This window comes from Thermobia domestica, chromosome 9 (genome assembly GCF_964235325.1).
Source record: "Thermobia domestica chromosome 9, izTheDome1.hap1.1, whole genome shotgun sequence".
In the NCBI taxonomy this organism is placed as follows: Eukaryota; Metazoa; Arthropoda; class Insecta; order Zygentoma; family Lepismatidae; genus Thermobia; species Thermobia domestica.
Genome location: NC_137462.1, coordinates 237,834,559 through 237,906,647, shown reverse-complemented (window position 1 = coordinate 237,906,647; position 72,089 = coordinate 237,834,559). Strand labels below are relative to the sequence as shown.

Genomic DNA, 72,089 nt, shown 5'->3' with positions numbered 1-72,089 from the left:
GGTATCTCAAAAGTCCCCTGACACAGGGTAACACTGTTATTATCAGAGTTACAATAAAACATAAGAAGGAAAACCATTTCCGAAAATGGTGTTTTCAATCTAGAGTGAATATTTCTTTTTTAATCGGACGATCCTTTTGGGCCGTACACTCTTTACCGCCCAATGTTAAATGAAAATGCAATGTTGCCATATACTTGGATCTACAACATAAGTAAATGAAATTACTGTCTTTTAGGCTAACGTGTCGATGGCCACCATCCACTTCAAACATGTTCTAATTCACTTTATGTTGTGGGTCCAGGTAATTTATTCAACGGTGGTTCCTTTAGTTTTCAAGACGATTTTGCCCCCTATCCTCGTGCCAGAGTTATAAAAGACCATATGCTGTCCTTACGTCATATTACCCAACTTCCTTGGCCTGGTAATTCGCCCGACTTAAATCCAATTGAAAATTTATGGAGTATTTTGAATGATAAGGTTCATGCAAGACATTCTAAAACGAGAGCTGAGTTAATTCAAGCAATACACGAAGTCTGACAACAATGCATTTCAATAGACACACTACAAAACTTAGTAAAGTCCATCCCACAACGATGCAAAGACGTTATTACTAAGCGTAGACATCCAACCAAGTACTAGCTTGAGTCAAAATCAATTGGTTACGCTTCACTTAACTCCATTTACTTTCACTTCACTTAACAATTGATGTCATATTTTGTTGAATACCATCAACTGTTTTAAAGATATGTAACTTTTGTGAGCAGATTTCGATTCTATATAAAATTTCCTTTATATTGATGTATATATATATCATTGTATGTTTGTGCATATTTAGCTAGAAACTTCTTTGAAATCCTTATAAATGCGTAAAATTCCAAAGAGTTACTATTAATTTTTCCATGACTGGATATATATATATATATATATATATATATATATATATATATATATATATATATATATATATATATATATATGAGACAGAGTATCTAGTTAGTTAGATTTTCTCTGCCGTTTCTTGTAAAATCAGAAGATTATAAGTTAGTTTTACTCTCTAGAAACTCTAGGTCAGCGTTTCCCAACCGGTGTGCCGCGAATGAGCCGCTGGTGTGCCGCGAGGAAATCGAAACAAAATTATTAATTCTATAGCAACCAAATTGCAAGACATAGGAAAAATGTTTATATTAATATTTCACATTGCTATTCTGTTCCACAATCAAAAAAAAAAAAAAAATACTGTAACTGTAACATATTATTGTACTACATTACTGTGTAGCAGATAGTATTTCGGAAACAGAAATTTTATTGTCGGAGCCTCATACACAGCAATGTTGATGCTTCAGTTGACTTCATTTGACTGGGTGAAGAACCCTTTTGCGCCTTCTGTCCTACAGTCAGCAGAATTAAATGTCCAGGAAGAAAGTTGAGGTCGATGTGAGGAATGACCGAGGTTTGAAGCTCAAGTACTTACAGCAAGACATACTCTCCGGAGAGAATATCCAGCTATTTCTACAAAAGATGTGAAAATTCTCATTCCCTTTTCTACATGCTACTTAAGAAAGCAGGATTTTCTGCAACGAACACAATTAAGGTGTCACAGGTCAGGTCACAACTATTAACAGGTCACAACACGAACAGGTCACAACTATTAACTCCGGAACACGATATAAGGGTGTGTTTATCAATTATCATTGCAGAATTTAACTAGATTATGAAAGAACATCAAGCTCATGTTGCACATTAATTTGGCTTCATGCACCAACTTGTTTTACTTATTTTTAGATATGCAAGGGCTCGGAAAAAAACGGCTTTTTTGGAAAAAAAACTCGGTTTTTTCTGCTTCGCTTTTTTGTTTGGGAAATTTTGGGCTTTTTTGAAAATTCTGCTTTAAATTGATAAACCAGATTTTGTTTCGCTTCTCTACAACACAAAAAGTCATTTAATTAGTGGTTGATGCCGATAATAATATAAAACCTCGAAAATAAACCACGCATTTCGAAAAGATATTTCAAACAGTTTTACTTCTCAACATATTTACATTATGAATTCCAAAGGATTAACCAATGTATATAATAAGATTTTTTTTAACCTCCTACACACAAAAGTAAGCAGGGTTGGCAAGAGCCATGGTTGTTTTTGAAAATGCCAAAAACCCGTTTTTTGGGGGGAGTTTAAACTAGGCTTTTTTGGTTTAAACCAGTTTTTTTGGGTTTAGATATTTTGCTTTATGTATTTATATTACATATTGACAGAAATAAGTTTGTTTCGCCTTGGTGTTATTATGCAACAACGGGGTTATGCTGGAAGAGGTCACATAAGCTTAAAGAAGTCCGGTCAGTAAATTTCTTAAATTGAGAAACTCCCGCCCTAGCCATCGGGAAAATCCCGTCATTACTCTAAATGTAAAACAATAACGAAAAAAATCCTGTTATTGCTTTGCATGTAAAATTTAAAGGTCAACGTATCATAATCAGTACGCTAAAACTGAGGTATTAAATTACAAATTTAGTACGTACATATCATTGAAAGTACAATCCAAGCTAATGTTGGAAGCTACGTAGGCAATCGATAAATTTTGTCAATTTATATCAGTATATTTAAGCAACCTTGGCTTCTTTATAAAACAACAGACATTCAGGCATGCAGAAATATACAATTTAGTTTCGTTTCGTATGTTCAGGCTTAACATCCTTACGTAATATCGAGGTTATCAAGGAGGAGACTTTCGCTTAAAGTGACATCCGAACCGCTACTTTGTTTACGCATGAAAGAAGGGTTGTGGTTCTACCGAGAATTGAACATGGGACACCTTGATTAAAAGGTGAAAAGGAAATAAAACTAATTCAGATGGTTTGATGTATGGAAACGTCACCATGAAGTTCACACGATTCGCATTTTTCGTACCTTTTATTTTTTTTCGGTTTAAACCAGTTGTTTATTAAAAAAAAAGAGAAAAAAAGCTGGTGTAAACCAGCCAACCCTAAAAGTAAATACTTCTTTTAAAAAAATACTCAAATAAGTAGCAAAATTCTATGTAGTATTTTTACTTCAAAATATTCCATACCCTCTTTTTGGAACAAAATAAAATTAAAATAAAACATAAGAAAAATACTTAGATTTATATGATACACTTAAAGGCTGCACACCTAGAGCTTTTGGTTTTGTATATTCTTGAAATTCTACAGTTTTATATAAGCTCCATCACGGTTTATCCAGTCCTCAAGTTTTCTGTATTTTTAACAAGAGGGATTGAACATGAAGGGTATGAGATAAGAACATGGTAACCCATAATTTTACTATTTTAAGAAATTAGAAATTTTCTGCTGCACAATCCATTTTGAAAGTCGGAAAGCTGATTTTTCACATAAGTCTATACATGAGGGATTAAACGAAGCGGTATGCGCTGCTGACTATCTGATGCTGCGTAACTCAGCAATTGAAAATTTGTTAGTTACCATGTTCTTGGCTCACACCCTTCATATCATTATGGAACTCTCCCCACCCCACCAACACACACACACGAAAAAAGGACTACGGAATATATTTAAGTTGAGAAAAATACAACTGCACAACAAACATGATTGACTGGAGCTTTTGCGCTTCTATCGAGAAGTCCGGAATTCAACTCAGCATTCGACCATTCTGACAAAACTTTTCTTCATTCCATCTATGAAGTAGAAATAGTGCGTGTACTGTGAGTTGGCTGACTTCATTTCTTATTGTTTTTAAATCGTTATTATTACTAATTACCAGTAGTTACGGTTTTGCGAGGGTTAGGGGGGGGGCGGTCTTTCGGACTGAAGCCTGTTCCCCAAAATTACGGAATGTCTAAAACAAACGAAATATCTATTAGTTATGCCTTTACTCATAAACTTTAAGCTGCCGTCAAATAAAAATTACGAATGTTTAGAAAAACTAAACATTAGTAAGAAAAAACCCTCCCAAAATACTTTTCTAAATCCGCCACTGATTCTCAGTATAAAATGATCTTCAAGGTTGTATCCGGAAGATTATCGCTAAATATATAAACGAAACGAAATACAGTATTAGTTATGCCTGTACTCATAAACTTCAAGCTCCTCCCAAATAAAATTAGATTTTAGAAAATGAAACAATCAGAGAAACCCGTCCCAAAGTACGTTTCTAAATCCGCTACTGATTATTTGTATAAATTAGTATTCAAGGTTGTATCCGGAAAATTATTGCTAAATCGTTGCACAGCTACAGTATAACAGAAATGTGGAAGTACGGTTAGACGGATATATTGAAAAACGTACGCTTTGACGGATATATAGAAAAACGTAAGTTCAACTTCTGCGTTAGAAGCTAGAGTACTAAGCTCTTAGAAATGAAACAGACGACAAACTGAAATGATATCGAGAAGAAAAAATATCGATAACTCAAAAGTTAAAATAAAGTTAAATAGCCTCTAAAATTGCCCTCAAATACTACATTCTTCATGTTAGCTTTAATTCGTAAAACATGTGCTCCATCCATCTTTATGGTGAATTTTAGAGCGAAATATGGCATTTAGGTCATGGAATTCTTATCTAAGTATAGAATATACTATAAGAAAGCTATTAAGATAGAAAAATCATGAAAATGAAAAAAGCCAAAATTTCCAAAATTCTCGTTTTTTTCCCAAAAAAGCCGGCTTTTTATGTGAAAAAAAAACATCGATTCAAAAAAGCCGGCTTTTTTGCATCTCTACTTATTTTTGAAAACTTGTAAATGCATACATTATTGTTAAACAATTGTAACCTTCAATAGATATTATTGAAAAATTGTTACATTACTAATATTATTGAAGAATTCTAACCTTCATATAATATTTAAAAAATGTAACATATATTAACCATGTTAATAAATTTTAAGTTTCATACTGTGTTACTTTTCTGTACATGTTTAATATTGAAAAAAGTATTTGTTATCGTTATGACCATTATCGCCTCTTTATTGTTGCAGACTATATCGAAACTTGAAATTTTAATATATCATTCAATCCTTTCGACGGAGCAAACATGCATACAAATTTCCTACATTTGCGTTTTAAAAGTATAAGAGATTTGTTTGTTTGTTCGTTATTTAATGATCTCCCTTCTTAGTGAAAGGTTGGATACAGTTTTCGAAAATGAAAGTGTATTTTTAAAAGCTGAGTCATATAATTCATTGCAATTGTTTTCTGTTTTTAAATTAGAACGAAAAATAAGCATAATAATCTACCATGGGGAAATACAGTGATCAGCTTTCTTCTCTGTGAGGAGATGATCGGTAATCACACACAAAAAAATATATCATGTTTTTTTTATATTTACAATTATTATTATTATTATTATTATTATTATTATTATTATTATTATTATTATTATTATTATTATTATTATTATTATTATTATGAGTGTACAGAGAGAATTCAAGTTACATCCGTAGTGTGCCGCAAGTTGAAAAAGGTTGGGAAACGCTGCTCTAGGTATTTGCCCCGTGATGACATGGACTACGAGAACACTTACAAAAATAAGGGAAAGTAAAGAACGTAGGAATGTTTCTACTTTACATTGCACTTGGAACTGAGTGGAATTTAAGATGATGGTATATTTCTTCCCTGACTGCAATTATTTCTGAATTACAGCAAACTCATTCTAAATTGTAGGTCTTTTACAAGACGGAACAGGAAAATTCTATGTACAGGTATCAATATACTAAACTCCTTTCCCATTCACTCTACACTTTTACTCCACATAGTTTCTTGTTAGCTACTATTTCCTTTATTCCTTTACACTTAATTTTCTTTGCGATTTCTTCGCTTAACCCTTTCCGGATCCTGGCTTTTTGGGCTATTTTTTAGACTTTCAGTCAAGCAGCTACTGTATCGTCACTATTTATCCTAGGATCATGGTTCATACCTCATTCTCTTCAGAATAGAGCTGGCTTTCAAATGGTACCACCTGCGTGCTCATACCATATACCAGAAGCGGGGAAAAAATGTCAAAGTGAAAATTTCGGAGGGAAAATTTTTTTTCTCGAACTTTGGCCCCCCCTAGACCCCCCCTGTGTGATCGTAGCCATCTAAAAAAAATCTGATAAATAGCACTTAGTATACTGAATGTGTGTGCCAAATTTCAAGTTTCTATCTTGAATAGTAAGGGCGGGAGAATTTTTATCAAAAATTCCCACAGTGCCCCAAAGTACCATAAAACACTATGATCTCAGGGAAAAAAAATCCTGAGATATCCCTAATTACCCTAGGGTCGTGTTTCGCCCATCATTCTCTTCAGAATAGAGCTGCCTTTCAGGCGGTACCATTCAGATGTCTCCATCATGTATCTAAGGCGGGAAATTCCTGAAAAAAGTTATTTTGGGGGGCAAAATTTCCCGTTTTTAAACTTTTACCCCTCTGGACCCCCCTGTTTTTACTCAGAAATCGGAAAAAAACTTCTGGTAAATACTACTCGGTGGACTGAATGTTTGTGCAAAATTTCAATCTTCTACGTGAAAAAATAGGCCCGCCAGAAAAAATTTCCCTACCATGCCCCACTTTTACCCTATACAGAAGTATATTTGGATAAAAATTCACTGAGACGGCCCTAATTACCCTAGAATAATAATTCGACCGTCGTTCTCTTCAGAATGGAACGGCCTTTCAGACGGTATGACTCGCGTGGTCCTATCATGTTTTTTGGCGGGAAAATTACGAAATACGGGATTTTTGGAGTAAAAAATCCCTATTTTTACCCTTTTGCCCCTCTGGTTTCCCCCCTGTTTTAGCACTGACATCGGAACAAAAAATCTGGTAAATAGTACTCGGTAGACTGAATGTTTGTGCAAAATTTCAATCTTCTACGTTCAAAAATAAGCCCGCCAAAAAATATATAAACCGACAATGCCCCATATTTCTTTATATAGAAGTATATTTTTCAAAAAATCCCTGAGACGTCTCTAATTATCCTAGAATAATAATTCGACCGTCATTCTCTTCAGAATGGAACGGCCTTTCAGACGGTATGACTCACGTGGTGCTATCATGTATGCGAGGCGGGAAAATGACAAGAAACGGGATTTTGGGGGTTAAAAAATCCCTATTTTTACCCATTTTCCCCTCTATTTCCCCCCCTGTTTTAGCACTGACATCGGAACAAAAAATCTGGTAAATACTACTCGGTGGACTGAATGTTTGTGCAAAATTTCAATCTTCTACGTAGAAAAATAAGCCCGCCAAAAATGTTGAACATAGGCTTAAAAAATGAGAAAAGAAATTTTTGACTTATGACGTCATCACCACCTATGTCTGGACGCAGGACGGTCTGAAACCATATGTAATGTCTTCTACAAGGACTCTAGACTTGGAAAACAAAAAAAACCCGGACGAAAAAGCTCAAATAGAAAAGAAATAACGCAATGTACCATGAAAAGTGCATATGGTACAAATTGTACCATAGGATCCCGAAAGGGTTAATGCGCACGAACCACGCACAGTAAAAATTACACAGGCCGACGTTTTTAAACTTTTGAAAAGTTACAGAAACAAAACTCACTAATTCTGACTAACTTTAGGTCCCTGAATATGAATATGATATCCATTTTACTACATTAGCTCGTATTTTTGTGTAACACATAGTTGCCAGATTTACCATAATAGGGAAAATGAGCTATCATGAAATGATCCGCTAATGAGATGTTTGCGTGCCGAAAGGGAATCAACTTCATTTCGGCAGTTGGTCAAGAACAACATTCAGTTTTAAAAATTCTTAAAATTAATTTATTGAATCAAACCAGTTAAAAAACTATATATTCTGTTTGTGTATTAGCACTATAAAAACTATATATTGTGTTAGTGTAGGCCTATTAGCATTTACATACACAGAGTAATTTATAAAGTCTAATGTTTCGAGCTGCAAATAACACCATCTGCTTTACTTTTTTCTTTTATGAAATGTTGGGTCCTGTCTCTTCACCGACCAACAATACTGCCTCATCATTGCAGGGACCCAACGTCCTTGATATCGAGTTTCCATCGTTCTTATATCCTGCTGAAACCGTTCTCCCATTTCGTGGCTTACATCTGCAAGATTTTCTGTAAAGAAGTTGAGGTGGGGGTGCAGAAAGTGGATTTTCAAAGACATGCGACATACCAGAGCTTCATATGCGACCAGAAGTTGCTGCACCACAGCCTCGTAATTTTGGGCTTTTGTTTTGCCCAAAAAAACTTTTACAACTTGAACAAAAGCACACCAGGCATTTAACTCTTTGCCGTTTAAACTCTGTTCAAACAATTCGTTATGGATAAGTTTGCGAATATCAGGTCCTGTGAAGACTCCTTCTTTTAATTTACCATCACTTAGTTTTGGAAAACACTGTCTAAGATACGTAAATCCTTCACCTTCTTTGTCCATAGCTTTTACGAAATTCTTCATGAGGCCCAACTTAATATGAAGAGGTGGAAGCAGCACCTTGGCTAGATCGATCAGAGGCTCATACTTGACACTGTTGCTACCAGGCATAAATGTCTCTCTGGGGGCCACTCTTTTTGTGAAAAATGTTTTCCTGTGGCTCTTGAGTGCCAAAGACACACAAAAAATAAAACAGTACTTTGTAAATCCACCTTGCAGACCAAGTAGTATTGCAATAGCTTTCAAATCTCCGCAAATTTGCCAACCATATTCTTTGTAGTTAATACGATTTAAAATGAGTGCGAGATTCTCGTAAATCTCTTTCATCGAAATAGAGTGTGCCACTGGAATAGACGGCAGCTTATTACCATTATGAAGTAAAACTGCTTTCAGACTGTACTTAGACGAATCTATGAAAATACGCCAATCGGATGAATCATGTTGAATTTCTAATTCATTCATCAGATCATTGATGTCCGTGCATAAGCAAAGGGAACCTTCCATTCTGTAGTATTCTGAAAAGGGCTCGTTGCTTTTCCTGTAGTGAGTGTAAGTAGTTCCAGGAGCCAGTAAATTCCACTCTTTGAGTCTAGCACCCAAAGTTGAGCTTTCTCTTTCGAAAGTTGTAACTCTCTCACTAAATCATTCAACTCATGTTGTAGGATAAAGTGAGGCTCATCTTTTACGTGGAAGGAACTGTCTCTCGATCTTCATCTGCAGATATTGAGTTGGTGTCCTCATCGTTTCCTGTAGGCGCTGTAATATCGATAGTTTCCCAATCTTTCGAAGGAGTAGGTACAGGTAAATTTCCTCCATGGGGCACTGGTCTGATCGCGGATTGCAAGATTCCGGTGTTCTCTCGATATTATCGGAACAGCAAAAGGCATCCTTCATTTGGTTCCTTTAAGCCAGGCAGTCAGAGTCGCATAACACATCAAACAACAGACACGAGGGACCCAGCTTTTATGTTGATCACCGATCTTGCAGCCCCCCCCCCAAAAAAAATATATGCTTTCCTAACGTCATCATTTATCGATCTAACCTGCGACTTAACCATAAATACGCCACAGATATAACAAAATCTGTCCGGTGAGTTTTTACATCCTCTGTGGGAAGAACTTGACATTTTGCACAGGAAAGCGAAACTTGGAGCAACAGTACAACCAGGGAGTAATCTACACCCCCCAACACCCCCCTAACACCCCTCTAAATTTCTTCACACACACCCCGGATGGAAAAGGAATACTCCCCCAAATCCAATTGTATCAATCAGTATCATATAGGTTATTTATTGCATCAAGTTAAAAACGGTTTAGCGTTTAGGAAAGAAGGCAATATTTTTATTTATTTATTTCACTTCAAAATACGAAGCGACCTCGTTCTCATGTACGGCTTCGAGTACCACATGACCTTATTGTTTCAGACGGTGTTTCGATCGAAAGAATTGACAAAACAGACCTGCTTATACATACCCTCTTGAGCTCCGCGGTCGTTTCCGAGAAAAGAGATGGATGGACAGATGCAGATGACTGAAATTGGCAAAGTCTTGAGCGGTCATTCACCTACCTTCTCCTCAATAAGGAAAAATGTGACAATATAGTAATAAGCCTATACCAGATTCAGTTGGTAAGTGCTACTCTGCAACAGGCTTGCAACCAGAGGGGGCTAGGGAGGGCCTGGCCATTTCTTAATTTTTCATGTCCCCTCCAGACCACAGTACAAAATGCACAATTTAGATATTTGTAAGAGAATTTTTAATGACTTGGCCCCTCCTAACATATTCATGGCCCCCCAAAGCTCTGTGGCTGGTTTCGAGCCTGCTCTGCAAGTGGTGTATCAACGGGTGGACATTAGAAGGGTGTAGTCAAAACGTTTTTAGAAATGAAGAGATCGATCGAAATAAGAATTATATATATTTTAGACTGAGTCTAGTGTTATGCAGGAACGCATTTGGCGCTCGCTTAATTTTTGTAAAGTATATTTTTATTCACGTGAATTCATTGAGTGGAACAGGACTCATAGCGAGTCACTTTTTTAAAAACTAAAATTCACTTTTTTTAAGTTGGTCACTAAAAGTTACTTTTTTGAGAGGTAAAGTGACTTTTTCGTGTGATTTATGTTTTGCATTGGCAGTTTTCTAAGAAAAATATAAAAACAAATGGAAAAAGCAGAAATTTGTTACACATTACTCTTCTGAAAGCTTAAGCTCTCAAGGTGAAGTTGAGAACCCTTCTGTGTCTATTCTTTCTTCTATCATAATGATCTTTTGTTTTCTCTCGTAATAGTTAACGCTCCGTTCAACGTTGTGTGTGTGTGTCTGTGTGGTTCATCATGTTCGTCTTGTGTTATGCTTCTTGTATGTTCTTCTTAAGAGTAGGTGATGAATTTGAATATTTGAGGTTTTTGAGAACTCTTAATGCGAAGTTAAATATAATGTCTGGGATGAAGAAATTCGGAAATAGGCCAGAACTGGTTCCACTCAGAAGCTTTTTACATCTGCTTACCGTAACTACAAAGCTTACTTTGAAAACCTAAGAAAGGAGGAAGCTCAAAAAGAAGAAAAGATGAAACAAAACAACAAAGAGAGAAGTGATGGAGAAACCGACAAAAGAAAAAAGGGGCATGATGAGATTTTGGTCACTTTTACCTGTGCTTTTGGCCATTTTTGGTCACTTCTCTACTATTTACAAGAGACAAGACGACTATGAGCCCTGGGATTATTAAAATTAGGATATTAAAGAAGACAAAATAGAAAGATACGAAATATTTGTAAATTGAAAAACTGTATTTCTGGAAAACAATTAAATCAATGAATAATTTTCTTATGAAAGATATTCAGAGCCAATAACGTAGCCAGGAAGAGGCAGGAATGTAGATTAAGAGATCAAATAATAAATTGAAATAATAGCAGAATTTTGCAAAATAATTATAATAATTCGCATGTAATCAATTCACGTGTAATTACTGGGTAAAATAGTGGAGGTTAATTCCTAATACAGTGAAACCTCTCTTAACGGACATCTCTCAATAGTGGACATCTTCATAAGAGAACAAACTTTCTCATTCTTCCATTCCATAAATATGTGTGGTGTTGTGTTATGAGAGAGAATCCTTTATTTTAGGAACATCTCTCATTTACGGACAAATAATCGTGTTCCACCGATGTTCGTTTTCAGAGGATTCACTGTATTACTTAATTTCATAATAATAATAAATGCTCAAATGTGTGACTTACTTTATTTAACCTAGAGCTGATATTATTGCGAAGAGCTGATATTATTATTATTATTATTATTATTATTATTATTATTATTATTATTATTATTATTATTATTATTATTAGCAGCAGCAGCAGCAGTAGTAGTAGTAGTAGTATTGCAACAGTTGCGTAACAAAATATACTGTTTTCTTGCTTGAGTTTGTTTTAAAATTATATCACTATTCTGAGAGCACACACCCCCTTTTATTTTGAAGACACCCCCAAGTAAAAATTTCTGGCGTACTTACTGAGTACAACCACTTATTCCATAAAATCACTAAAAGATACTGAAAACACAGGCAAACAGTTCTAAAAATACGGTAAAATAAAACTGAAGTTACTGACGTAAAAATTCTAAGTCAATTCTCCCGACAAAATACTTATACACTTGAGAGATTACTTACTGCAATGCATATGAGCAAGACTGAGCCACGTACTAACGGCATAGTCGGCGCTTTTTTCGCCCGCGTCATCGCGCCGCTCATTATTGCCACATAGACTCTATTTTTTAAACCGGTTTCAGTGGTCTAAAAACAAACAGACAATGGAGAGGTAGGAACACAAGTGTCAAGCATTTCAATCATTTCCGTCCTCCCGGTATTTATTGTTTATATATATATATATATATATATATATATATATATATATATATATATATATATATATATATATATATATATATATATATGTGTGTGTGTGTGTGTGTGTGTGTGTGTGTGTCAACAACAAGGGGGTCCTATCTGTCGCTAACTGAGTGAACAGACAACTGAAGCCGTCCCTACAAGATGGCAAAAGTGGCAACAATGCATAACGCCAAAATACGAGCTAATGTAGTAAAACGGCTATCAATTTCAAATTCAGCATCCTGAAATTAGTCAGAATTAGAGGTTTTCCTTTCTGTAACTAAACTGACGTCAGCCAAATCTGAATTCAAACATAGGGTTCAGTTATAACTCTTTGCATGCCAAGACATGTACCTGTATGCACATGCATGCTCAGTTCTATTACAATGAAAGAAGATACCGACGTAGATAACTCATTGAATGCTCTTCATACATGTATAATACTATCAAGCTATATTTCGTTTTTGGTTTTGAAATATTTCCTCCATTTTCACAAAACAAACGCAGTCGCTTTCTCCACATAGATCTCTTGGGCCCGACAACATTGGTTCTCTCTATCTTAACAAAACTGCTTCAGCTATTTCAGTTCCTTAATCCATCCTATTCAATAGATGCTTCAGAGAAGGATATTATCCCACCAGCTGGAAACTAGCTCATGTGACCCCAATATATAAATCAGGACTTAAAGATCAAGTATCCTCCTATAGGCCAATATCTCTTCTTTCTGTAATATCTATTATCTGCGAAAAAATAATCAAAGACAGGCTTCTCAAATTCATGTCGCCTTACATTCACACCTCTCAGCATGCCTTTCTACTAAAAAGCTCAAGTCTCACAAACTTAAGTACTCTTCTTTCCTGTGCAGTTCAATGTATAAATAACAATACTCAATTAGATGTCATTTATTTTGATCTCTCAAAGGCCTTTGATTCTGTCAGTCACATTCTTCTTCTCCACAAGCTTTCCAATAGGTTTAATGTGCATGGTAAATTTCTCTCTTTAATTACCAGCTATCTAAAGGGTCGTAAACAGAAAGTTGTTATTTCAGGGGCGCCTTCTAACTCCCAACCTGTGATCTCGGGGGTGCCTCAGGAAAGCGTACTAGGGCCCCTGCTATTTGTCCTGTATATGGACGATCTCTACTCTCACCTATCAGTTAATCCTAGTGGCCTTCTGCGTTTTGCTGATGATTGCAAATTATATAGAGAAATATCATGTTTCCATGATACAATTGTCCTACAGGAAGACATAAATTATCTTATAGACTGGTGTGAAATGTGGCAATTGAAACTTAACAGTAAGAAATGTGACGGTATTACAATTACTCTGAAAAAGTCTCTGTTCCCTCCAAATACCATATTAACGATTCCCCTATAACACATTCTGCCAGTCATAATGATCTTGGTGTCATCTTTGATTCGAAACTCTCGTTCTCTGACCACATCTTCTCAATAGTTAAGAAATCAATGCGTATGCTGGAGTTTCTTTTCCGATTCACTGAACTACGTACTGTGGCATCATTAACAACATTCTATAAAACTCTAATAGCACCCAAGATCGAATACTGCTCTCCCATATGGGCCATGGCCGCACCTACACATCTCTCTAGACTTGCGTCTGTTCTCAATTTCTTTATTGCAATAGTACGTTTTCGTGTTCCCGCACCCCGAATATTACCTAAGGAGGAAATTTTGCGATATCTTAATATCCAGACGCCGGAAGCACGCAGAAATAACTCTGACTTGAAGTTTTTTCATAAGATTGTAATTGGGAACCTAAGATCAGAAACCCTAATTCAACAACTATCCTTACATGTCCCTTCCCGCAAAACCCGGAATACCCACCTATTCCATCTTGCACGCCATAGGTTGACAATTATACAGAGGTCCCTTTTTCACTGAGTACCCAACTATTATAATAATCTAACAAGTGAGGTGGACATTTTTTCGAGCTACCCAGTGTTTGAAAGAGCAATAAAACGCGTGCTGGCTAAATAATATTACTTGTGGACTCTTTGTTAATACTATTGATGTTACTGTTGTTATTTATTTTTTTAAATTCTTTTTCTTTTTTCCTGCTTGTTGTCATTTCCCTGTGTAAAATGGCACAATTATGCTGTATCTGGGAATTTGTTCAATAAATAAAATAAAATAAATAAATAATATTATAAGTTTAGAAATTTTTTCTATATCTCAGTTTGTTGTTTGGTTGATTATTAGAACTATGCTACCCTTATTGAAGCGTTTCATAATGCATGGGACAACTTACTAATCCATTGTTTTCAGGAATATACTCTCATATCTCTTCTACTAAACCCGACTATTATTTTGGAAACAAGTCACAGGTGAGCGCTTTAACTGAAGTCATATCTTACAAGATTTGTGAGGGAATTAATTTGTAATGAGAGCGAGCAATAGAACACAAGGGTATTATTCATCACACAATCTTCTTTTTCTCTATGCAGAACCATGACAGGAGCTTTTGGAGTGAAACTTTGATATCCTATCAACTGTTAATTGAAACGTAAACTTTACTTTTAAAGATTAGTATAGCAATGGAAACAGAGCCTTGGCTAGGGAAGGCAGGCGAGTATGTATACCGAATGCTGTGTTAGAAAAGAGTGTCAAAAAGACAATACACAAGTAGGTATCAAAATAATGTAAACACCTTTACAAAATATAACCTGGTCCAGCTTATACAGGATCAACATGCAGTCATAAAATTTCTCAGTGCTTAAGTCTGTCAATCCGCAGAGATGTTAAAACTGATGAAGACTGTATGTGTGAAGCATGAAACTCGAAACAATTTTCGTGAACTGAGCCCAAAATCCTCAGCCTGGCAAAAGCCACAAGGTTGCAACAAAAGTCAGTTCTGTCTCTTGTTTCTCAGATTTCTTTTTGTGCACAAATGATAGAATATCCACTCTAAAATTCAAACTATTACTGTTAAACAAAAACAATTGAAACTGTTTCTTAACGTCCAACGGTTGAGCAACTAAGACTAAAGGAGACGATAGAATATGCAAATGAATGATTATAAATGTAATAGTGGAATAAAGGAAGGGAGAGAAAACGGAAGAACCATGATAAAAACCCACGCACACAGTGTTTGTCCACCACGAGGCCCACATGGCACGCCCCGGGTGCGAACCAAATATTATGCGAACCAGAGGTGAGCGATCTAACATTTTTACCACCACATAAATACATACATTGATGAGCTACTGATGCAGTTGATAAAGTTTGCCGAATTTAACTAACATATTTAAACAAAGTTAAACAAGCTAAGGTACGAGACGTATGTAAAAAAATTAGGTTGGATATTTAAAGTAGAAAATAAAAGGAGAAAAATGTTATTGTTGATTCTATACAAGTATATACATACCTTAGCTATTTTCCTACATAGTCGCCATGAAGCTTGAAACATTTTTGGTATAGAGGCAAACACTTTTGTAGACTCTCTGTGTAGAAGTCTGCCGCCTCAAATTTCAGTCAGTCGAACACTGATAACTTGAGAACTTCCAGCTAGCTACGTTTCTAGGTGAAGGAACAAAACAAACAAGAAAGAAAGGCAACGTCAGGAATGAATAAAGCATGAATAAAAAGGTTCCATTAGAATTTCAGAACTGTCTCAATAGCATGGGCAGGCGTTGTAATGAATGAGAAGAGTTCCACACCATAGCATTCCTCTTCGTCGGTGTTGCATAACATATCGCAGATTAGACTGTTTGATAATACATACAGTATCTGCTATGGTGTCAGCCGCATTCTATCCATTTACAGTGAAAAATAGGATCGCAGTCCTCTCCACACATTTGATGGGATTTTCAATGGCGAAAGTCATTTTAATTTACTACGTATCAACTCAATACAGACACGTATGTCTCTGTTGCAGGCACAGAATACTAAAGCATTTTTTTCGCTCATATGTAGTTTCATCCGTATTCCCATATCTACGTAAAAAAGTCGGCCTTTTCTTGACATGCGCCTCATATAAATAGCAGGCAAGTACGAGTAAATAGATAGATAGAAATACACATATGAGCTGTGATATGTGGCAACACCACCATGACGTTTATACAACGAATTGTGCCACTTCTGCTCAAGAAAGATTTTTCTTTTGAGAAAAAAATCTTAGGTATAAACGCTTTAAAAAATGTTTACCAGGCAACCCTATTGGTACAACAAATGAGGAGTAAAATATAGGAATGTGCACTTCCTGTTGGGACTATTGAATTGAAACAGAAGTAGAACTTCATATAATTCTATCATAATTGTACTATTTACCGTATTACATCTTAGATAATTATATATCCATCGAAGATAGTCGCTCCCCTCAAACCCACCAGCACGCACATACACATCTAAAAATGTTCAAACAAACCATTACAGAGTTTCTACTTACTTGACACGAAGAAATTTCCTGACTTTTCCTATTTTTCCAGGTCGATTTCACATATTTCTAGGTCACTTGCCTTATATCTATCTATTTTATCAAATACAACCTGCCAAATAACCGCGTAGTGATTAAAAGTGAAGTCTGGTATCATCCTCGTATATTCAAACTAATCATAAGTGAATGTTTTGCTATATCTATGCTGAACTCCCAAACAAAACAAAAAAAAGAAAAAAAAGGAGAACAATTCTAAATTTGGTCAAAGAGAATTGGAAGTAATATTAATATTGTTTAGTATGGTATCATTTTATAATTTTACCATGGGAAACAAATTAATCACGGCTATCAGCTTAATTTAAGTTTTTACTTGCATGGCAGTATGATTGGTTAACATCTGCTAATCTGAAACAATAGCTTAGCTCTACTTTTGTGGAAACATTTCCATTTTGGAACACGTAACTTTCAGCAGAAGTAACTTTAAATTGTGTAAACAAATAATAATAAGAATTTTCGGGGAAATTCATCATACATCAGTGGCAACGAAACAGGGGGCAAGTGGGACATCCCCCCTTCCCACCGAATGCAAAACTCTTTTTTGACAATAATATTTATATGGAAGTACAAACGATATATAAAAATCGTAAATGTAGGATTTTATCATAATGTTTTTGTATAATGTTAGATATTGCAAATATTTAGTGTCGCTATTTTCTTATATTGCTCTATTTTTCAATATTAGAACAACTCTTTTAATTCAAATTGTCTAAAATTATGATAGTTCATTACTTCTATGCTCAACTACTCATTATTTACTTTACTGGTAACTGAAATATGTACCCATTTAATCTAGTACTATATACACGAGGAAACGGACATAGTAAGCAGTGCACAAATACAGTGCACATGCAAAATGCAGTATGATTCTTAATGCAAGAACTACTCTCTTGTATTTCTTTCGAAATTCTTTTAGTCCTGTGTTATATATATAACGCGAACTAATCGAAATGTGTTCCACCGCTACTCCTATAGATTTAAGGTAAATTAACTTCTTTCCCTTTTTTGTAGTAATGCAGGTAACTTTCATTTGAACTAATTTTTAAGTTTAGTAAACTTATAACTAGGGCAACTCAAAAGCATAAAAAGCATAAAAAACATAACAGCAATTTACACATATGGTTGGTACCTTGAACATGGTTGTGCTTGGCCCAGAAGAAACTAATTTTAGAAGCATAATAAAGCATAATTTTAGAAAATAAAGCATAAAGCATAATTTAAAATATATAGCACAATTCTTAGAAAATTCAGTTTAACAGCAAGCTTAACGTACTGTATGAATATTTTGTACAACGAATATTTACGATGCAAAATCTTTGAGAACATAACAATGCAACAATGAAAAGCTTATGTTTATTTCTGTAAACTTTTCGGTGTAATTCTTTAAAGTGGAGAAAAGGAAAAAAAAGGAAAAGGAGAAGAAAACTTCCTGCCAACAATGAATAGTACACAAGAACTCTACACTATTATATTGTTATGTGTAGCTGTTGAACTTGAGACTTTCTGTACTTTTTGGTAAAATCTTTTACTTTCCCTTTCTGTATATATGCACCTCTAAAGCGCACACAAGTGATAAAGAAACTGACTCGAGTAAAGCATATCTCTTTAAAGTGCATTGAGTCCAAAGTGCGTTAAATACGAAAGAAATTGGTTGCATACAATATTAATAAATAGATCAAGATATTTAGAATATTATTATATAGTAAATATTATAAATTATACACGATTAATGTAAAACAATGACTGAAATTAAGAATAAAGCATAATTTGGAAAAAATAAAGCATAATTAAATAAAAAAAGTAAAGCACAATGTGGATTGCTCTACTTATAACTAACAGAAAGATAACTTGAGAACTAACTATTGTACTTAGTATATTTGGGGTAAACATACTGAATATTTACATTAAAGGGACTTCTCACATCATATGAATGACATCTTTTGAAAGAGTTTACACAAAAATTTGATATCTTTCTTTCAATCTTTGCCTTTTCACGCGACCAAGTTGTCACAATCTTGGATTTTTCAGTTTAACTATGTTTAACAGTAAAATCTTGTGATACGTTGTGTAATTCAGGATTCAAAGGAAATCCTTACACGTTGTATCAATGTTATTGGATTAGCAGGAATGTTATACAACAGAGTGTTTATGAAGGACGGATCCTACAGTTTAAAGTGGAATCTGAATAATAAAAAAACACGGTTGTCACACGAGAGAAAGTTTTGTGTACCTATCAGGATTCGAACCTTCGTGTTATCGTCCCAACGCGCAGTGAATTGTGCTACTTTTTTCAAAGAACTTTATTTACATTGAAATGTAGATAATTTACAAAGATATTGATATATTTCACAGCCTCACTTTCTAAAAATAATATGAAGAATCACAAATTAATAAATATGAAGGAAATTTAAAAAATTACTCTAACTACACACACAATAAACTATTTCATTTTCTGACTTTTCATTTGTTAGGTTCTCATGCTCATACGTGAGCAGAAATGGAACGAAATACTTCTTTGCTTATTTCTCGCCTGTATTATCGCCGAATATTGATATTATTCGCCTGTAGAAGTATATTATGGTTGGTTATGCTATTGGACCATTGCCCAATATTCAATTTATTCAGAACCTGGCCATTCTTTCCTACAGGTTGACACATAGACAGCATTCCCGATTCTTAACTATTTTTCTACCCATTAGTACTATTGTATTCCGTTTACAAATAAACCCTTTACTGAAACATTGAGATTTAGTCCCCTACTATTAATCCTCTAAGCATAAAATCTTAAGGAATTGATTTTCTCTCTAACCCTCTATCCACATTTCAACTTCCGTGAGTAGTTTAATTGATTTCGTAGACAGTTTTAAATTATTTTTGATTCTTTAGTTCACTTTCAATGTGTGGAAATAAATCTATTTACGGATCATTTGCAACCGCTTACTTGAATGTCAGGAAAATTAATAGGAATTCTTCGGAATTGACATATCGTCAATCTGTAAGATGGAACCATTTGTCACATGCTTAACGAGGTGAATTCACAATCTCCTTCATTACCCTTTCCTCTGTTATTGCCTCCCAAGTTTGTCGTTGATGCATAAGAGATCAATATATGTATATATACATATATAAACAGACTCATGTCACTCATCGTGTTATTTCTAAAAGCTTGTGTTGATGCCATCGATGCGTGGAACAGTCACTTAAGTTGATGGCCTCAAAAAAGTAATTGAAGATTGTTCAAAATTGATCCCCATTTAAAAGCAGTCTTCTCTTTCCCTTGAAAGAAAGCAAATTGCCTGAAATTTTATCACCATTGAGGTGTTTGAAACATTATTTCTACTACCATTAGAAGTACTTGATAACGTGTATCCATTACTTTCGTGAAAATTGTAACACCAAGAAACAGACTGAGAGTAACAAAATATCGTACCATAGACTCATTGCTTGACTACAAAAGCGATTACAATTTCAGAATATACGACACCGCGAACGTTTATAAGTCAATGAGGCTCTTACGTGTCACACGTTACAATCAGGGCCTCTATACATCCTCGTTGCAATGACCCAAATCTGACGTCAGATGTGTTGCAGAAGAATTGCCTGCATTGCTGCTTCACGTATGTGATCCACAAAACATTGACACTAGGGATGGCCAGAACCGGTTCCTGGTGGAACCGGTTTTCGGATCTGAACTGATCCGGTTCTAGAAGATCCGGTTCTGCAACCGGTTTTTCGGATCCAGTTCTGGAACCGGTTCTGAAAACCGGACCTCAAGAACCGGTTCCTCGTGGAACCGGTTCCGCTGGAACCGAAAATTTGTTACCATCCCTACGCTAAACCCGAGCTGCTGGCATGCTGTGAACAGTGTGTTAGATGAAATGGTGGAAGCGACAGGCAGGCGCCGAGGCGGCGGCCGCTTGTCTTATTTAGCTAAATAAACTGTGTAAGTGGCAAACTCATTAGCTAAACAAGCAAACTGGCCAACTCATTTGGCTAAACACCCACTGGTGGACCAAAATTTTTTTTCTGGGGGCACAAGCGCATGGTCCTCTTTGCAGTGTTTTGAAGGTGAACTTTGTGCCTCCTTTACGGGTCTTTGGGGGCTTTCGGATCAAGGTCTGGAACCGGTTCCTTAGATCCGGTTATGGAACCGGGTTTTCGGATCCAGGTCTGGAACCGGTTCCTGAGATCCGGTTCTGGAACCGGGTTTTCGGATCAAGGTCCGGAACCGGTTCCAGAACTGGTTCTGAAAACCGAACCTCCGAGAACCGGTTCCTCGCGGAACCGGTTCCGCCGGAACCGAAACTTTCTGGCCATCCCTAATTGACACTGCCTGCTGGAGGACTATGGCGAACAATATACCGATAAGCAATGTTCTATATGTATTAGATGAGCGACATGTCAGGCAAAGGAAGTACTAGTACCAGACATTTCTTACAATAGAAGGCTTTCACATTTCAGGATACACGTAGACAGATATTGTTCTGGTGAAATGTGGGTTCTGGAGTTTTCAGCATGAGGCTATATTTGACGTAGACCAATAGTTTAAGATTGAATCCGAGCCACTACACTGCGTTTAAGTTACAAATCACTAACATTGAATCAAACTCGTGAGCTAGAGCACCAAAGGCGCACGCTAACGACTAGACCAAGGACAGCGGATGGCGTCAGAAGTTGTCTAGTAAAAGGACTTGACCTTCGTCTCTAGATCTTTCTTGCTTTAGCGGCCACTAGCTGAAATTCATCTCCCTTGTACGGGAAAAAGAAATTATGGAAAAGTATTTGAACTCCTTCTTTACGAGACATATTTCAGGGACGTTTAATGACAAAAGCCGGTAATGTCATCCCTTTTCCATCCACATCCTTAATTCTTCTCACTCCCATGTAGGTGAGGGTTTAATGTGGACTGAAACGGCATCGTGAGTTCCACTATTCGCCTCAGTGACCCTGGAAACTATGGATTGGAAACTACTATTGGTCGTTTTTATTTTACATACCACTCCCTTTTCACTCCCATGCTGATAGGAGAAGAATTTGAACTTACACGGCATTGGAGTGTCACTATATATCTCAGGGACTACATAGACTATGGATTTGACACTGCTATCGATCTTTTCAATATTTTTTTATATATGTTATCACTTCCCATCTCCTCATCCCATGCCGAGAATTGTCAATTTCATACCAATAAGATCCTTAGGAAATCTATGCAATAGGACAACGATACATATAGTTTGAGAACTTGGGCTGAGAAACGTTAACCTAAAGTTTCATTTTTAATTATCTCTTGTTCGGTATTTGACAAGGACTAATGAGATTAAAGAATTAAAACCATTTCCAAGCATTTCTCTCTTTTTCAGATTTCGGGGAAGATATCAGCACTATAGATATGAGTATTTTACTTTCTTGTAGTCAGTGGCGTATTTAGGGGGGTTCCGGCTTAAGCCCCCCCCCGAAATCTTACTTACTATACTAAAGTATATGAAATATCTTGCAGAATTTTCACATTTTCAGGCAAAGCCCCCCACAAAAGTTAGCAAAGCCCCCCCGAAACAAAATCGTAAATACGCCACTGCCTGTAGTGAAATCGAAAATTCTTTTTGTTGTTCCTCACCCTCCTTGTTACTTCATTATTCACTCTTTCCCTTTGTGCGTGCATAATATGAGTGTGAGTGCGTGTGTATCTTTCTCTCGTTTTGTACCAAAGGAAAGAATCTGTATATCCACAAACCAATTTCTGGAAGGCAGGATGGGATTGAGTAAAAGAGGAAGCTGGGTGCTCCCGTTCTCTCGTCGTGAAATGCAGGAGAGGCACCAAGACGAAAGGCTTGTGTTGGGTTGACGCCACGCAGCCGGTTTTATGAGTTGGAAAAGTACGGGATATCAGATCCAGAATTTCGTATCCCCCTTCCCTCCTCTGTTCTGTAGAGACGACCAAAGGACCCATGACATTTTTGGTGCTTAACTTTAATGAATTCCGGTCCCAGAGCTTTTCTGTTCCGACTGAAGTAGCTGATTTTTTTCTTTTTCGTTTGGATTTCGACTATGAAGGACGACAAAGGCAAACATATGTAGCTCACTGAAATGGGTTGTCCCGGATTTCTGACGGTATCTCGAACAGCTCTGTTCTGGCAATGTCATTTCGATTTCCATAATACAGGCACAAGGAGATTTCTTCTCTTTGGTTTCTTATTGGTTAAATTCTTCGTTTATTTTTTCTTTCGTTCTCTAAAGCTACTAAAAAAAGGAAAAGAAGGTTAAAAATAAACCAACTGTTCTACTTTTTCAGATCACACAATGAATTTTTATAATAGTCTCCCATTGTCATATGCTGTGCAAGGAGTTATAGTATACTACTGCAGATTGTAGACTCTAAACTAAATATATTGTTGTCATATATTAACATGATAGTTTGTTCTCTTTAAAGCTGTGGACTTTTACTTTTGATTTCTCAGCAGAATATCAATTGCACGTAAGTTAGAAATGAAAATGCAACGTGCAACGTATGGATAAAAGAAATTTAAAGTAAACTTTTGCCTATATGAGAACGTATAAAGATTTTCTGTAACGTAAATAGGTGTATAATATTCTAATATATAGAACAAAAAAACGTAATAGAATTACATATAGTCTCTTTTACTTTTCCATACATTTTGGGTTCAAATTTTTCTATTAAGTATTTCTCGTAGCCAAAAGTTCACGTTGATATTCACGTATATACATTAAGAGAAATATTTGACTAGAATTTTGGCTGGAGTCTGCGAAATTGAAATGAAATAAGCCTTTACAGTAGGCTATCGATGATTCGAATTGGATGCGGCAAAGGCTACCTCAGATTATCAAAAACTCAGATCAAACAGAACTTTTCTTTTTTTATTTCACAGAGTTTCTACAAGTTCAGTGTAGCATAAATAAGTAAAGCACTTATTTTGAAACAAATTTATTATTATAACTTGTAAATACCATCATTTTAGTATTTTGTCTTTAACTAGGCATTTTCTTTAATTAAAATAATTACCAGCCGTACGATTTCTGAAAGCAGAACTGATTCTATTTTGTTCTTATTTCAATAGTAGTCTCCTTATTGCTCTTGGGGCCGTGGTGGCTCAGTGGCAGAGCGTTCACCTCTGGTGCATGGTGTCTTTGATTTGATCTCAGTTCGCGCCAAGTGAGCTTTGTGGTGAAAAACACCGTGTGCGTGCGTTTTCCCTGAGTTCTCCCATTTCCTTCATTCCATTATTTCATTCATTTCTTATCATCACCGTCTCCTTTAGCCTAGCCGGCATAACCGTGGAACGTAAAACTTAAAAAAAAAAATATATTTCATTTCCATTTTTCCTATACCTGCACTTCCCAGATTATTATTTCCAGCGATCTGTTGTAATATTTTGCTTCGGTCTACTCTCTGGGATGCTTTAACTTTGTTTATAAAATCAGATGTTCTTTTATTTTTTGAACTGATACTTTGAATCAAACAATTGGAATAAACTTACTGTAGTATAAACCATAAATGAGGTATATGTCTCGTAACACTACTGGAGCGAAAATGAAGAATAAAGTATTCAGTCACGTATATATATACAACTACAACTAACTTCAAGGACTTGGAATAAATTGGCATCGCTTAACTGTTTTTCCCCGCTGTAGCTTGGATTATACATAATATTAGAACATTGAGACTCAGATTATCGATTCTACTGTATTTGAAATTGACAATATGTTTTCTGAAGAGCTGTACGCTAATTACGATCGTTACAAAAAAAAAAAAAAAGTCTGTGTATCGGATATTCTTGCACGCGTTTAATTTCTAGCTAGTCTAGATCAACATTCAACTTATGATAGCACCGAATTAGCATTTCCCTTGTACGGGAATGCTAATTATTGGGCTTAATTTTCTGCTGCTATGTCACAAGTAGTAGCAAAATCTTCCCATTAGGACAGTTTCAGATTTCTACCGGAGGAAAATCTCAATACACCAACTAACTCTATGGCCTATGGAACCCGGAGGTTCAATGCCGCGTTCACGAAAGCTCTCCACTGACTTCTATCCTTAGCTAATTGGATCCAGTTTCTACTTTGTATTCCAATCTCTGCGAGATTCATCTTAATATTGTCCTCCCATCTGCGCCTAGGTCTTCCTAATGGTCGTTTTCCGATTGGTCTTCCAGTCAAGACTTTGAAAGCGTTTCTACTTCCTTCCATTCTAGCTACATGACCTGCCCACCTAAACCTCCTAGACTTGACGACCCTAACAATGTTGGGTAAACCGTATAAATTATGTAGTTCCTCGTTATGAAGTTTCCACCATTCCCCATTTCCGTTCCTCCTGGGTCCGAATATTCGTCTCAGGATCTTGTTCTCAAATACTTTCAGTCTATGTTCTTCCCTTAGAGTAAGTGACCATGTTTCGCAGCCATACAAAACAACAGGCATGATTATCGTTTTGTATATTTTAAGCTTCAAATTCCTCGACAGAATTCGCGACATCAAGAGATTTTGAACCGAATAGTAATACGAATTCCCTGCTTTTAGTCGACATTTAATCTCAATGCACTGTAGATGATAATTAATATTACAAAAGTACTGAGAACCCACATTGAGGATTGACTTATTGAGGTGTAATGGAGAAGTCAGCAACGACGTTATTGTTCCCGTCACGAACCACATTGAGGACAATAGGTATTGCTCCGGGGGGAGGGGGGGAATTCCATGGCTCTGCAGGAGTGATTCCTCCGAACCAACCTCTGAAATAATCACCGTCTGTCATCTATAACCATCTAATAACAGTTTGTAAAATAGTATCAAAGCTGTTCCGAGTGGGATTTCTTCGTATAGCGTTGATACCGTCGTTTAGTTATAAGCGACAGATTATTTCAGCTTTTGTGATCGTTAGCACTATTGCAATTTCGTATTCATGTTTACTGTAAATAACTGGGTGAGTTGAAACAAAAACATTAGCAACATAAAGTAGTTTCAAACACAGTTCATTAAAGAGTTTCCTTTGGATACGTACACAAGAATTTATTTCGGGAGAGGTTCAAAGATTTTGGGGAGGTATCAAATTCACTATGAGGACAAATTATATTAAAATCTGTAATATCACTTCTAAATTTATAGGGAAGTCGAAACTTCTGGAGGGGAGTCAACACCCACAGGACCCACCTCCTAAGTAGGTCCCTGTTTTTTTTTTTTATAATAATGAAATTAGAATTGAGCGCATATGTGAACTGTGGAATTCGTAGCTTTGCTTAAGGAATTGATTTTGTGGGGAGATTTCAAATGCGAGTCGCCCAAGCTCGAGATAACCTCGAGATAGGGTGCCGTAAGGTGTCAAGGATCCGTCCTTTGTATTCTTATTCAATAATCAACTAATGATGTTCTGTTCATACTATTGTTGATTTAAACTCCATATACTTAATTATAACTAAAATATTACAAAGAACCACTTATATATTCTACTTCTTTTCTACTCATTACTTATAAAATGAAGACGGTTCAAATTAAAGTTGCCAGATGATCTTACGCTTTTCCCGAAAGTTTAACGTTTTCTGATACATTTTCATTAACCCCGTAAAATGACTTCTCCATTTTTTTAGGTAAATTAAATAAATAATAGTGCCTGACACTTTTAAAATGTTTTCGTAAGTTAATGCAAAATAAAATTACTTAGAAGAATTTATTTCTCACTCGTTGTTAACATGACAACCCAAAGGTGTAACGTAGTAATCAGAGAGAAAATGTAACAATTATGTTGTTAACCTGCAGTAATCTAACCGACATCTAAGCTTATGTTTAATGCTAATGGGGTTTTAACATCTTAGCCATTATCTCTGAATACTGTCTCGATCATATCGCAGTTCTGATTTATCATGATATACTGATGACGAAACTACTGTGACCTAATAGAAGCGGAAATCCAAGTGATTGAGAATTTCGATATCCTGCAAGGGTTTGTTAAACATACAAAAAAGGATGTAGGAGGGAAAATTAAAAGATGATTTTTAAATACCTTTGATCCGATCCAAGGTTTATGCAATACACTTGGTTGGCTGGACTTCAGTTTAACGTTTCTTTCAGCACTGAGGCTATATGAGACTAGAATCTACAAGTAACATGGGATTCGAACCACATAAGCTCCCTCGATGTGTTTAATGTATTACAATTATTTTTAATGAAACTCTTCCAGTGTTCTACGTTGCTATGTAAAATAATAAATCTTTGTTTTATGCAAATTCTGATTATCAAATATCCTCCGCTTTTTCCTCCTAAAAATCGCACAATTTTCCTTTTTTCTTTGAAAAATCTGGTAATTCTGGTGCATATTGACACATTCATGTACCACACACTATGGGTGTATATTAGCAATAACCGGCCTGTGTGAAATGTTACACTTCCTTTACTCGCAAACAACTCATGTTTTATCATACATGCAATGCCTGTGTTTTAAAAATCACACTTAATCATTTGTTCTTCAAAACAGCAGGGGTTAATAATATTTAATTTTTACTTTAATTCTTTGAAAGCAAGTAAGTGAAATGTAAAGCATTGAACATAAGGAAGAGCCAAAGTTTCCGTTTTGATATGCTTTTGTGACAAAAGTAGCGGACAGTAGAGTATTTTAGTCCGAACTGAAGACATTTTAAAATGGTTTACTCTTTAAGTTTATGAATGTTTTGAATCTGAGAACTTGACATCCAAATATTAGCATAAGATAAGCTCTTCAATAGTTTTCTAATGAAAACTACACCAAAAATGTATTATAGAGAATAATTAACAGACGAAAATAATATTCAAGAGAAATTAAATGTCGACTAAAAGCAGGGAATTCGTGTTACTATTCGGTTCAAAATCTCTTGTCGTCGCGAATTCTGTTGGGGAATTTTAAGCTTAAAATATATAAAACGATAATCATGCCTGTTGTTCTGTATGGCTGCGAAACATGGTCACTTACTCTGAGGGAAGAACATAGACTGAAAGTATTTGAGAAGAAGATCCTGAGACGAATATTCGGACCCAAGAGGAACGGGAATGGGGAATGGCGGAAACTTCATAACGAGGAACTACATAATTTATATAGTTCACCCAACATTGTTAGGGTCGTCAAGTCTAGGAGGCTTAGGTGGGCGGGTCATGTAGCTAGAATGGAAGAAAGTAGAAACGCTTTCAAAGTCTTGACTGGAAGACCAATCGGAAAACGCCCATTAGGAAGACCTAGGCGCAGATGGGAGGACAATATTAAGATGGATCTCGCCGAGATTGGAATACAAAGTAGAAACTGGATGCAGTTAGCTGAGGATAGAAGTCAGTGGAGAGCTTTTATGAACGCGGCATTGAACCTCCGGGTTCCATAGGCCATAGAGTTAGTTAGTTAGAGAATAATGATATTGAAAAGGCATTATAGAGTGCAATAGTAGCTAACCAACTAACTCTATGGCCTATGGAATCCGAAGGTTCAATGCCGTGTTCACAAAAGTTCCTCATTCACTTCTGTCCTTAGCCAACTGAATCCAATTTCTATTTGTATTCCTGTTTTTGCGAAATCTATCTTAATATTTTCCTCCCATCTGCGTCGTGGCATTCCTAATAATCGTTTTCCGATTGCACTTCAGTTGAAACTTTGAAAGCATTCCTACTTTCTTCTATTCTGGCTATACAATCTGCCCACATAAACCGACTAGACTTGAAGGCCTTAAAAATGTTTGGTAAATAGTATAAATTATGCAGTTTCTAGTTATGAAGTTTTCGCAATTCCCAATTCCCGATTTTCTTTGGTCCGAATATTCATCTCAGAATCTTGTTATCAAATACTTTGAGTAAACGTTCTTCCCGTTTACAGAATAAGCGACATGTTCTACAACCATACAGAGCAACAGGAATTATTTTATATATCATTATATGGTATATTTTATATTTATATTTTATTTTATCACTACACAGTGTATTATATCATTTTATATACTTTAAGCTTCAAATTCCTCGACAGAATGCGCGAAGACAAGAGATTTTGAACTGAATATTAACACAAATTCCCTGCTTTTACTCGACATTTAATTTTTTTGTGAATAGGTTTTGGTTTATTAATATTGATCCTAGATATTAGAAAGTATTCTCATTGTCGAAAGTATTATTTGATATTTTAACAGTATTACGATCCATAATTTTCAGTATTACGATCCCGACGAACTTCCATGAATTTAGTCTTTTCTGTATTTACTTCTAAATCCATGTTAATGCAAGCGTTTAATAATATCTCTGCATTTCTTTCTATTGTTCTTTCATCCCCTATTATCTTTACATCGTCAGCGTACGCATCAGAATAAAATAATGCTAAATTTTTTTATATAGTATACAGTACAAACCCTCAAATCCGGACCCCGGAAATCCGAAAACCCGGCAAATCCGAACACGTTCTCAGGAGAAAAAAAATTAACTGCAGCTGGAAAATGAAAAGGAAAAAATAGATTGAATCACACAAATTTAGTTTTTTTTAAGTTTTTAATATTTTTAGACTTACTGCTTATTCTAAATCATTATGTAATTATATTCTTACAAGAAGACAGTTATAGATATGCAACAATCATTTTGGACATGAGTGTACACCCGCCAGTCAAGGTCACTGCCCTTTCGATCACTGGGCTACTCTGTCTAACCTCAGTCCTTGTTTTACCGCCAATTCAGTGACGAAATAAGTACGTAATATTATTTCCCGGGTAATACGAAACCCCCGAAATCCGAACAGGCTTCAACCCCAATTAGTTCGGATTTGAGGGGTTGTACTGTAGTAATATGTTACTGAGTATAATAATATATTGATACTTCTTATATATGAGGATTACATAAAAGCTTAATATAAAAGATAATTTTATGTATAATGTCGGATAATGATGCTATGTAATAAACATATACAATCTTACCAAAAGCATAAATGTAAAAAACTAGAGCTCTCCTATATTTACTGTATCACTTTGTTGAGCCAGAAAACAAATAGATTTCTGAAAGAATGACACTCGGAAACCGAAATATGATATTTGCAACTTTAGTGTTGAGAACAACATGACAGGGAAGAACCTTTCAAGGTAACAATATAAAGAAAACTTGGCATTGTTTCAGATTTCCTGAATTTGAATGCTCTGTGTATTCTGAAACGATGCGAAGTTCCATTGAAATCCGAAAATTAGAAAATTAAATTTACAGCTTTAGTGCTCAAAACATGTTCTGTATAGTACTGTTTTGAGAGAGTTTTGTTATCATAATATATATGTTTATTTGTTGATCTAAATGTTAATTCATGTGTCCAAAATACTTCAATCGATCTCTAAATTTTACCATGGACCACTACTTATCAAACTATCAATTATGTCGGTTATATACATTTCATGGACAAATATAATCAACTTACGAGTATGTTCCATTGGCTAAAGAACATGACGGTAAAATAATATTGTTAATGTGTAAAGGAATTCGTTAGTATTATTGAAGAATTTCCCGAAAGCAAATAGACGTGATTATCATATTAAATTTGAGTATGCTAGTATTGCATTCAGTAGAGAATTTATATTATTTTTACTTGGAGATATGTTTTCTTCGAGGTAAGTTTTCTCGGGCTCCTTCTTGAATGCATTCCTTATAGAGTCTATGACGAACTTACATATCAAAAATTAACACTGTAATATCAAAACACCGTACTTTTATATCATGGATTTTTTTTCAAGTATATATGAGTAAGACTTCACTTCGTAAGGGTGGTTGGTGACTCAAGTGTGAGTTCATTAATTAGTATATTTACTCAGGCTTTTGGAACAATGACTATTTACATAAAAGTACTAAATAAAATTACTATTACAACAGCCTTCGAGTGGTTTTACCTGTGGCTTACATGACAGTTTCTAAAAGAACTGTAGTAGTACGTATGTTTATAAGCACTGAATGCTGTGCTGCTCAGGAAGGTAATGCTCATTGTATATTTAAGTGGTTTAATAAATTCAGTACTTTGACTTTGTTGCAGCGATTCTACTTAGGTGTTCGTTTATTAGGACATTACTCCGAGATGACAGAACTTTTCCTAACCGAATTTGACACAGTGATTCGAGAGTACGTGCTGATGGTTGTAAGAGGTAGCATATCTTGATCTGACATATCGTTGAGGAATAATCACCGTAAACGAGATACTCATAGACTTAACTTGGGAAAAGCATTTGGGGCGCGAATTCTCATTGTAAACAATGGAAAAAAAGAATTATCAGCATTAGAAATAAGACAAAGCTCTTTTCGTTTTCTTCTGTGAACACAATTTTTCAAAACCATTATGCTTTTCGCTGATATGCCAAATTCAACTATTTGCATGTCGTGTTCGTTCGCGAAAATAATTGATACACTTGAAAATTCTATGAATAATCAATAAAAGTAGATCGCTTCGTTCCAAATTTGCAAATTATTGCGTACGTAGTAATGTATGTTACATACTAGGTTGTATAATGTTGCAAAGTAGTATAGTATGAATTTGTTCTTAAACTATTCAAGTATATTATTCTAATAATTGGTAATAAATAATTAGACAAGTAGTTTTCTTTTTAAAGAAGCCTCAACATTTGTTTTCTTTTTTCTTTTAATTCTTTGTTTCAGCAACGTCGCAATACTTGAAAAACATGCATCATATCTTTCTCTGAGCCGTTTTTCTACTGAGCGGTGCACACAGTTCGTCCTAAACCGACAGATGACGTTTAAATATGGCGGTCATTATTTTAAGCGCATGAGTAACAGACCGAAATTTAATCGCAAATTTCTACTAGTTAGAATTAACGCATGAAAAAAGAGAAATATTTCAGTAATAAGCTAGTTCTGAAGTATTTTATAACGCAATAAAAATCGGTAGAAATGTCCATTACGTGTGGACAAAAGTTTCCTAATGAACATACAAAACCAATCACTTGAGGAGCCTCTAAAAGTCGCGATATGCAAATTTGCTATTGCTGCAACTGTAAATGTATTTGATAATATACTTGAACACTTGTTGACCGATAATATTATTTTGAAAACTCAGGTTATATCACTACTGTGTGTACTTTATTTATTGTAAAACTACATAATAAAATCGGTTTTCTCTTTTACAGTATACAAGAGGATAAACCGAGCTCTGATGAAAATGCTAAGACCTGTACTTGTGAAGGTTATCGGTTCATGAGCGGTAAGCGGTAGTTTTATCTATTTTAGTTCGAACTCTTAAAGACGGCTACGCTTTTATCCTTGCTCTTCTCTGCTATCGATAAAACAAATCCCTTTCCGTGTCTTTCGTGCCTAAGACTTCCACTTCCCAGTCTTCAGTCAACATTGAGAGATTTCCTCAGATGAGCAAAGAGAAAACATTTTGCTCGTGCCTTTAAATGTACGCAAAGGGCTATACAGAAACAAGAGATAGAGTGGGCTCACACAAACCCAATCTACTCCCTTCCCTCTCTTACTCTTTGAGCTTTGCATAATCCTCGGAGGTTTTCCATGTTTGTTGGGGCACTCCAGTCTTGTAATTGTATCGCATGAATATGATAACGAGAAAGAGGATTTGGTTGTGACAACTAATCCTTTGCTCTTCGTGTATACTTTCCCCTCCACTCTCACTTTTATACTTGTTCCATGTTCTTCGCTTCTTGCTTCATTCGAAAGACCTATATTACACGAGCGTCTTGTGCTGCCGCCTATTTGTGGAGCAGCAAACTACCAGAGTGTAATCGAACAGTCTTCCAAAGAGAAACATGTAGAAAGGTTGATTTATTTACCACGTTTACTTCCAGGTAGTAATAGTTTACTTTTTATATTATTTCTTATGTTAACTGAATAATTCAAGAAAGTAAAGAACGACAGTTAATTGTAGAGCCCATTATTATTATTATTATTATTATTATTATTATTATTATTATTATTATTATTATTATTATTATTATTATTATTATTATTATTATTATTATTATTCAAGTAGTGATATTCTAAGAGTTTAGTGAGTATTGTCATATACACCCCTACCTCGCCCTACACAGTTTGTGTGTGTGCGTGAGAGAGAGACAGTTTATCTGTATGTTTGTGTGTGTTTTGTGTATATATATATATATATATATATATATATATATATATATATATATATATATATATATATATATATATATATATATATATATATATGTGTGTGTGAGAGAGAGACAGAGAGAGGGAGAGAAAATCGAATTCTTAATTTCAACTAATTTCCAAGGTTGTTATTTTTAGATTTTTGTTTTGATACAAATGGATCCATACTAGGGATGGCCATTTCCGGAAAAAGAGTTTTCCGGTTTCCGGAAATCACATTTTCATTTTCCGTTTTTCCGGAAAATTTTCCGTTTTCCGATTTTCCGGAAAATTTTCCGTCTTCCGTTTTTCCGTTTTTCCGGAAAATTTTCCGTCTTCCGATTTTCCGGAAAATTTTCCGTTTCCGTTTTTCCGGTAAATTTTCCGTTTCCGTTTTTCCGGAAAATTTTCCGTTTCTGTTTTCCGGAAAATTTTCCGTTTCCGATTTTCCGAAAAAAATTCCGTTTCCGTTTTTCCGGAAAATTTTCCGTCTTTCCTTTCTAATTTTCCAGTTTCCGGAAGAATTATATTCCGTTTTCCGTTTTCCCTGAAAATGTGGTCATCCCTAGTCTGTAGGAAGTTGAACCTTTTTAAGAGTTCTGGTATATTTATATACCATGGCGTACTATCGTCTTTGACCGCTTATTTAGGTTCTATAACAGGTATTTAGGCCGGGATTTTTTTTTATTTTTCAAGTCAAGGATGGACCTAAGAACACCGCAGATGCGTTTTGGAACCTGATGGTCAACTTGGCGGCGCCAAGTGGTGCGAAGGGACGTGACTTTTTTTTCTTAAGGCAAATTTCAAAACTTTTTCACGCCTTTAGTTTTCAAGATATCAGATTGAAACTTGCATAAGGATTGTGTGTACCTTTGGGTATTTATCAGTTTTTTTTAGATCCCTACGTGAAACCGGGGCCGGGCCCGAGGGGCGCAAGTGTTACGAAGGGGTGATTTTTTTCAGAAAAATTCCTTTTCTTTTCGGTTTTTCTGGTTAAGGTTTATGATACGGACACGTGGTACCGTTGGCAAGCATGCTCTATCGTGAGAAAAACGAGGTATGAACCATGATCCTACAATAAATAGTAAGGAAGCAGTAGCTGTTTGAGTGAAAGTCTAAAATTTACGTCAGAAAGCGGATATCCTTAAAGGGTTAAACTTCTTGCAATCTGACGCCTTTGTTACATTTCTATCTGATAATTCATTGTTAAGAGCTCTTCTTTGTTCTATCGATCTCTCAAGCATTCCATGTATGCTGTTCCACCGAGTTTTAACTTGCTGTATAAGGAAATGTACTTCCAATTCTAATAACCTTTACTGTTTTTCCAGTTCTGACGTTGCCAACGTACTATGTTTAAAGTGGGAAACAATCCGACTAACAACACTTAACATTTTCTCGATTTATTATATTGCAAGACCCTTATTTATACAGATTTGTAGGGTCTGAGCAAAACAACATATGCTTGCATACGGAAGTTCTCGTACCGCACTTGTGATATTACTAGCATTGTCATAGACAATTGCATGTATTTTATCTAAAATATTCCACTACTCTGCAACATGGGCTAAGTGCTGAGTTAGGTTTACCCTTGTGTGCCTCACTTCTATTTCAATTATTTAAAGGACTGAACTTATTGAACGTATATGGAAGCATATAGTGGGCTGTGATTGTAATGTAACTGTCCGTAGCATACGAAGCCCAGCTATCTGTTGTCAAATCAATCGATTCCGCAGCCACACTTCTCCTTAGAAAACAAGGCCTCAATACGGCGAGTCACAGTTTGCCTGGATGGGAGTGGTAACTTGGTTCTACTTCATTCATAAATTCAAGAAACCGAATTGCTTCAACGAAAGGCAAAGGAAGAAGATCCTTTGGTACCATATTACTTATTTTACTATCAAGCACTTCTGCTCTTGCGGAAGAACAAGGTTTAGGGTCTCTGAGATAAGACAGAATTCTTTTCTGTTTCTTAGATACTACTATGTTCCCTTATTTGTAAAACAGTTTTTCTGGGATCTTTCTGTAACTTTAGATGCATTTGAGCGTGCGCCAGGTGAAGCGATAATCTGAGATATAGAGGTAGCAGCATCTAGATTATCATATTTCAGAAATCACCTAGATTTCTGAAATAAAAATAAAAAATAAACACTTTGATTGCAGTAGGAGTTGACAATTTAGTGACAAAACATTATGTAGAATAATAAGTAAAACTTTCAAATGCATACAGAAACATAGATAATAAGTCAGCATTGAGAACTGAATTGATGTATCGATGACTAGGTTGAATCGTCCTTCAGTTTAAGAGAAATTAGCGGAAAAAGTTACGAAGAGAATTATGTGGAATAGATCATTATATGAATAGCTGGCGCTAGTTTCAAGTAGTGCTACATACTATGGTATTTGTAGTCAATAGTACCGGTATTTGGAATTCGTGACGCTTATAGTTGCAAGATGGGGGTAACACTAGAGTAAAGTGTAAAATTGAATTACATCAGTAGAATTGAGTTTATCTTAGGGTTAAAAAGTCTATGGCACAGGTCGGATGCAGAGATGGAGTGGGTCAGTGGGTCGGTGGGTCAAGTGGGTCAAGTTTTCTGAGTGGGTCAACAGATGTGACCCACTGTGACCCACCACCCACCGTGACCCACTGCGACTCACCACCCACCATGACCCACTGCAACCCACCACCCACCGTGACCTACTGCGACCTACCACCCACCATGACCCACTGCGACCCACCGACTCAGTCTGATCTACCGACCCTATCTGCTCACTGCATTGTAGACAGTATCTTCTGAAGACTGGTAAATTTGTCTCCGTTTTATTTTCAAGACTTCATTTCTCTTCCTTTTCCATTTGTTTCTGTCTACATGCCTGAGGTGAGTTTATCTAACCAAGTGAAAAAGGAACTTCAGGCACTTTTGGACATTGATATTTGTAATTGTAATAATAGCAATAGGACTTATACTACTACTTGGCTTTCGAGACCTGTGAGTTTTTAGAGGAGCTAACTACTGGAAAAAATACATTTTTGAATCATTCTAATATATAAATGATTACATAAAAATTGAATGTAACTATGTGTGCCTGATTATCACGGTCAAATTGCAAAATCAAATGAAATGACATTTGGTATATAGTTAGGCCTTAATCCAAACTGAGATGTTATGTTGCTTTCATTATAATACATAATATTCTAAGGAGGTAGTGAGGATCCGAACTTGTGCGAAAAGAAAATGAGTATCTTGCAAGCCGTTAAACTTACGGAGCTGAAATTCAGTGTATTAGCTCTTTATTGAAAATAAACATAATGTGTCCTAGTATTTTTTTTAAATTCTCCTTTGTGGAGGGGGGCACTTTCTATATATGGAAAATTGATAGTGAGTTGGTTTGTAAAAATGATCGAAAACGATCGATATTAGTTAAGAAAAAATCAGCAACAAAAACTACAGTGCTTTGCTTCATATATCAATTGCTTTCTACTATGATAATTGTTGAAGCTTATGTTTATTATATGGAGCGCTTACAGCACAGGGCAATCAACCCACAAAGTTGTGAGAAAAAATAGGCATAAAATTTGTACTGTAAGCTTAATTACATGGAAAGTTTAAGTTTGGATTGTACACATAATTATATGGAAAATTTTACTTTTTTTCCCCTTTACGTTGGTCTACTTACCTTGGTTTGGGACTTTCAAATTTCATCCTTTTTTCCACTGAAAAGTATCAATAATTCATCAAGGAAATAATTATACTATGATAATTTAATTGAAATTCATCGTAATTAGGTCCATGGTAAACAGCAGTGTGGTAATTGAAAGGGAAGAAAGAGGGAAATTCCCATTCACCTCTGAACATTTTCCAGGAATCTCGTTCCCTTTCGCTTTCTAGAGGGGGGGAGGAAACTTGGTAATGGCATCAAACTTTCATATGTAATTACAAAAATTAAATATATAAACAAATATGAAATCATCAGTTTATCAGGCTTTAATTGATAATTTATGCACAAGATTCCCTATCGAAGGTGTGGTAGATGAAGTTTCTCATTGCCAACTGACATTGTCGATATGGAAAAGATGTTCTATGGTGATAGAGAGATGATACTTCTTGCTGAGTATTTCAAAACTGATCAAGAAAAATCGTTATCAGACTTAAGTCTAACAAGCAGATTGTCGATGAGGAGTTGTAGAATTGGGTAGAAGTATTATCAATTTCCACGACAGAGTGCGAACTGAGATTTTCCCTTATGAATTTACAGATGACTGATATTAGAAATAGACTAAGTGCTCGGACATTGTCTAACTTGTTGTTCATCAATGTTAATGGCTCACCGCTAGAAAGCTCAAAGTAGATGAGCTACTGTAGTTATTTCTTGGCTGAAGGATGCACATCATACCGCTGCGGATGATTTACCACGAAAAAGTTCTGGAGACCAACAGGAAATAAACCCGATTTCAGATTGGTTTTAAGGTGGTAACTTAAATTTAACGTGGCGTTTTAGTGATTACACAAATTACAATTATGAGCATACTTTATGGAGATGCTCTCTCAAAGAGTACTCGAGCACCTTTATACAGTATGAAAAACTGATTTTCAAGTCTTTTGTGAAAAAATACTGTAAACTGAGAAACCATAACCTTTTCCATATTGTACAGGGGTACTTTCCTGTGAATAGAAGTTTCTTTTGGAAAGCGTTCAGAAATTAACACTTGCAAGAATACTCTCTTAGTACAAGTATATTTTAGGCACACACTAATTTTCCCCCGCCTCAAAGTGCTTCAATTTCCTCACTGATAAACACATTACCATTTAATATCGTAAAGGTCAGATTCACCATTATTGAGTGATTGACTAGAAATTCAAACTCCGATTAGTGACAATTTTACAGTCTTGTTTTATTACAAGTGTAAAGTCTTTAGTCAGTACAGAAGAGGCCGTGGATCGTGTTCAGAGTTGATGACGATGTATTTTGGTGAGTCAGAGTAGGTCACAACGGATGAGAGTGGTTCATGGTGGGTGGTGGGTCAGAGTGGGTCGTGGGTCACGGTTGGTGGTGGGTCAGTGGGTCGTGGGTCAAGTTTTCATTGACCCACACCAACTCTGTTGACTAATAAACTTACAGAAAAAAAACAGTCGGGACGGGTAGGGCGCTCAAATCGAACATTGTCTTCTGAATGTTTATCCGATGTACTAACGCCTGAGCTCAGTTGGAATCCGTAGTGTACTCCCGCCAATACTACTGCGTGTGGATTCCTTAGAATCTAGGGCGCCGATTTCTCTGTAACTTTGGGGATCCATTCAGATGCAGAAGGTATATATGAGGGTTTTAAGACAAACTGAATTCAAATTGTGCAAAATATTGTATATTTATAAATACAATGCGGAGTCCACATGAAATTTGAGGGGGCTGCCCCCGGCCCCCCAGGATCTGTGACCTTGACAGATCACCGATAAGCAATGAAGAAATGGTTGGAATATAAACATACCAGTTGTATTAATAACACACTGCCAGCTCTCTTTACTGCCATTGTTCTGCCATCAGGTACAAGCATAATCGGGGATTCCCCGAAACTCACGCATGATCGGAATTTCCTGGTGCAAACGAATGATCTGCAAGCCCTCACGCAAACAAAAACAAGTATATGATTAAGCAAGTGTACAAATAGATGTAGCAGGAAGGAATGTTTCGTCGCTGATTTACTCGACCTTTCCTCTCCTGTCCACTGTTAAGTTTGAATTGCGTTTCTATAGCAATAGATGGTGAAGAGCATTGCCTCATTTACTTGTTTTCGCGTAGCATTTTTCGGTATATTTCTTAATGTAAGACGACCAATGTCACTATTCCAAGTGAACATTTTCATTTTCCGGAAAATTTTCCGTTTCCGTTTCCGTTTTTCCGGAAAATTTTCCGTTTTCCGTTTTCAATTTTCCGGTTTCCGGAAAAAATATTTTCCGTTTTCCGTTTTTCCGGAAAATGTGGCCATCCCTACTCCATACCAGGTTTCTACTGACGTGCAATTTTAGCAATTTTTAAATGTATTTAGTTAGTCTCCTTCAGCTTAAAAATTTAATTCAATAATAATAATAATAATAATAATAATAATAATAATAATAATAATAATAATAATAATAATAATAATAATAATAATAATAATAATAATAATAATCCTATATTACATTTGTTTCTTAACTAAAAAGGAAAGAATAGATTCTACCTGCACTGAACATTAACAAGATTCTAGTAATGTCGATGTAGGTATTTCATCCCATATTCTTCAAAGCCCTTCCTCTAATTTTCTAACATTCTCTTGATGCTTAGTGTGGAGTGTTGTACTGTATAGGGCGGAAACATGGACGTTACGTAAAAGTGATTGTAAACGACTGGGAGCCTTCGAAATGTGAGTGTGGAGAAGAATAGAAAGAATTAGTTGGATCGAGCGGGAAACGAATGACAGGCTGTTAGAAATGGTTGGGAAGAAAAAAAAAACTTTTAGATATTATTGAGATGTGAAAGAGAAACTGGATGGGACATTGCCTAAGAAGAAATTGTATCATGAGTGATGTGCTAGATGATATTGTGGCAGGAAAGAGTGGGAGAGGGCTAAGAAGACTACAATTAATGGACGATATAAAAACAGATCACACCTAAAGACAAAGAGGTTAGAGGAAGACCGTGGAGCATGAAAGCTTCTCAGCTGGGGCATGTGACCTGCCAATAAGGGCAGAATGCCTATCGTGATGATGGTGATGAACAATGTCAAGATGAAAATATCTGCGTGTTTCCTGTTTTTGCAAAGATATTTAAAAGCGAAATGGCAGTAAAACTTAATGTAACAATATGTAAAACTGCGTATCTCACATATTGGTTTAAAAAACATTGTTATATAATTCTATGAGTATTAGATTTTTTTTTTTTTTTTTTTTGGCATCAAAGCCAAACTAAAGTATCTAGGGGGTCGTTTCTCTGTATTAGGATCAAGAGCTTCCATTACATAGTCTAAAGTTTGGCCCATAGTGTTTGATCTGAAACGCATAAGCTTTTCTCATAAAAAAGGGTCACCTAGAGCGACCCAGATAGAACTTCACTAGAACTATGCGCATGCGAAGCCTTGTTTTCTTTTTTCAAATTTTCGGCTTGGGGGAGACTTTACTTTGTGGGGTGAAACTGTAAGTTTCTCGCAGCTTCTAAGAACGCCTTACATGTATGCAATTCTCATTACATGCTGCGGGGATGTGCGGGCGTATAAAATCAGCAACGGATAAATTCCCGGGCAATTGACTTCTCTCTTTTGTGTTCAGGTTCTGAATTAAGACTTGGAAACGACAATGCTTACATTTACGGATTACATTTCTGGGCTTTGGGCATCTATGAGCACATTAGCCCGTCCGCATAACGGATTACGTCGTTTACCGATCACACTATCCGAGCATAGAGAAGGAAGGAAGCGGCCTGGGACCTGTATTTTAGGCATCATCCCTGCATTTGCCTCGTGTGAATAAGGTAAACATTACTCAGGGTGCGTGGCCTGCAAAAGCTAATTCCGTCCGAGTGTCCCCACAGGGAATCGAACCTGGCCCGCTCGCATCACCGACGAGAACGCTAGCGATTACCCTAAGCGTGGCAACTCCAGGTTCTTCGTTAAGACCCGGCAATGGTGGGTGCTTAAAATTAGTTCAAAATATTTTTTTTAAGTCCGACGTTATGCCGTGTAGGCTAAAGAATATGGATGATTAATGATAATAATTGGTTTAATGAAAATGGGGAGGAAGCAGAAAACCAAGAAAATTCACGGACACGGTGTAGTACACCATAAGTTCATATAATTTAGTATTGAATAAGGAACGTGACTTATTCACTACCAACCATAACTATGCTTTAAAAAAATAAGGGTATTTTTTATGAAATTTTGAGAAATATATATCGTTGGGAATTATTAAGTCCACTGTCTCATTATTCATTATTTTCTCCCCAAGCAGTGTGATAGTGGGAAAACATCATAGAACATACAGAAAAAAGTACTAAAACTGGCACATCACCTTATTTCCCCCCCTCTAAATTGGAACTAAAGGCCAAGAATGAAAAATATGCAGTTTTATAAACTATGGTTGTTACTGTGTTAAATTATATCTAGGTATGATGAAACGTAAAATATAGGTATAGTACATGATGACATGCATACATCTATTTTTGTTTACATATTTGAAGTATGGCACGAATAGAATGCAGATCCCAATACCTACATCCTAAGACATTATTGAATGAGAGAAAAGAACTCCTTGTAAAATTTTATTATGTACTATATAAGATCTTAACTATATAGTGAATAGCTGTCCAAATACTTGTGGAACGGAAATTATAACTAATAATATAGTGATAGCGTCAGTCGTGAAGTTCGACCGAGATTTAACAAATTTCGCCACCCAATAAAATGCGAGTGTTTGTCCCTGTCGTCAACCCTCACCTATGAAATTTTGGCGGTGTCGTCTTTTGTGCTATATGGAGAACATTTCCTGAGAGTACAGTGTTGTCAGATTGCCGCTAAGTTTAATTTTGTTGTTATTCTTGTGGTTCTTTCATATTGTAAAGTTCGGCATGTGTAGGAGTAGGTGGAGCAAATTACAGTCCGGAATCATTTCCCATCACCGGTTTTTATTATAAAAATCCTCTATAAACAATATTTTATGTACAGCGTGGGACACTTCTAAATGGTACACCTTAGCCGTAAATCTCCATATGGCTGTACCATTTAGAAGTGTCTCCCGCTGTACAATAATGTAATTTGTCTAATATAATGTAGAGAGAGGTGACCCAAAGCCCGAGCAGCCTAGGGCAGGATCTCCACAGACCTACGAAGCAAGTTAGGTACAGTGGATTAGGAATCCCAATGTTCCGAAGCAAGCAGAGAGAGGTTAAGAACCACAAAGCCCCGAAGCGACTGAGAGTAGGAATTCCGACAATAGAAACCAGACATTACAATATTTTTGCTATTTTTTTTGTTACTATTAAATACGAATAATTGTTAGTGTTTGTGTTACAGTTGTTTAAGTGGTGTGTCTTTTTCGCTCATTTCCCATGTTCCCCCATTAGGATCCTGCCGCCTACAGTCGGACAATTTGTCCATGCCGACCAGATGCCGCGGTCGGAGTGCCGGGACCGAACATCGGCGATTTTCCGCGCGATTTTCGACCGCGACGAATAGTTGCCTTGCCGAGCAGTCGGCAGACAGCCGGAAATGAGCATTAAATGCGTCGGCTCCGCCGTCGAAAAGAGGCCGGCGTAAGGAGTCGGCAGAGGGTCGGAAAGAGGCCTTTCCGACTGTTTTGCCGACTCTGACTGTCGGCAACATTCGGCAAAGGTCATTTTATTTCACGTTTTTCAACTGCTTGCCGCCTCGGCAAAAGGTCGGCAACTTTGAGCAAGTAGATCGTCGTGCCACCGCGGAAAGGTGTCGGCTGGCTCCGGCTGCCAGCCACCGTCGACGGCGGCAAACCGTCTTTCCGACCGCGACTTCCTGATGGGGTCTCTAAGTTTTTCTCAAATATGTTCAGTTTTTCTCAAATATGTGTTTGGAAGGTCATTCCAGGAATGGTATCTAATTCTTCCGATCGATCATATGTGAGCGAAAGCAGTTTTATGATTCATATAGAGCTCAGTGATTCATGTAGAGCTGAGGCCTCAAGAGTCGTCGTAGTCACTATATTGTTATACGTAGTCAGTTTAAAAGGCACAAATGCTACAATATTATACCTATTACCGTTAACCAAAAAGAAATATATAAAGATCAGACATACGCTAGTCGGTCGATCTCACAGAATAGAACGAAATGATATGCGTCAATTTAAAAGCTTATGCGTAATAGGGTGGACCGAATTCCTTTTTCAAGTTGCAATACCGCGGAAAAGTTGCAAATTGGGGAGACTAAAATGTAGTGAAAAAAGAAATAAAATCGATTTATATCTTCCGGTCGCGCACGTGCTCTAAAGTTTGTCGTAATTTGGAAGATTTCACATTTTTATAATAATGTTCAAAAATTTTAAATTAGCCTCTTCCCAAATGGAATAGTTCAAATTCTTATGTACTAGAACCACAGAAGATAATGTTTAAAAATTATGTAAATCCATCAACATCTTCCGGTCGCGCATTGTCTTCAAATTTAATGAACGTTTGGAACATAATTTACAAATAAAGATAGAAAACAGTTCAAGAATTTGTTTTCGTTTTCTTTGTTGAATACAAGTTTAAACGTTTAATAACAAATAATTTTAGACTAATAGTAAGATAAAAAATATTGTAGTTATGTGAATCTTTCCATATTTCGGCAAACATTAGAGCACATTAGCGACCGGAAGATATAAACCGATTTTTTTTCCCTTTTCACCCCTTTTTAGCCTTTCCAATTCGCAACTTCGCTGTTGTGTTGACTTGAAGACTCAATTTTCAATTTTTTCGGCCCACCTTATTAGTCGGTTGCACCTGGTTTTCCAAGATACGCACAGAACCAACTCTTCTCTTCAGGTGCTTTGGGAATTGATCCTTCAAGTGATGCTCCATTTGTGTCGTCAGATTGTGTCACCGGAAGACAACATGCAAAATTTCATTTGCACTTTACGATTTCATACATCATAGCCAAGTACAGCTACGTTAGTTTAAAGTCCAGTGAAAACAGGTATGTCGGTTTACATAACATCCTTACCTTATATACACATATGTTTTCTTGCCAAAGGAACGCAATTAGCAAAAACACAAAATTAATTTCAGGTATAGTTAAAACTAGTCATTATGTATCGGAATCGATAGCTATGCAGTGAATGAAACAGGTACCTAAGTTTCATTAATTATATTGTTTTTCCTGTAAAGATAAATCAGCAAAATCTATTGCAGTAAGCAAACATACGCGACACTTCTCACATAACTATAGACAATATTAGCTGGGTCGAAACACTTATACTCAATGTTCTACATACAGTAGAAGACATTCGTAATATCTCCGGCATGGTTCAGCATCTAACGGTCTAGACAGAAAGAAATGTTGATTTGCCCTCCCTATTTCCAATTTAAATGTTTCTCTTTACACTATGTTCTATTAAATTCGATTTATGTTTTCTTTTTCTTTCTCTTTTTTTTTTTAACAAAAGCTAGCGTGGAACATAGTTGAGGGGCAAATACTATTCTTTATTCTTCACGAATTTTAACTCTATGTAGCCAAGATGATTTGGAAGTTTCAATGGAAATATATATCATGGAAATATATATCACAATACGTATACTTCAACATCAAATATATTTTGTGCGAAAATTGACTAGAACGTGTTTTTTTAAGGTAGCGTGGACAGGAGTAATTGACCCTTTCATTCTTGAAAAGATTAACCCAAAACAGTGGGGACGATTGTACAGTCTCAAAGAAAATGTATAACGTACTAGCAGAATACCCGTTCTTCGCACGGGGAGAATAGGTTTCATTTTGGACATGAAGGGCTAAATCTGGATTTAAATTGCATCAGAAGTGTCACTGTTTGTCTCAGCGACCCCGAAAACAATGGTTTCGATACTAATATTGGTCATTTTCGATCATTTTTAAATATCTCCCACTTTTCACCCTCTTCTAAGTAGCATTGTCGAAGTGCAACGGTAAAAAACATTCCAGGCCCGAACCTAATCTATATTGAAAATTTGATCGAGATAGGTCGGGTGGTTCAAGAGTTATGAAGTGAAAACATAATTACTTTCATTTCTATATGTATAGATTACATCAAAACGGAATTATTTTGAACAAAGTTATCATCGAGAATTATTTTATTACCATATTTCTTTATGTATAAAACTATATGCATGTGTGTTTCAGCTTATAGTAGTAAACATTGTAGAAGTTTATCCAAGCGTGGACACCATGGGAGGGGGCAGACCTTCTGGTCGGTCTTGGACCTGTGTTGACAGGTCTTGGTAGGTGACCATCTTATAGGTGGTACTTTTAATTTTTGTCAAAAAGTTGGGCGCCAATGTCTCCCATGCCTCCATAGCTCTACCCATTGTGGATACTTTTGCTTTACCAGTGACATCAGCGTTAGTTCTTTGTTTAAAACGTTTGGTTTGTTGACCAATATATCAGCTAAAACTTTAGATAATAAATAATAGTTTTAAATATGAAGGAAGAGAAAATAAAAATGATTTGCCATTGCTGGATTACTCATTCCTACAGACTGACTCTCGTACGAGAAGATGGGTGAAGTACTCTAACTTGATTGTTTTACTCTATACAATGTTTCAGGGACCATAAGGTAATATCATGACACTTTCATTTTTAAGCAGACGTCTTAGTAAAAACAAGAGAAACTGTAGATTATACTAGAAAGTATGGAAAAATGTCTTAAAAAGAGAAGAAAACGAAAACATGACGTTGATAAGAAAGTACATGCTACTGGTAAATATGTGTTGTCTGCGGTGTTTCTTTTTTATTGTTTCTTTCCGTTTTGGCTCTGTTTTGTTTGAACGCACGTGAGATACAATCCAATGACAAGAGAAAAGAGACGGATTCTTTACTGGATGATGCATGGGAAATTTTTAATCTAGCACAATGAAACAGGCACACAAAACTAGTATTGTACACGTGTCTTAAGCTATGCCAATTATACGATGTATGTAGTCAACAAGATAATATAAACTCTCAGTCTTTTAAGCTAAACAATGATAATTGGCGAACAGAAGTGTGAGAAATAACAACAACGACGTTTGCATGATTCAGTGATAATAATAATAATAATAATAATAATAATAATAATAATAATAATAATAATAATAATAATAATAATAATAATAATAATAATAATAATAATAAAACATCCAAACGCCTCTGTGCACACATTTGTTTATTTTATTTACAAGATTTTTTTTGATTACTATAAATTTACAAATGTTATGGTAATTCCATAGATCGATTTATGTGTAATGCTTTTTTTTTTTTTTTTTTTTAGGAGAAGCCGCAGTGGTTCAGTGGGATTTTTGACTCGATCCTACATTGTAAAAAATTACATAGGTAAATTTACAGAAAACGCTGGTAATCTGTTTGCCACTCCTCTATGTAAATCAATTTACACCTATAAAGTAAAATTACTAATATGAAATGGTGTAAAATTACATTTTTAACAATATAAATATCATACTTTCTTATTAATTTACTGTAAATTTGTAAAACAACCAAACAAATTTTGTAATTTAACCCTTACGATACCAAGGGGGGGGGGTTCGTTGAACCCACAGCCAATTATATTGTGAATTGTGCTTCTCTGCGTGGACAAAAGAATCCGAAAAAATTAACATTGTGTAATGGTATGTTAATAAAAGAATCCTGCTTGATTTTGCTCTAAACGGGTTCTCGTTTATTTTGTATAGGGCAATAATGGGAACTGGGTTCAACAAGCCCCCCCCCCCCCTTGGTGGTGCATGTTACCTTTTTCTCGTTATGACTTAAGATATCGTTACGGCTTGGTGTTTCTTTTCTGCTACAAATAAACACTGGCATGTCTTAGGCTGACAACACTAATGTTTTGCAACACTGAAGGTCTTGTCAACACTGGTGATTGTCACTTTGTTTGTTATTGTTGAACGTGGTCTATTTTGCAGTACTGGAAATAGAACTAGTATTTTGAACATCCTGTGAGTTAGGTGTTTTGATTTATAGCATTGCAGTGTTTTCGTAGCTTCAGTGCTAATATTCTGAAGTCGAATATTGTACCCTAAAATAACCTTTTGTAGCCTAAAATAATATAACCTATTTGTATAACCTACATGTATAATTTCATTTATAATGATGATGATAATTGTGATGATGTGGTGTTCAACCCGAATGTCCCTGGGCGAGACGAACCGATGGTGGTTTGCCATTTCCTTCCATGGGATGATTATGACGTCCAGAGAACGGGACCTAGAGTTTAACGTGGGATCCAAACCACTTGTGTTCCCACTTGTGGAATCGAACCCGGGACCCTTTGATTGCAAGGCGACGACCTTAATCACTTATCCACGGGGACACTATTTCATTTGTAACTGATTATTTAATAAAACATCTGAGAATTTAATTTGAAATTGAATTTGCTCTATGGGTTCAAAGAGCCCCTCCTTGGTAGGCTACGTTATAGAAAACACCTTGGTATCGTAAGGGTTAATATCAATCTTGATTGGTTTATTGTTGTTTCAGCTACATCCATGCTGACAATTTCTTGTGTTATCTCTATCTCATCTGAGATGTAGGCGAAACAGGAATTCCTGTTTGGATATTTATTTTCATCTAAGGTTCCTGAAAAGAAATACTTAAAGACTTAGAATTTATTTTCTTGACTTTTGCTACTATAACTTTTACCATTCAGCTTCCAAGTCAAAAGAGAAAAATTCACAAAATTACATCCATGTCTGCACTTTTACTACTGATGATGTGCATCACAATATTAGTGATGTGCATCGAAGAAATAAAAGAACACTTAATTGCAGATTTACGTCTTATCATTTGCCAATTTTGCTATTTTGTTTTACAAAACGTGGATCTATTTGTTATGGAATCATATACTTTTCTCTTTAAATGCAGAATAGGAAAAATTCACCTCCTAAATTATTTACTGATTTTAACTCAAAGCATTAGATATGTTGGAAAGCCTAATAGAAATACACACACACACGCATATATATATATATATATATATATATATATATATATATATATATATATATATATATATATATATATATATATATATATATATATATATATATATATTGTTATATATGATGTTTTGTTGTTCTGAGATCGGCGTAGCAATTGTGTACACTTTCTTTTGTGAAATCGTAATTGAGATCACTTCTTCACTCTCCACCCAGTAACACAAAGTTGGTTCGGAGTCCAACTCCCTTTTAGCCTCGGTCTCGACAACGTCTTAGGCTTACTGGTTCGAAGGTGATGAGAAAGCGCACTAACAGTGGTAGAGCTTGGTACTGGAAATCGAAACCCAGGTAACATATGAAGACTGTGAGCTGAATCTAGTTAGGTGGGATTAGCTTGACTAAATTAAAGAGACCATTCCACTTGACTGTTTATTAAAAAAAAAACTAAAAATAAGAATACATATGAATTTTACAAAATCGGTTACTTGGAATACTAGCTTGGAAGTTTTTACTACATCAAGTGGGAACACAACCCCTATAATACTTAATGGGTGCTAGAAGGTTTTTATGTTAAATCGCGATTTGTGGAAAATAGTGAAATATGAACTTCATACATCGCAACTTGCATTGGCCCGAAGGGAAAAATGTTAATTCTCGAAGAGGGAATTTGGTCTCAAGTTGAAGGGACTTCGTATTCGACTCAAACATTCTCAAAGTGCTCATCTCGCGTTAAAGGGGGAACTTAGAAAAAATAATCACATACCTGATGTTCTACTAAGCGTCCGGGACTGGAGAGCACACACACTCGTCGACTGTCGTCCGTAGAATCAACCGGAGTGGCGAACAAGCCTCGTTTATATAGGCGTTACGTCCCACGCATTTCTGCCAGTTTCTGACGTAGCTCGAACGCTACGTCACGAGCCTCATCGAGCTTGGGAGAGACTTCTTCACGCGCATGCTCAATAGTGGTTAAGACTTCTAGTGTTTTCTATGATTTTTCTCTATCACGCCGGGATTGAAATTCCTATTTTACATTTATTTTTACGGTTTTTATTTTACACCTAGTTCTAACTACATAATAGATTTCATGTATTTATTGCTTTCGTGGTATTCCCTAAATATTGCATCTAGGACCCAGCTCTGTGATCTGAGTAAATCAAAGCTAGGGTCATACCACTAATACATGCGTGTGGATAGGTGTCAATGAGGCATCAGGTTGTTAAATCAATCTGACCCTCAACCGACTCCGTTCTCCCTATCTCTCTTTTCCTTACCACACACACAATTTGAAAAGCGCGGGCGTCTCGCCCCATAATTTGGAGTCCGGCTTAGGACTTCGAGGCACAACTGTGTAACAATATATATATATATATATATATATATATATATATATATATATATATATATACAGTGAAACCTCTCTAAAGCGGACAGCCGTGGGGAATAAAAAATTGTCCGCTATAGAGAGGTGTCCGCCTTAGGGAGGTTTCAATATTTTCTTACGTAAATGAGTAAACAAGGTAATATGCAATTTGAAACAAATATTTTTTGCGTGAAACATATATTTACGAATGTTGCCAAAATGTTACTGTACCTGCATTATCCTTCGCCATCCAATACTCTATGTTCGAGGGATAATATGGAAATAAGATGATATAGTTCTCTGCACTTTACACTTATCACTTTACTGCGTTTTCAGTATATCGCTTTTATTTGCAGTTATTTACAGAACAGTAGTTTCTTTTTTGGGACAATATGCGTGCCCGCGAGCAAAAAATACCAAACTTGTCTTTTGCTTGGTTAGAGATTCCAGCGGAACAGTAGAATAACATGTCATTCCAAACGGCGGACAATTATCAATCACTTTTGTGTCTAAAACAGCTTGAGTGGCGGTGGGATGCAAGCAAAAGACATGAGAGTGTTGTTAAACAGAGACGCTTCATCTGGGTTGCTGAGCACAGTTGAGGAAGCTAAATGTCACATTGTTTCCTTGGTGACACATATGAAAAAATGAATTTTTACTATACTTTTAAACTTGTTTCTAGAGAAAGTGTCCGTAATACGGAGGTAAATAATACCTATAAAAGACAGAAAAGACTGTCCGTGTCCGTACTAGAGAGTGTCCGCTTTACAGAGGTGTCCGTTAGTAGAGGTTTCACTGTATATATATATATATATATATATATATATATATATATATATAGATAGATAGATAGATAGATAGATAGGTAGGTAGATAGATAGATTGATTGATTGATATTACCAAAATTGAATACTCTTTTTCAAGAGTTATCGTGGGATACCAAAATTGAATACTATTTTTCAAAAGCTATCGGGAGATATATTTTCAAACTCAAGAAGGGGTTAAATTCTCTTTTTCATTCTTCATTGATTGTAAATTACGCATTCAAGATGAGTGGAAAACTTCAAAAACAAATATTTCCGATTCCTCTAAAACTTAATGTGTGTGTATATATATATATAATACAAAACCTATAGTGAAATATGCATTTTAATTGGGGCGGGGCAAGCACATCCCTTATTCTTCACTGATTTTAAATCTATGGAGTGGGAATCATTCGGAAGCCTCAAAAGAAATATGAGCTCTTTTAATTGTAGCTTAATTCATTTTCAAGTAAACTATAATCATCATTATCATCATAGGTATTCTGTCATTATTAGCAGGTCACTTGCCGCAACACAGAAGCTTCTATGCTCCACGATCTTCCGCTAACGTCTTCGTTTTCCCATACGATTTTTCTGTTTTCATATCGTCCATTAATTGTAGTCTCCCCGCCTCTTTATTCTCTTTCCTACCACCATACTCTCGGGGACGTCCCTCATGATACAGTTTCTTCTTAATCAATGTCCCAAACAGTTTCTCTTTCTTATCTTAATAATATCTAAAATTGTCCTCTTCTCTCCCAACGTTTCTAAAACCCTATCATTCGTTTTCTTCTCGACCGAGCTAATTCACTCCATTCTTCTTCACACCCACATTTCGAAAACTTCCAGTCATTTTTCAGGATTTTTGCGTAATGTCCATGTTTCTGACTTATACGGAACAATATTTCACAGGAAACTTTTTATGGGTCTTTTTTCTCAATTCTTTATTCAAAATTACACAAAATTGTATTTTCTTCCTGCTTAATAATATTTTCTTCCTTAGTATTTTCTTCTCTTTCGCTATTCTTATCCTTGTTTCTATTTTTCGTTCACACTTCGTATCATCACTAATAATACTACAAAGGTATCGAAAATTAGTAATCTGTTCTATTTTCTTCCCTCTTGTTTCTATATTTGATACCCACCGCTTCGTTCCAATCACCATGCTTTTGACTTTCTAACATTTATTTTCATCCCATGTCCTTCCTTCACAGCCTTTCTTTAAGTTTTCTAACACCTTATTGATCTTCTCTTCGGATTCCGCAAGAAGCGCCATATCATCTACAAATCGTATACATCTAATCATTCTACCTTCTACTGAAATGTGTCTTCATTTTGTAAGCTCTTTTTAGCTATCTCTTGTGGATAGATATTACATAATTGTTGGCGAGAGACAGCACCCCTGTCGAACTTCCCTTCGAATTGTACTCTCCGCTGTAATTTCCTCCCTTAACCTAACACTTAATTGTATGTTCATATATAAGTTTCTTATGAGTCTTCCATCTTTCCATTCTAATAAGTAGAAAATACTAAAGTTCATATAAGAACGGCTCGGGCAAACATAATCGTACGCTCCGCTTCCTTAGAAATTGAGTTATTAGGTAAATGGGTTAGGATCGAACTACAAATCAATATGTAGGTACTTTAATTTCGGAAATGTACCTGCAGATGGCATGGAAGCTTGTTTGGTATGTGTCATTGCTTTGAATTGGACGGAAATGTTGATCTTTCTTTCCCAGTTTACCCGAAAGTTAGAGAGTGTGACATGCCATTATGTTTCTCCAAGTCGTTCATATAACGAAGGGCGCCGATTTCTCTGTAAATTTGGGAGGGGGGGATTCAGATGCAGAAGGTATATATATATGAAGATTTTAAGACAAAATACACTCAAATTATGCCAAATATTGTAACTCATAAGTACAATATGGGGGCCCACATGAGCTTTGGGGGACCTGGGCCCCTCGCCCCCCAGGATCGGCGCCCTTGCATATAACCATTTAGTAGAGTACTTGATAAGATTATTATCACTACAATATCGTTCTCTGTAAAATCTGTTAGAGCCACTTCCATACAAAATCTAATTATAATAACAATTGTTCAACATTTTTGGATCAAAACAATCCAATATATTTCAGGCAAAACATTTTCTTGTAGGCCTTATATCTCGAGAATTACATATAGTGTTGCCAAATCAAAACTAACAATTTACTCAGTATGATCTGCTTATTCCGTAAAAAAAAAAAAAAAAAAAAAAAAAAAAAAAAAAAAAAAAACTCGATTCAGGGGCAGTTCAAAAATTTTGTGGCCCCAATTCCAAAAAATTCAATATATTTCATTGTCAAACAATTTCTTGTACGGCTCATATCTGCAGAACTACATATAGTGTAGCCAACCTAAGCTATCCTTAACTCAGTGTGATGTATTTATTCCGTAAACAATACGGAAACTCAAACAAACGGATTAGGGGCCGTTCAAAAATGTTGTGGCCATTGATCCAAAACAAAAAAAAGTATATTTCATTCATACATTTTCTTGTACGCCCCATATTTTGAGAAATACAAACAGTGTAGCCAAACGAAAACTAACAATTTACTCAGTTTGATGTGCTTATTCCATAAAATAAATAAATATGAAAACTCGATTTAGGAGCCATTCAAAAATTTTGTGGCCCCTGATTCAAAAAAATTCAATAAACATCATTCAGTCAAAAATTTTCTTACACGCGTCATATCTCGAGAACTACATATAGTGTAGCCAAACCCAAATTATCACTTAAGTCAGTGTGATGTGCTTATTCTGTATAAAAAAAAAAAAAAAACCTGATGTAGGAGCCGTTCTAAACTTTTGTGGGCCCTGACCCAAAAACTAATTATTGACCTAAATCGCAATTTTTGATACGTTTTTTTTTATCATTCCTAAAATTCTTGTTTGAAATATCTGTAAGTAATTAATAAATTGCTAAACATTTACTGTCTTCTAAAGAAAGCCTAAGGTTTTTATTTATCGTATCTCCAGAAATCCAGCAGCCGCTTCACTCTTGATGGTCTTCATGTTTCCATACTATGAGGATATCGTTTCAAGTCTTGCCTCTTTTTATTGCATTATTCTTGCGTAGACCTCTATGACGTTACTAATTTTCTGTTATAGGCTTGCTAAAATAAATGTACTTTTAGTGGTTTCTCTCGGAATTATTTTTAAACAATGTTTTAGAATAATACAATGAATAAGATCTTTTAGAATAGTGAAAAAAACAGTGGAAAGATACATATTGTTTATTTTATGGCCTTTCAGAGATATCCAATCACCTTGAGACCCAAATAATTTTTAAGAAGCGATTGGGACCTTAAATAAAAAGTAGGCTGTTTGTATACTTAATAACCTTGAAGCTAATTCCTTTGAGAGCTTCTGTAGTGGGTAAGTGATATCATATGACTCCCGTGTCACCTCCCCTAATTAGTAAAGTTAGATTCATGATTTTGAGTCTTAGGCAACTTTGTCTCATAAAGAGCAAACTTTGGAAAAAAAAATGGAGAGTATCGAATTTTCTTAATTATTACATTTATTTTCTTGTAGTGTATTCTAAGAATAAAAAAGGGTTTCTACGACATTCATTATTTATGAATCTTATGTTTAGTAGAGGACTAGCTAGGTTAGTTAGTTTTTGAGCTGGCATTTCATTGATGGCCAGGAAATTTAAGTTATGCAGTACCCAGTATATTACAAGGGTAATGTTGGTGGCCTAACAAACTTATCAAATATTTAGAAGTTATAAGTCTTGTCATATATTAGTTGATGTTGAGTTGATTTTGATCTTAACGTCCCTTAAAGCAGCGAGTCTATATGAGACGGGACCTACTGATTAACGTTGAATCCGGACCACAAAAGCTCCCGTCGGGAATCGAACCAGGGTCTCCCACGCCAAACGCTAGTCACAAAGGAACTCTATTTTGTCATATATGTTGCACAGGTTGCTTAAATTGAAATTAGCAGACGAAAAACAAATATGATAAACCATTAAACAATGTTCAAATCCATATTTGTGTTAGTGTAAAATTTTGCTTACTTCTCGTTCACCGTTGGGGAACTACTTTGTTGTGAGTTTCAGGTATTCTAGTTGAATCTAATATAAGTTCAGTTTACAAAATTTAAGCCATACGCGACCATTTTGCGTATGATGTTCATATAATGGTAGTAGAAGAATGTTATTCACAAACTTTAAACCTAGTATAATGTTTTTAACCTTCTCTGCTCAAATTTTATAGGCTTCAATTCGTATTACGTACATAGATACACTTGTTCCGCGTAACCTCCTTCATAAAATATGTAAGCTCCAAAAGTATCTGAACTTCTAATGTCAGTTTTAATTTATGCATGAATTCTAAATTGTAGTATAGTTCTGCTAAGTCTAAGTAGGCCTACTATTATTTTCGCAACAGTTGTTACTTACACAATTAAATTTTCACTAAAACATTTTTGTTGTAGAACATCTCTTGTAATACTTTCCTCTACAAACAATTCGTGCGAACTAAAAAACTAACTGCATCCACCGATTTACCCTAAAGTAATCCATTATCCTTGATTATTGGACTTTACATATCTTTTTTCTCTTCAGTATGCAGTAATTAATGAGAAGAATATATATATATATATATATATATATATATATATATATATATATATATATATATATATATATATATATATATATATATATATATCTTGTTAAAGCTAAAATGTTTTCAAAAAGATCAAACTTTCCCAGGCAAAACATCCCAGAAAACATTTTTTTTTTTTTTTTAACTGACTATTTTCCTCCAAGGCTCTGCATTTCTAAGTAACGAAAATAAATTACATTGAGTCTACTACACAACCTCGAAGAACTTTTTCCAGTATTAGTGAACTGCAGTACATATATCTTTTCCTTTGAAGTATTCCTTTAGAAATGAAAAATACAGTTTAATTTTATGTTATTGCTTCAACATTGCGTGAGGCATTGGGGTAAATAAATAGTATATTGACAATTCTACACGTGGAAACATCGGAACATCTGTAAAGGAATTCTTATACATATCGGCTATCTGTTTTCCGAAGATATAGGATTTCATTCAATTTTTCAGTATCGTTCTAAATACATTCGGCTACTTTGTCTTAAAAGATATAAGTTGCTTGTAACTGCTTTCTCTCACATTTTTTTTTTCAGTTTGTCTTTGGTTATAGTCACCATCTGGCGATGACATATACGTGTACTCAAGCAATATAGTTTCTCAAAATGAAGATGTAAGAAGATAAAATATAAATCACACTTTTGAATTGTGTTTCACTACTTTCTCGGTAACAATTTAGGTTGCAAACGCAAAGTTGAACAGTTTATTATTTACTTCTTAAATTACCTTTCTTTGTGTTTTCGAAGAGTTGAGTTGATTTTGAGTTCGGATCGGAAGAGTCCCGTTCAGCAACGAGGCTGTATGAGACGTGAACCTGCTCATTAATGTGGACTCCGAACCACTTGAGCTCCCGCCGGAAATTGAGCCCGGGTCTCCCGCTCCAAAGGCGCGTACGATGACCGCTTAGCCACGAAGGAGCTCTGTGTTTCAGAAGAATAAGACCTGCATAATAATACTGTAGTCATTTACTAATAGTTCCCGTTGTTCTTCCATTTTTTATATTTAATTTTAATATGTACAATAATGATGTGAGGAAAGACAAACAAACAAAAGTATATGGATAACATGGAATAATAAATTTCCTGCTTATTTGCTACTTTTTTAGTGTTTCTTTTTTTTTTTTTTTTCAAAAATTTTCTCAAGCAGTACATCAGCAGTTACGGAGCTCGGAGCGCCAAATGACTAATTGCTGTATTACTTGTTTATTTTATTGTCAGGAAAGCTATTCAACGTAATTATTAAATTTTTGTCCATGATTCTGTTTTCGGTTTATTATTTTTCAAATAGCTGTCTAAGAACGGTGAAAGGAAATGTTAAATATGTGAAAACTCAATTGTAGTTAATTAATAAAATCTTTATCTGTAAAAACTGCTATCTAATTCTGTCTTTAAATTTGTTTCCAAGTACTAAAATCATCTACCTTACAAAAGTCATCCTGTAAACTCATATAATGAAAAATACTATGAAAAAGTAAATTCATAAATACAACTTCTTATAATTACATCACCAAAATAAAAAGTCAATGACCTAACCTTGAATCAAAATTCAAAACTACTTCTCTTTCCGAAGTCGGGAGTATTTCCAAGAAAATAGGAAGAACGTCATATCAAAGCTGGGACCATACTTGATTAATCTACCTGAATTGTACACGTATTCTATCAATAATCTATTCTCTACATCAATAATTTCAGGTAAGTGCTCGTTTTATATTTCTCAAGCCTGGTAATGAGGTAGTGCTTGGAAAGTATCAACACACACAGCTAAACAAAAAATTACACACATTAAAAACATTCCCCCAAATCAAATTCTTTCATTTCAACAACAACAACAACAACAACAACAACAAAAAGTTTCTTAAATATTGGTATTCAAATTATTATCAATGTCTAAACTTCTAAAATAGTTGGTTATTGCTATGATTACAATACCTCTCACGTACGTATGTAAAATCATAGATAATACATAGCATAACCATTCTATCATGGCTGAAATGTACCGGCTTTTCTTTGTTGATTCGTATTACATCTCAGTTATTTCTCTTTCCTATCATTTATGCACATGATGTTTATCCCCTAAACCGCATCTCTAATCCTTCAATTTTTTTATTTTGGTTTTATTACATTTCCTTATCCATATGATTTCTTATATTTTTTTCGTTTCTCCGTGTTAGTTTTCTTTTTATGTAGGAAGTTTGGTTTTTCCGTGCTCTCTTTGTTCAAACTTATTTTCTTCACTTCTTCTGGGTTATCTAAATATACAAGTTCCAATCAATAAGTAACGCACTGAAGTTTCTGCCTAAATCTAAAATAATTGATGTTCAACATAAGGCAAACTTATTGCTCTATGGTCATTTTAATGCTTTTCGGTAACGAAAGACATACTAATAATGCATAACGCACAACTAAAATTAATTCAGTATTTTTGAAGCAACAAAATAAGTTTCGAAACTAAAATGTTATTATGACAGTCATATTATATTAGAATAATATCGGTAAGAAATCTTCCCGATATTAAAGGCTAAAAAAAAAAAAAAAAAAAAAAAAAAAAAAAAAAAATCGAACCCAGAGGAATGTCAGAATTATAGTTAACTAATTTATTACTCTCATATCTTATGCAGCAAATATTTTGCTCCGAATTCTGAACAGAAGATTTTATGGAAAAACAAACGACCAAGTTGAGGAGGAACAGTTCCGGTTTAGGAGAGGTAAGGGAAAAAGAGAAGCAATTGAATTTTCAAGGTTGATCGATAAATGGTTTATAGAAAAAAAGAAAGAGATATATGGGGTATTTATTAATGTAGAAAAGCTTTTGACTGCATGAATTGGAAATTGCTGTTGGAATTTCTAAAGAAGGTTGGCTTGGAATGTAAAGATGGAAGACTCATAAGTCCCTGGTGGTCCCTGATGGTCCCTGATGGTCCCTGATGGTCCCTGATGAGCGGTTTGGCCCGTGCAACACGACCCCGTAAGTTAATGTCATGCAATTCGCGGCGGACTGTCATTGTCGAAACAGGGTGGGGGAGGTGCTGATTGAGTTCCTACGTCACTTGCTCCGCAGTAGCACGACGGTTCTGCGTGACAATGCGCTTTAATAAACGGCATGACCTGTCCCTCATAATTTTCTTCCGTCCACTGTTCCGCTTCCCCGATGTGGTTTTTCCGTGTGTTGTGTAGGCCGTCATCACCTTCGACACTGTCCCACGCGACAGACCTAACACAGTAGCCACTGCCGTCACACTCACTCCACATAACCGCGCACCAACAATTTGCCCTCTTTGAAAAAATGAGAGGTCTCCCATTTTACACTACCTCCGTCTGCTGCAGCCACTGGACACTGCTGTTCCACTGCGCCTGACGTAGTATGGAGACCGACCTAACACACCACCACCAGCGATCCGGCGCTGCGAGCGCCACGACACCGCTGCCAACCCATACATCTGCGTGTTGCCAACTACAAGTGTTTCCACTTTTCTGATCACCATTTGTATAATAAGAGGAAAATTACAGAGGAAAGTGTAATTGGAAAGCGAGTTTGACAGGGATGGTGTCTCTCGCCAACAATTTTTAATATCTAGAAGAACTATTTAAAAGAGAATACAAAATGAAAACATTTCAGTAGGAGGTAGAATAATAAGGTGTATAAGGTTTCCAGATAATATGGCACTTATTGCAGAATCACAAGGGAAAATCAATAAGATGTTAGAACATTTGAGGAAGGGCAGTGAAGAATATGGGATGAAAATAAATGTCAGAAAGACAAAAGCCATGGTGATCGGAACGAAACTGTTGGTGTCAAATATAGAAGTAGGAGGGAAGAAAACAGAACAGATGATTAGTTTTTGATACCTGGATAGTATTATTAGTGATAATATGAAGTGTGAGCGTGAAATAAAACCAAGGGTAGGAATGACGAAAGATGCCTTTTGAAGGAAGAAAATAGTATTTTGTAGAACCTTGAATAAAGAGTTGAGAAGAAGACTCATAAGATGCTTCGAATGGAGTATTGTACTTTATGAGTCAGAAACACAGACATTCCGGAAAAGTTATGAAAAATGACTGGAAGCTTTCGAAATGTGGGTGTGAAGAAGAATGCAGAAAATTGGCTGGGTCGAGCGGAAGACGAATGAGAGGGAGAAAAGAATAATTTTAGATATTATTAAGAAGAGGAAGAGAAACCGGGTGGGACATTTGTTAAGAAGGAACTGTATCATGAGGTACGTGCTAAAAACTATGGTGGCAGGAAAAAGAGTGAGGGGACGAAGGAGACCAGAATTAAAGAGCACGAGGAAAGAGCCGGACGACCATCTACGGTCACAAATGCTGACGACATTAAGTATGCACTGACATGTTTCTGTTAGATAGACGAATGACTATTGATGAAGTGGTATATTGTCTTGCCCCTGGTACACCTTCCGATAAACAAAAACCGTATCACTGCTCGTTGTTCCTCTTTGGTGCAAACTTCTAATGGAGCGGCCATTGTCTATCTGCAACAAAAGGAAGACAAATGGAGGAATTAGGGGAAAAAATGAAATCTTTGACTTTTACGTCCCACGATTATGCCGGTTAGGCTAAAGGAGACGGTGATGATGAGTAATGAATGAAATGGTGGAATGAAGAAAGTGGGAGGAAACGGGAGAATCCCGAGGAAACCCACGCACACGGTGTTTGTCCACCAACAAAGTTCACTTGGCGGGGGCTGGGATTGAACCCGGGACCCCAATGAGGAATTAGGATTAGACTTTCATAACATGACCATAACAGCATAACAATAAAATGAGCGAGTACACATGTCAGTATGAACAATGTACGAAGAGTTATGTCAAAATTGCGATTAATTTTTGACTTATCCTCGTATATACAACAAAAACTTTAATGTGGTTTAAAAAACGGAATTAAAATACATATAACATCGTGTTAGAGTTTAAAATTAATATTTTTTTCTAACATGAAATAGTGTTTATGAAACTTAATGCATCTGCTATTGTAAATTGATTTTTTCTTTCTTAACCTCCAGTTGAACAACTTTTACAATCTCTGGCCTTGACCATGAATGAAGGTCAGTGTTGTCGTAGAGAAAGTGTATCACGTGCTGAATTTTAAGTTGTAAACACGTAGGTGCCAACGCACTCACAGCTCTTGCCAAAACCGCTGAACTACGATCAGTGCTCTCGATATTATTTGGAAAATTATATTAGCATAAGAATTAGAAAGCTGAAGCTAGGTTGCACTTTAACGATTTTTGCAGTTTCTTTTGATGTTTCTTTTCTATATCAAACTAATATTTATGAATTTAAAAAGATCTAAGAATAAATATTTCACTTTATCGCATTTAAAGTAGAACTTCAGCTGATTAAGAGCTCTATTTTGAAATTTTAATGTACAGCATGTATCGGGCATTGGCCTTATCATGGCGGAGACAAATAGCGTCCCCATTGAATCATCAATAATCAATTAAACAGAATAAAACACAAACAAATCAAGTGACGTCAGTGTTGCGTTTAAAATTGGGTTGAAATATTATCTAAAATTACAGTCCATTAGCTGATAAAACTGTTCAACCTAGTGACACGTAGTTTGCGTAGTCGTTCCTGTAGAATATAGGCTATGTAAGGTAAAAGGATGGGGGTACCCTCCAGCTTTCGAAAATAAGTAACAATTCGGCAGATTTTGGAGTCCGTAATAAAGGATAAACTAACTAACTAACTAACTAACTCTATGACTTATGGAACCCGGAGGTTAAATGCCGCGTTCACAAAAGCTCTCCATTTACTTCTATCCTTAGCTAACTGGATCCAGTTTCTACTTTGTATTCCTATTTCTGCGAGATCCATCTTAATATTGTCCTCTCATCTGCGCCTAGGTCTTCCTTATGCTCGTTTTCCGATTGGAGTTCCAGTTAATAGTTTGAAAGTGTTCTTACTTTCTTTCATTCTGGCTACATGACCTGCCCACCTGAGCATCCTAGATTTGATGACCCTAACAAAATTTGGTAAACGTTTGTACATCAATGGTCGCCAAACTTTTGAGTTACCGTACCGTTTTTAAATCCTACTATTAGCTACCAACTAAAAAATGTTACCAACTGTATGTGAGCGCCCACAGAGTTGATGTGCTGAGTAGAAAGGATCGAATGATCCTAACAAAAGCAGTTTGTGTGATACAATGTGCTCTTGGGATTCAACGTTGGGATAAGTGCATTGCTAGCCAAGGGCAGTACTTTGAAGGAGATTAAATAAAATTCCATGTAAGCTTATTATTTTGTTTCTAGTAAAGCTATTCACCGTATTTTTTGATCATATATCGTATAAGCTCCTGATTACAGATAGTGGACGCTGTGCCACCGTTTTCAAAAATTCCGCTTTCAAAGAATAAAGAGGCTAATTTTGTAGTTTTCCTCCACATACAAATTGATATTGTCTCTCTCATCTTCACGGAAAAACGGCTGAACTGTTTGAAATTCAGTTTAGAAACACTGTTCAACACTGGGCTTTCAAGTCACTTTCATTAAAATGCTTATTCAATTAAGAGAGGAGAGGTTAAGAAAATAGGCCACATGAGCTCCTCATGTTACGGAGATATGACTTGGTATATGAAGTCTTTATTAAAAACAAGTAGACACGTGACCCCGCGTATTTGGGAAATTCTGCTTTTGAAGGGGAGAAAGGGGGCAAGTTTTACATTTCTTTCAATACGTAATATAAGAAATGACGACGATGTTGTCTGTCCCATTATCATTGAAAAGTGCTTGAACCAGTGAAAAGAGGTTGAACCATTGAAATAAATTTATGAACGCTTGCTTCGGACACAGTTTTTGTTCTGTCACTTCCATTAAAATACATAATTTTTCTGTCCTAACGTGGAGAAAGATAAAAAATTACGCCTAAATTTAGTACCTCATAAGCCTCTCTTCTTATGTAGATGAAACTCAGTATACAAGCTTACCATTAGAATCAAGATGTCACGTGCTTCAGCATTTCGAAAATTCTAGCTGTAGTCGTTGAAGGGACATTTCTTAAATCTTACTTTTCCATGTTCTATTCATGAAATGACCAAAGTAAAAAAAAAAAAAAAAAAACTTTAAACCGTTTAAAGCAAATTATTGAACGTAGATTTGGGTCGACCTCGGGTTTTTATCATTTCACTTCGGTTAAAATTATATCGTAACAGGGTAAAAAGGGTTTTAAATCTTTTGCAAAGAAACGAGTGCAAAGTATTAAATAAATTTATGACTATAGTTAGCATTTTAATTAAGTTCAGGGATGAAAGTGAGGGGGAACGCGAGAGGACGCCGTTCCCCACCTCCAAAAAATATGTACGACGTCCTAAAAAATTAGAATGAGCGAAGATAGGCAGGGGGCCGACATAACGTCATGCCGCTACCTATCGTCCCCCTACCTTTTCAGATCCACTTTTACCCCTGGTTAAGTTTTTTTTTTTTTTTTTTTTTTTTTTTTTTTTTTTTTTTTAATTCACTTTTATTCAAACACGCAGCTTAAGGGAGGAAGTCAGTTCAAATATAGGTTTCAAATATATTCTGTAAACGAAGAACAGGGATTTACTTATGTCAAACTGAAGAAAATAGTTGTAATAAGCTTAGGAGGAGAAACAGACATATAAACTACTGAAAATGTGAAACATTCAAGCTTGAAAAATATGACAAATTCCTAACGGTTCAAGGAATTACATAAAACTAGTATACATTCCATCTAAATATCTGGGGCCCCGGTAAGTGAGTGGTAGAGCGTTCACCTCTGATATATGGAGTCCGAGCACTGTGTACGTGAGTTTTCTAGAGATTGTCCCGTTTCCTCCCACTTTCTTCATTCCACCATTTCCTTCATTTCTCATCATCATCGTCTCCTTCAAAGGTCTACCTTACAGCGAAATTAAAGTACCGCTAATTTTTAGAGTTTTGTGTAATATCTTCAAAACAAATAAAAATACTCGAAAACCAGAAACGTAGTGAAGTAGATAATACGATTTTGCATGTGATACCGTTATCACAACTCATCTATCTGCTTTCGATTTGCAACTGTAGAAAGATTTAGCATTTTTTGCAGGTTCTGTAAATAGCGGCATACCAAAAGCAGATAGGTGAATTGTGGTAAAGGTATCACATCCAAAATCGTGTTGTCTACTTCACTACGTTTCTGCTTTTCCAATATTTTTATTTATTTTGAAGATAGTACAGAAAAACTCTAAAATTAGCGGTTGTTTAACTTCGCTGTAGTGAAGTGAAAACTTAAAGACAGAGGGGCTTATGCAAAGTCGTTCTGACGCGTGATTAGTGCCATACTAAAGAGTTCGACTAACATATATTTTCTGCTGTAGTGAGGCCTTTAATATGACGCTAATCATAAGTAGAAACGATTCTGCATAAGGTGGAGTACGAGTAAATATCCATTTTAAGTCCTTCGGCGTGTCGGCGTAAAGAGTTATGTAAAGGGATTTGAATTGAAATGAAATCTTTGAGTGTTACGTCCCACGCTTATGCCTGTTAGGCTAAAGGAGACGGTGATGATGAGTAATGAATGAAATGGTGGAATGAAGAAAGTGGGAGGAAACGGGAGAACCCCGAGAAAACCCACGCACACGGTGTTTGTCCACCACAAAGTTCACTTGGCGGGGGCTGGGATCGAACCCGGGACCCCTAGCACCAATAAAGGGATTTAAGTTGCAGGGAGATAGTTTTAATTACAAATTAAGCAATAATAACAATATTTAAGTAGATGGCATTTAAAAATAGATTCATGCATCTGTTAATACTCAGAAATGATTTCACCTCCTTTTTCATATAATAGCCAATCTCATTTTCAGGGGTTACACAACTACACACTTTATTTTATCTTCAAAGAAAATATTTTTGAAAATATAATTTGATCAAATTTTGATATTAACATACGATTTGGTAGCGTTTCTAAGAATGCATTTACAAACTTGCTAGCGTGTAAGAATAAAAGTTTCAAAAATACGTCATACATTGAACTACAACGATTATTTCTATTTAGAAATATTTATTATAGTAATTGTTTAATAAGAACAATGAATTGTAATCTAGTTGGTCGTTAGAAAACACATACATACTCGTATGGCAAACAAAAATTTTATCATTCGACGGACAGGAAATTGAACTTAACTTTTTCGTTTCACGACGGTTACTCTACTACTTATTTTCATACGACTAACAAAGTAAATTTATAGCATGCCATTATGACAAAACAAAGACAACTGAAACTTAAATTGATACTTTGTGTTTGACCACCTACAGGTACAAAACATTTTTGTTTTAAAAAGGAAAGAGACTCTACATGCAGGAATCGATAGGAACAAAACTCCGATGTCGCATTTTTCTGAGAGCTACCATTTCAAATTTATTGCAAACGTCAAATATATTTGACTAAAACAGTTGTTAAAATAGTTGACTGTGTACATTATTTTTCAGAATATATCCAGCCACTTGATGTTTGCTGGAAAATCACTAGTTTAGTGTAGATAGACCAATTACTGTCCAGATTCAAACATTCCCAGATCCGTACATATTTAAATCTTTCCCAGATCAATAAAAGTACCATGGCCGATGACATGGCATATTTTGACACTGATAAAACATTTCCCACTTCGGTACATGTTTAAAAACTGACACTGTTACTGTGCATTTTTTAAATAAAATTTTCGCAGAGGAGGATTTGGAGTTGTATGCTCAAGAAAATACGAAAAGATAATAATAATAATACATGCATACATACTTACGCAGATACATACAGATGGTGATCAGAAAAATGGAAACACCTGTAGTTGGCAACACGTTAGATGTATGGGCTGGCAGTGGTGTCGTCGCGCCCGCAGCGCTGGACCGCTGGTGGTGGTGTGTTAGGTCGGTCTCCATACTACGTCAGGCGCAGTGGAACAGCAGTGTCCAGTGGCTGCAGCAGACGGAGATAGTGTAAAATGGGAGACCTCTCAGATTTTCAAAGAGGCAAATTGTTGGTGCGCGGTTATGTGAAGTGACTGTGACGGCAGTGGCTACTGTGTTAGGTGTGTCGCGTGGGACAGTGTCGAAGGTGATGACGGCCTACACAACACACGGGAAAACCACATCGGGGAAGCGGAACAGTGGGCGGAAGAAAATCATGAGTGACAGGTCACGCCGGGTATTAAAGCGCATTGTCACGCAGAACCGTCGTGCCACTGCGGAGCAAGTGACGGAGGAACTCAATCAGCACCTCCCCCACCCTGTTTCGACAATCACAGTCCGCCGCGAATTACATGACATGAACTTACGGAGTCGTGTTGCACGGGCCAAACCGCTCATCAGGGACCATAACGCTTTCGCACGCCGCAAATGGTGCCGCGACCATGCAATTTGGACCGTTGAGGACTGGAAACGTGTAATATGGTCGGATGAGTCATCCTTCACCCTATTCCCAACCACGGACCGTGTTTATGTGTGTAGAACGCCCAAAGAAGCTTATGATCTGCAGTGTCTCCGACCAACTGTGAAACATGGCGGCGGCTCGGTGATGCTGTGGGCCGCAATATCATGGTTTTTATTGGGTCCTGTAGTCCCACTTAGCGGACGAATCACTGCCAACGATTATGTCGCAATTTTAGGAGACCACTTGCATCCTATGGTTCGGATGTTGTTCCCGGACAATGACGCCATCTTCCAGGATGATAATGCACCCATTCACACAGCTGACGTTGTTGCAGCGTGGTTTGAGAAACATCAGGATGAAGTTCAACACCTCCCCTGGCCCGCCCAATCCCCAGATCTCAACATAATTGAAGATCTGTGGTCCGTCTTGGAAACACGACTCCGGCGACGATTTCCACCTCCATCCTCTCTCACAGAACTGGCCGATACCCTGCACGAGGAATGGTGTAAAATTCCACTTGCTACCATTCACGACCTCTATGCCTCCATCCCACGTCGCATCAAGACTGTTCTGAAGGCGAAAGGTGGCCCGACACCATATTAATCTGGTAAGTTGTAATTTCGTTTAGGTGTTTCCATTTTTCTGATCATCATCTGTATATACATACGTCGGTTTCCATACTGTTGAAACTTTCTGATATGCAGTAGACTTGCATTCAATTCATCTCTCCAGCTATTTGATTTTCCTGTGTTTTGGAACAATTTTTTCACACATTGCACTGTACTGCGCAATAACTATAATTTAGCTTAAGAGTAGCCACTATTGCATTGCAAATGAATATAAGTAAAAATAAATGAAAAATAAATAAATAAAATAAAAAGATGGAATAAATTGTATCAATATTCCTAACCTGATGGAAACTTTATATTTGACTTCAGCCAGTTTGTGTTTTTCTATTTTAATGCTTCATATGAATATATATATATATATATATATATATATATATTTATATATATATAATACTCTTCTATTTTAATGCATCATACGAATAAATAAATACATACATACATACATAAAACACTCTTTCTTCAGGACAATACTTGCTTCCAATGTTAATACAATTTAACAGTGTCATTTCATATTTTGCTAGAGGGAACAATATTATTCACTGATATAAAAATTTCACGCTATTTATTAGTACATTATTATACAATCCTTTAAAACATTTGTGTTTCTCAAACTCAAGCTGGCCATTGCCCTCTCCTGGCCTTCCCACATAATGCTCCTGGTATATACAATCTATAATGAAAGTAACAATGTTTGTGACTTCGTAATTCCTGAGCCACACAACCGATCTCGATCAAATTTTCAACATAGATGACGTTCGGGCCTGGGATGGATTTTATAATTTCATTTTGATGGTACAACTTAGGGGAGGGGGAGAGGGGATATATTTAAAAATGATCGAAAATGATCAATATTCGTGTTGAGTCCATAGTTTTCGGAGTCGCTGAGATGAATAGTGACATTTTCGATGCCGTTTAAATCCGAATTCAGCTCACAATAATAATATTTAATTTCTAAGACAAAAACGTCTTCTATCAGAGAGTGCAACAATAACAGTAAAAAGTGACTGACTAATTTTTCTACTAATTTACTAATTTTTTTATTTTAATTCGACGAAGGGGCGGGTAATTGACACTAGTTCTCATTAAATGCTTAACCTAGGAAATTGTTAGCATCAAAGCGTTTGAGATTCTACGCAGAAAGTAACGTTACGATGAAATACTTTTTCCTTCACCTTCAACTTTCACAGTCTCATTGGATTTATTTTTTCTTTTAATGTGAGAAGAATTAATGCCAGGTTATTATTGTCAAATATGACAAGAAACATATATCATTGATCGTTCAACTATCCTATCTAACAGTAGGTGGCCTTAAACTACCTCGTGGGACAAAAACACAAATGAGTAAGTAAATAACAGTATTCGTGTAATAATTTAAAACAAAACAAAAAATAGAAAGGTAAAGCATTGAACAAGGCAGAAAGACAGTGAGAGAAACGAGAGAGTGTTTCTATTAAGCATATGTTACAAAACGTCTCTCAAGTCAACAAACCCATATTGTTGATTTAGAAAGTTACGTATACAAATGCCAGATCTATAAACTTATACAGGTGTAAGCTCAGTCTTCAAACTATGTTTCATAATAAAAATATGTAATATAAAGAATCATTAAGCGATAAATAAGGAATGCTATGAAAATAAAGAAGCAATGACTAACACTTTCACTTTTGGAAAAGAGTGAATTTCTTTTAGCAATCTATGAAGCACGGATTTGTAATTATTCAAAATATTTTTACTTCTTATAAATTTCATTGAATTTCTCAGAACAGTAAAGCTTTCATTCTTCTCCGCGATTACTTCATAAAGACTTGTCATCATAGGTATTCTGCCGTTATTGGCAGGTCACTTACTGCAACTCAGAAGCTTCTATGCTCCACTGTCTGTCTTCGTCTTTACGTACGACTTTTCTGTTTTGATAACGTCTATTTATTGATTTATTGTAATTTCCTTCTCCCTCTCCCTCTCTTTCCTACCGCCATACCCTCTAGCACATTTCTCATGATACAGTTCGTTCTTATCCAATATCCCAACTAATATCTCTTCCTCTTCTCAGTAATATCTAGAATTGTTTTTTTCTCCCCACCATTTCTACCACCCTCCCATACGTTTTCCGCTTCACCCATCTAATTATCTCCATTCTTCTCCACACCCACATTTCGAAATATTCTATTCGTTTTCATCATTTTTGCGTAATGTCCATGTTTCTGCCCCATACAGTACAATTTTCCACACGAAGCATTTTATGACTCTTTTCCTCAACTCTTTATTCAAGTTCCCACAAAATAGTATTTTCTTTCTCCTAAAGGCATCTTTCGCCATTCCTATCCTAGTTTTATTTCACTTTGGCACTTCATATCATTACTAATAATACTACTCAGGTATCCAAAACTAGTTACCTATTCTATTTTCTCCCCTCCTACTTCTATATTTGACACCACCCACTTCGTTCCAATCACCATGGCTTTTATCTTTCTAACATTTATTTTCGTCGCATATTCTTCACAGCCCTTCCTCAAGTTTTCTAATATTTTATTGATTTTCTCTTCAGATTCTGTAACAAACGCCATAACATCTGCAAACTGTATACAGCTAATCAATCTACATCCTACCGAAATACCGTCTTCATTAAGTAGGCTCTTTTTCACTTTCTCTTCTAGATTAAATATTGTTGGCGAAAGACAGACTTTATAAGACTAATTCGTCTTTATTTATAAAAGAAAAAATTCTAACTGACTAAACGATTAACGCCCAGGTCGAACTATTTCAGTTAGAAACTTGAAATTTGGACACAGCGTAGGGTTTGTAACGTAAGGTACCACTAAGGAATGATTTTTTCAAAATTCGACGAGGAAGATGGAGAAATGGGAGTAGCAATTATTATAGTGAAATTTGAAATATCCGTATCTGGGAGACATAAAATTTGGTATCTGAATTTGCATGGGCGGCTGTATAATGAATTCACAATATTACGTGCCTTCTCAATGAATACGAAGAATAATAATTTTATTAAAATATAATTATGGCCGTTTATTCCTGTATAATAGAGCTTCTCTAACTTTTGCAATGGCGTACCACCAAAGTATATTAATTATTAATAGCACCATAATTCGTACATACCACTACTAACAGCAGCTTGCGTACCACAAGTGGTACGAGGTTGAGAGAGCATGCTGTATAGGAATGAGGTACAAACGAATAAAAAATTAGCTATTTTAATATGGACTCTGCAATCTTGATTGATATCCATAAGAGATTTGAAAACGTAACGTAAGTCTCGATGCTTGATGTTACCCACAGTTCATGTGTTATTGCTTGGCTCTTTCTCGCGTTAGCATGCCTAACAGAGCATTCCGTTAAATACTCATCTTTATTTGAATCTTATTCGTCTTCATTATTAATTATTTACTTAATAAATAACTTATCTACGGCGAAAATGCGAAACTTTGCGTCTCATTTTTTTTTTTTTTTTTTTTTTTTTTTTTTTATGGAATTTTAGATTTTGGTTACATTCAATGCCCCAGATCTAAACCTACGTGTGTACGAAAGCTCGTAAACGAAAACTCAATTTAAAAAACGTGAAAAACTATTTTTTAAAGCCACGTATCGCATTTCTTGTTGTAAAAGCAGAACGGTTATATTGCTCTCCTGAAAAGTTTGGTTTTGAAGAGTTACGAGGTTTTGCACTTTCGCCGTCGTTAAGTTTTATAGTTGGCCACGGTAAAGGCTATCTGCACTGTTTTTTTGTTCTTTGTCACTCACATTTATTATGTCACATCTATTGTGTTACATATCTGTCAACGTTATTGTGATACTGTACTCCTTCTTTGCTTGTGTCCTTTCAGAGGTGATGTTAGCCGAAACTTCTTTATAGATTATTATGAACGACTGCATCGAACAACTCTGTTAGCGGGATCTTGGAATGAGAAAATATTTGATAAATGGACTAGCCTACCTGTTTCTCCGACTTGAATCAAATCAAGCACATTTGGTATGCTATGGGGATACGTCTTGCATCACGCACAGCTGCATCAAAGACCATCCAGCAGTTATCAACAGCGCTGGTGGAGGAATGGAAAGCATTCCATGGCAAATCATTACCAACTTTGTGATCATGGAAGCACGTTTCAGAGCGTGCATTGCTGTTCATGGTAATCAGTGGTCACTCACCCTTCTAAGTACAATTTCACGTCTTCTGTAATCAGGACGACCCTAATAAGTCGCAGTGACTTTAATATAAGCCATTGTTTTGTATAAAGGTGCCATTTTTGTTCATCTAATCATGGAAATGGCAACGATTAGAATTTCTTCCTGTTGTTTTCTGTATCATACTTTAGCACTACGGTCTTGTCAAGTTCAAGTCTTACCAATCTATACTACTTGGGAGTGACACAGTATGCAAAACTTACTTTCGTTCTTAAGTTTTGTACACAAATGTATTATGTGTAAATGTAACTATGTTTTAGTAAATGTAACTATGTTAATTGCTTTTGTTGTCCGTGGAAGTAACATGCACCTTTCATCTTATACATTGAGATCTTATTATTCAAATTGTGATTGATGTTAATATATGTATATGTTTTGGTACTTCCGTATTCTGTGATTTTTCTCAAGCATCCGGAAAAGTTTCCTATTATTACACAGAAGACTGTTCTCTTTACACCCGACCATTTTTGAAGGGTACTCACTTTAAGAGACACCGTGCCACTACCACCGATCATGTTCTATTGGACTCCCAGCATTAGGGGCTATCACGTGGCATAGCAGTTTTCATTGCTGCAAGCTCCGGCGCAGAACAAGCATGGGGATTCTGCACCTTTCCTTTCTGCAAGCTTGCCAAAAATCATCCAGGGTGCGCGGGTGGCAATGTTGAAGACGTCATTTCAACAGTCCAAATGCACAAAAGTCCAGTGGACTGGCATCTGAGATTTTTACAGTAATGTTTTGAAACGGAATAATACAAATTCTTAATTCCTGAAAAATAACGTAGTGATGTGTTGGTGGTATGTCCATAGAGATCATTACCTGGTTTGCGTCCATTCCATATAATTGTGGGATATCTTCCAGATAGATAGGTGTCAGAATGGATTCTTGGAAGTATCTTGTATTCGTCTTCACGTGTTTGTCCATCCTTCTGTATAATCAACTTGCCCTCATATCCGAATCCTGTAACAACCATAAAGCCACGAGAGAAACTTTCCCTGCACTGGCGAGTAAAGTTGCTGCACCCCTTGCCGTCGATATCACTGTATGTGGTCTCTCAAATGTGATTACTAGCAGTGAGATGGACAGATGATTCATCCATTGTGACATATGATTAATCCATTCTTCCATTTGGAATCCGCCAGGTAGCTCTCATACAGTTTCCTGCAGTTCGTCTTACGTTCGGCAATGTGATGCAGTAGAGATGGTGTACACGGGTTTTCAGCACACACATCAATCTGAGGCGCTTGCGAATTGTTTTATTGATAGTTGACGGTGCGAGGTGGAATCTGTGGCCTATATCACGTTGTGTCGGGGAATTTTCTTGGCACACCAATCGATAGATCAACGTTAGCACTACGGGAGTCACTTTACTTGTAATCCTTCTCCTACCGGTTTTCGTGGATGAATGTTCGAAAGGGGAGAGCCTGTTGTATATAACAGTTCAAAATAGCTTTTTCCAGTAGTCACCGCGAATGTTGACCCGTTCTCCAGACACTGTTTACAATGCGAAAGTATGAAAACTTAATATGGAAAAGGGCCATTACGCAACCATCCTAATACCGGTTGATTTTCGGCACCATTTGATAACATTCACTACCAACATTCACGCACCTACAAGGTCAGACACAGCACTGCTTCCACCAGCAAATTTATAGTTCCAGCATGATACGCCAGGTGGGAGCAGTGTTGTGTCTGACCTTGTAGGTGCGTGAGTGATGGTAGTGAATGTTATTTCCCAACCCCATGGGGAAATCGCGGTCGAAAAGTGGGAGGGCCACAGACGGCGGTGGCAGGCCCTTGGTACGGATCATATACGACTATGTACAAAAAAACCATCTTTTTGCCGGTTCGGATCAGAGGTGGCAGGTAGCCGCCGAGCTTGTTCCAACCCTTTGCCGACTATATGTTGGCAGAGACGCGACGTCGCGGCAGGGCTGGTCACAGTTCCGACTCTCTGCCGAAAAAACTGAGAGTCTCTGTGCCGCCGTTGTTTTTGAGACGACTTAGCCGCTAGGCCGCCTAATTCTCGACCCTAAACCAGCCTTTGAAACGTCACACTGCCTACCGCTACGTCGCTGTTTTGTCGATCGTAAATCAACCGTCGAAAAGTTGTCTTTCCGACGTCTTTTTATAACCAATGTCGTAGGTTTGCCGCACTTTTGCAGACCCAAAATTGACGTGTGAGAAATTGTTTCAAGGTTGTTGTGCCGGCACGGATACTTTTGTAGCATATTTGCGCGAGTCGGACAGTCTCAGGTGGCTCTTTCGCTGCGGAGGCGGACATCGGCGGCAATTCCCCATGGGGAAATCGAAAATGGTCGGATACACAGCGAACAGTCTTCTGTAGAAGTGCCCATTCTTCGCAAAAGAAAAACAAAATTACCCCAAATTAGGGATGCGCTCGAGTCGAGACATGTCTCGAATCTCGACTCGACTCGACTCGAATTCGAGTCGAGATTCGAGTCGAGACACTCTTTGTAAAATTCGAGACGAGTCGAGACAAACGTATTTCTCGACTCGAATTTTCGAGTCGAGACTCGAGTCGAGTCGAGACAGCTGGTAAAAATCTCGACTCGACTCGAATGTCTCGAAA

At 36.2% G+C, this 72,089-nt stretch overlaps 1 long non-coding RNA gene across 1 annotated transcript; it reads left to right on the top strand.

Moving 5' to 3' along the window:
• Nucleotides 1-32,381: 32,381 nt before the first annotated feature.
• Nucleotides 32,382-69,800, top strand: LOC145694240 (uncharacterized). The gene is made up of 3 exons (XR_014132972.1): nt 32,382-32,503; nt 45,779-45,840; nt 69,136-69,800. It is a non-coding gene; the product is annotated as an uncharacterized LOC145694240 (long non-coding RNA).
• The last annotated feature ends 2,289 nt before the right edge of the window (nt 69,801-72,089 follow it).